The 72089-nt window shown below is 40.9% G+C and overlaps 1 protein-coding gene across 1 annotated transcript; it reads right to left on the reverse strand.

Annotated features, from left to right (window-relative positions):
• Positions 1 to 6942: 6942 nt before the first annotated feature.
• LOC134854558 (transcriptional activator protein Pur-alpha-like) lies at positions 6943 to 24364 on the reverse strand. The gene is made up of 6 exons (XM_063870865.1): positions 24224 to 24364; positions 22893 to 22995; positions 14154 to 14413; positions 11406 to 11529; positions 9697 to 9806; positions 6943 to 8108 (listed from the first exon to the last, which is right to left on the reverse strand). Exons 1-6 carry the CDS (start codon positions 24335 to 24337, stop codon positions 7875 to 7877), a joined length of 945 nt encoding a protein of 314 aa, XP_063726935.1. The 5' UTR covers positions 24338 to 24364; the 3' UTR covers positions 6943 to 7874.
• Between the last annotated feature and the right edge of the window lie 47725 nt (positions 24365 to 72089).

Below are 72089 nucleotides of genomic sequence, written 5' to 3' on the forward strand. Positions count from 1 at the left end.
AACAAAAACTATTCTTGTTTAAAAAACTTAAAATAGTTTTAATATAAAATGTGATAATTTATAATCAAGGATGACAAGATTATCATATTTCATGATTATTTGATATAATTATAAATTGTGATTATTATAAAATTAGATAAAAACTAGATAAAATATTATACCAACAAAATTGTATAGTGTACTATAAAAAAGTTTAACTGTTTTTTAGAAAGTTAGGTTGAAGTATAAAAAGTCCTATGTATTAAGTTGTTATTAGACTAAAGAGTGCTAATTAAATTAACATTCACAAAAAAACTATAATCATCCATGACACAAGAAAGGTTTCTGGTTAGAAAATTTAGATGGATTCTTATGAAATATGTAATAAATTATAATCAACGATGACTCGTTTATCAAGTTTCATGATTGTTTGATATGATTATAAATTGTGATTATTAGAAAATCAAATAAAATAAAATTCTATACTAACAAAATCTAATAGCATACTATAAAAAAGTTTAGTTGATTTTTGGAAAGTTAGGTTGAACTATAAAAGGTCCTACATTTTAAGTTGTTATTAGTGCAAAGAATGCTAATTGAATTAACATTCACAAAAAAAGTAACAATCAGCTATGAAAAATAAAAACGTAATTTGGTTAAAAAATTCAAATGGAATTTTATAAACATGTAATAAACTATAATCAACAATAACAAGTTTATCATAGTTTATGCTTATTTAGGTGTGATTATAATTTATGATTATTGTAAAATCATCAAAGATAAAATATTATACAAACAAAATCTAATAGTATACTATACAAAAATTTGATGGTTTTTAGAAAATTAAGTTGAAGTATAAAAAGTCCTACGTATTAAGTTGTTGTTAGACCAAAGAATGCTAAATAATTTAACATTCACAAACGTGAGCTCTTTCATTTAAAATCGGTTCAGCTCCTTTTTTAAAACCGGTTGTGTCAATTAACAATCACAAAAAAAAATCATTTTTGAAACAAAAACGTATTCTTGTTAAAAAAAATTAATTTAGTTTTAATATAAGCTGTAATATTTTATAACCAACGATGACAAGATTATCATATTCCATGGTTTATTGATATGATTATAAATTAGGATTTTTATGAAATCATATGAGATAAAGTATAATACAAACAAAGTTTAATAATATACTGTAAAAAAGCTTAAGTGTTTATTTTTAGAAATTTAGGTTAAAGTACAAAAAGTCCGACGTATTAAGTTGTTATTAGACTAAAGAGCGCTAATTAAATTAACATTCACCAAAAAACTTATCATCATCCATGAAACAAGAAAATGGACTTTTATGAAATCTGTAAAAAATTATAATCATCGATGACTCGTTTATCAAGTTTCATGATTATTTGATATGATAATAAATTGTGTTTATTAGAAAATCAAAAAAGATAAAATTTTATACAAACAAAATCTAATAGTATATTAGACAAAAGTTTGATGGTTTTTTAGAAAGTTTGGTTGAAAAATAAAAAATCCTACGTTTTCAGTTGTTATTAGACCAAAGAGTGCTAAGTATTTTAACTTTCACAAAAATGAGCTCTTCCATCTAAAATTGGTTCAGTTCCTTTTTAAAACCGGCTGTGTCAATTAACTTTCACAAAGAAAAAATTAAAATCATTTATGAAACAAAAACATGTTTTTGTTTAAAAAATTAAATGAAATTTAATATAAACTGCTATAATTTATAACCAACGATGACAAGATTATCATATTTCATGATTATTTGATTTGATTATAAATTTTGATTTTTATAAAATCATATGAGATAAAATTGTATACAAACAAAGTCTAATAGTATACTGTAAAAAAGCTTATGCGTTTTTTTAGAAATTTTGGTTTAAGTATAAAAACTCCGACGTATTAAGTGGTTATTAGACCAAAGAGCGCTAATTCAATTAACATTCACCAAAAAACTTATAATCATCCATGAAACAAGAAAGGTTTCTGGTTAGAAAATTTAAATGGACTTTTATAAAATCTGTAAAAAATTATAATCAACGATGACTCGTTTATCAAGTTTCTTGATTATTTGATATGATTACAAATTGTGATTTTTAGAAAGTCAAATAAGATAAATTTTTATACAAACAAAATCTAATAGTGTATTAGACAAAAACTTGATGGTTTTTTAGTAAGTTTGGTTGAAAAATAAAAAGTCCTACGTATTAAGTTGTTATTAGACCAAAGAGTGTTAAATAATTTAACATTCACAAAAATGAGCTCTTTCATTTAAAATTGGTTCAGTTCATTTTTTAAAACCGGTTGTGTCAATAAACATTCACAAAGAAAAAAAAATTTTTTTTGAAACAAAAACATATTTTTGTTTAAAAAAATTAAATTAGTTTTAATATAAGCTGTAATAACTTATAATCATCGATGCCAAGATTATCGTTTTTCATGACTATTTGATATGATTATAAATTGTGATTATTATAAAATCATATGAGATTAAATATTATACGAACAAAGTCTAATAGTATACTGTAAAAAAGCTTAAGTGTTTTTAGAAAGTTAGGTTGAAGTATAAAAATTCCGACGTAATTAATTTTTATTAGACTAAAGAGTGCTTATTAAGTTGACATTCACAAAAAAAATTATATTCATCCATGAAACAAAAAAGGTTTCTGGTTAGAAAATTTAAATGGACTTTTATAAAATATGTAATAAATTATAGTCAACGATGACACGTTTATCAAGTTTCATGATTATTTGACTTAATTATAAATTGTGATTTTTATAAAATTAGATAAAAACTAGATAAAAGATTATACCAACAAAATCTTTTATTATATGTATTCTAAATGGACTTTTATTATATTCATCCATGAAACAAAAAAGGTTTCTGGTTAGAAAATTTAAATGGACTTTTATAAAATATGTCATGAATTATAATCAACGATGACACGTTTATCAAGTTTCATGATTATTTGACATAATTATAAATTGTGATTATTATAAAATTAGATAAAAACTAGATAAAATATTATACCAACAAAATCTAATAGTATACTATAAAAAAGCTTAACGGTTTTTTGGAAAGTTTGGTTCAAGTATAAAAGGACCTACATATTAGGTTGTTATTAGAACAAAGAATGCTAATTGAATTAACGTTCACAAAAAAAAACAATCATCCATCAAACAAACACGTATTTTGGTTAAAAAACTCAAATGGACTTTTATAAACATGTAATAAATTATAATCAACAATAACAAGTTTATCATAGTTTATGCTTATTTAGATGTGATTATGACTTATGATTATTGTAAAATCATCAAAGACAAAAGGTTATACAAACAAAATCTAATAGTATACTATACAAAACTTTGATGGTTTTTCAGAAAATTAGGTTGAAGTAAAAAAAATTCCTAGGTATTAAGTTGTTATTAGACCAAAGAGTGCTAATTAATTTAACATTCACAAAAAATGCTTTGTCATTTAAAATTGGTTCAGTTCCTGCCGGAAAGTTATAGACTATAGAAGTGGGAGTTTGTTTTCCGAAAAAGAGACCCATGAACGTTTTTGTTATTGCTCTTGTTTAGGTATATCATCAAAATGAAGAGATGGACTAGAATTATCTTCAAATAGTACGGTTTTTCTGTGTTTGGTAACTAAATTGTTTACGTCATGTGACATGCGGACAGTAGCTAGGTTTTTTTCCGGACAGTACGGCCGTTTCGTGTTTTTTTTTACTTTTTTTTTTACTTAGGTCATGGGAATTGCAGACATTGGCAAGGTTATTGTCGGCTAGTAGGGCCTTCTCGTGTTTCTTCCCTTTTTATTTATGCTTTCGTCTGTGTCTATTTGTGCTTTTGTGTGTTAGTGTGCTTTCGAGAGTGTGTATGTGTGTGTTATCGTGTATGGGTATGTGCTTCCGTGTGTATTTTCGCGCGCGCGTGATCGGGTGTGTGATCTTTAGCGTGTGCGTGTGCTCTCGAGCGCGCGCGTGTGTGTGTGTGTGTATGAGTGTGCTTTTATCTATGCCTGCTTTTTTCTTCAGTTTTTTTTTCTGTTTTAGTCGCTTTGCAGTCTACCGGGTTGATGTTCTTGATGTTCGGTTGTGACATGGCAACTTCTGTCAGATAGGAACGGAAGGACAGCTTCAGAGTTCATAACTAGACAAAACTTAGAGCTCACAATATTATGAGACTTTCTTTAACCTCAATAAAGTTCGGTGTTCTCCTCAAAATTTTGCAACAAAACTTTTCAATTCCCCATAATATCCCAGGAAAATCTGAAAGTTTTTCAATAGAATCCTTCAAGACAGAAGATCGAGATTTAAATAATTCGATTTTAAAAAAATTGTTTTTTTTCTGTTTTAGTTGAACAAAAAAGAAAATTTCATGAGTAATCGATGGGGAAATACTAGATTGTTGCAGTTTTTTGGCAGAAGCAATAGATTTTTTTGATTTTTAAAACTTAACTGCATTGATTTGTGACTTTTGATTGTTCTAATTTAAATTGAATTATTTTACTGAATACAAATTTCCATTTTAGTCTAAGTGAGCTTAGGTTCACTGAAGATTTAGGGATGTTCTGGTTTTTTGCAGCGTTTTTTTCCAGCCCTGAATTACTAGTTGACAGGGCTAGTTTTCTAGAGAAGGAAAAATCAAAAATATGGGTCAAAAATTCCCTCACAGACTTTTTCAAAGGCTGTAGACAGAGAGGTCAAGTAAACTGAAACTCTAGGGCAGTATACAGGCACACAAGTATGTTTCTTTCAATTGAGACCTCTTTTTTTAAAATCAGCAGAAATGCAAGTGAAAAAAATTGCAAAACGGAAAAAATGAAACTTCAAAAAAACGATTGGTAAACATACAACGACATTGTAAAGTGCGGAGGGTTGTGGTAAAATTTTGTAACCCTTGAAACGACCCAGAATTAGGTCGTTAAGCCAAATAAAAAGGTCGAAATTATTTGGGTCGAGGATTTTTTTTTGTGAAACAAGAAAAAAACAAAAAAAGGAAATACGAAATCAAGAGAGTTTAAATTACAAATTTTAGGCGTTAATCAACTACCAAAATAAATGAGAAAGTAAAAAATTTATTTGAGATAATCACTTCTCCAGGTAATATCAAAAAATTAAGGATGATTCGTTTTCGCAGGAACAATTCTCGGAACTGGCTTTTTCAAATGAGCTTTTCATCTCAAATTTGAATTTTCAAAGTTTCTAAAACACGGTCAAAATATTTACCAAAAAAAGACATAGGCTTTCAAACAACTCTCAAAGTTCAGAATTTTTACTTGTTTGACGGCAACAACTTTTCTTTAACAAACTGTTCATAGTCATTTATAAATGTAGGCTTTCAACAGCCTGTTGTTTCGATTATGCCTAGCATGATAGTTAGCGAGAAAAAACGTTCAAAACATCACAATTTGGACTTTTCCGAGGGCCATAAATGTATGTGTCGGAAAGATTTGGGCTTTATCGTAAAAAAAATAGAGCTTCTTACAACACGGTTTTTGCATTTAATCAAAGCCTTAGATTTGGCAGGGCAGTTTTCGACATTATTCAAAAAGTTTAAAACAAACGGTCAAAAAATTTTGACTTCTCCGAAAGCCGTAACTTCTAATGTCAAAAATATTTGGGCGTAGTCGTACATTAAATGAGTTTCCAACTACCTGGTATCTGAATTTAACCCAAAACCTCAGTTACGTCAGGGTAGTTTTCGAGAGTATTCAAAAAGTTTTAAAAGGTCAAAAAATCAAGTTTGCCAATTCCGAGGACAAAATCGTTTTGTAAACAAAAAGGTGTAACCGTTTATGCAGGGCAGTTCTTCAAAATCATTCTATTCGTTCAAACCATTAACTCAGGTTTAAGAGGGATAGTTTTCGCAAAAACGACAAAATCCAAAATATGGTTCAAAATCTCCCCGACAGACTTTTTCGAAGGCTGTAGACAGAGGGGTCGAGTAGGAGACTCTACGGGAGTAGACAAGCACACAGAAAAAAGGCGGTTTTTCAAGTTACATTCCTTGTTTAAAAATCAGTTGAAATTTTTAAGAGAAACCCTAACCTTCTAAGTGAAAAAAATTTTCCAAAAGAAAAAAAAAACGAAATTTCAACGAACCGATTGGTAAACATATAATCAAGTTATACATTGCGGAGACATTGCTAAAATTGTGTATTCCTTGAAACAACCAAGAATTAGTTCATTAAGCAGATAAAAAAAAATAGGTCGAAATACTTTGGGCCGAGGAATTTTTTTAGTGAAACGAAAAAAAAACAAAGGAATTACGAAATTAAGGAAAGCTAAATTAAAATTATAGGCTTAAATCAAAGACTAAAAGCAATCTAAAAAAAACGATTCAAATATGTGACAGCTAAGCAGACAACTAATTCGCCGTTAATTGATTAAAAACAGAATATTTCCCGTTTGAAGTCTTGTCAGCCTCGAACCTTGGGCAATTGCCGTCACAGGCTTATACGATACCTCCAGGCTAAATTGGCGGGGAACGCTAAGAAATTTGAAGAGATTCTGAAAAGAGGTACCACTAAAGATTAATGCTTCCAGACGTGTCCAGTGAACGAAGTTTTTGATGGGGGAAAAAGTCTAGTACCCGATTGCAGAACCTTTCTTATCGCAAAGATAATAAATATGATTATGAACATATCAAGATTATTTAATCACAACTAATAGCTATTTTCGACACGTGGACGCTATCAAGTTTGCGGAACCAAATAACGATCACGAACACTCTTAATTAGCTCCTCCCTTAAGCTAACTTTTGCAGCCAACGCCTAAATGACCTTTTCATTGTTTGCTCTTCTATTTGTAAAAGAAACAAACATGTTAAGTCTACTATAATTGAGGAAGAGATGGCTTCAACCTTTCTCTCCTCCTATGATTAATACAGGTAACTGATGGATATAACTAACTCACTTCGGCTAAAAACTAATTGATATTTGTGGTAAATTATTGAAATATTCAGTAAATAATTAGTTTGATTAAAACATTTAAGGCAAATCACAGCTAGCTAATTAAGCAATGGTACGAAAACTACTGTAAATATTAGTATCAAACCAACAATTTACAATCCAAAACAAAAGGCCAGCTTTTATAATGAAGACTGTACAAATTAATTTTACAAAAACAATCTTTAAAATAAATAATGAAATAATCTTTATATTGTCGAGCAAAAAACAACGCTTTCTAAAGATGGATGCTCTGGGTCTCAGAACACCATTAGTCAAAATACATTCAACAAATTATAGCTCTAACACAATGATTTTTTATTGATGAGAACTTGATGTAGTTTGTTTTATAAAGTTTATAGAAGGGATCGTGAAGAATGCTGAAATAAGATACTACATTGATAGTTTCATTTTAATAAACTGTCGCTTTATTAAGTAAAATTTGCTAGATTTTATTATTTAATCACAATGTTTCGCGATAATCGATATTAACTAGTTTTGCAGCGGAAAATGACAACCAACTGGTCTATATCTAATTCAAACTGTTTTCATAAATATTTGATGCAATAATAATTTACACTTTACAGCTTTTTTCCAAGTCATGATTGCACAACAAAAATAAATGTCCACAAAAACACTGACCACAAAACAGTGGCCCTCAATTGCACTGGTTGTGGTCAAAATCAACCATCTACTTACTGCACAAAATCTAGATTAAACTTAAACACAAAACAGTTACATCAGCAGGAAAATTGTCCAATAAACTGCTCCGTAAAATGAGTTTGGGTAGTTTGATAAACAAATTGACAACTGCTGAACGAAAATCAATATTTTTTTGCGCGATGTTTTGCCAAACTAATGGCAAATTCTGATTAATTGTCAAAAATACACATGAGAGGAACTGTTATAATTGATCACCATTTAATCAGTTTTGTCAGCTATCGCCCGAGTTACTTGGCCCTGCTGACGTTGAACTGCTTCCAGGCTGTTGTTGCTCGGCTTGGGCAATTTCTTCTTCCAGGGTCACTGGGACCTCCCGCTGTTGTTCCGCGGCAGCAACCGAAGACGCAGTCTCGTTGAAGAGTTCGTCGAGTGCATCTCTAACATCTGGCCAGAGCTTGCGAGGAATCTGAATGGTTTGGCGCTTGTAGTTGGCAGACGGATTTTTCTAAAGCGCAACAACCACTGTCATAGTATCTGCAAATTTGTAACATTAAATACGAGAGTAATTTAAACTCCATTTTGGGTACTAGATAGGGTCATCTTGTAATTCGCATGTAATATAATGAGGATATTATTATATTACAAGCGAATTATCAAAAGACCATATCTATTAGTTATACCGGAGTATTAAAAATGACAAATAGGGAGCTTTAAATTTACAATGAAAAAATAAAGAAAGGTAGCCGGTTGCTGTGCAAATGACACAGAATATTCCGACCATAAATCATGAAAAAATAGAAAACAGTCCGCCAAATAAGTGTCTCGCGTGATTCGTCAAACTAGTGGGTGGCGTGATTCGAGAACTATACAATCGCGTCAAAAATTTGTGAATTATGCATGATCGACAATATTTTTCTTCATATAATGAATAAGAAACGAAAAAAAATCCAACTTTTTAAACAAAAAATTCAATTAATATATTTTTCTGCCAAATAAGCGCTGAATGAATAATCCAAAACGAGTTTTCTTTATAATAAAATTAAGCTTAATATCCTGAAAGTCCAAAAAAAATTTCCATATAACGAGCGTTATTCGATTGCGTTGCGTTACTCACTCGATATTAGACTAAATCTAAAAACTTCAGGCCAGTTTTTCTCAACACTGGGATAATTTGCTGTTTTTAAAATTTAGTTCGAATCACGACTGAAAGGGATTTATAACGGAATATCACTCGACTCATTTCAATGACTATATGTCACTGCCGATTTTGTGCAGGAAACAAAAATTAAAAACACGAATACAAAATTCCTCCCCATTTTTCAAATGATCGGAACAAAACAAATAAAATATTGATAAAATAAAAACTTGCGCGTCTTTCAGCTCCGCAATATAAGAACATAGTGAGCAGACATCGAAAAAAAAAACTTACGCAATCCACGCAAATAACGTTTTTGATTGGTTGGATTCCACTGCAGAAATTACTAATGCACTTTTGATCACATTCTAGCCTAAGACTGACAAAATTGCAATTCACACGATCAACATTTATACAAGCATTCGAGAATTCAAGACAAATATTGAAAATTCACCAAATGCATCTTTACTGGTGCTTGTAAAACAGAGATGAAAGCAGAGCTCGCGCTTTTTCCGATGCAACCACTATGCCACTGATGGACATCAGAAAAAATAGAAAAAAACTGCTCCATATATCATAATTTTCCAAAACTTACTTTTCCATAATTTTCCAACTTTTGAAGTTAGTCACTATTCAATCTATGACGCAATATGAGTCAATTCACATCAGGCTCATTCGATAAATTTGGCAAAAGAATCATTGCAGAAAAAAATCGGATATAGGGGCATATTCGGACATTGCTAGCTTTCATAATGAGGAAAAGAAAAAGCACAAACAAATTTAAGAAAATTCCGGAAATATTCTTGGTATTCATGTATCTGCACTATAAGTAATCTTGTTGTTATTGCAATTTAATTATTTAGACTTATAATTAAAAACCAGAACCTCTCCCGTCAGAAAGCGGGAAGGATAAACAGGCGTGTTTGGTTCTCTGGAATAGTATTTTGAATTCACTAACTGATATTTCGGATAGTTTGATGTAGAATCCCTTGTTGGAGTGGCCCACGTCCATGAACAGCAGCCGACTGTCATACGAGAACTTCTTCGACTGTGGCAACGACTCCTCCACTGATCATAAATCATCACAAGCAACAATATTAAACAGCAGCAAGTGCAGCCAGGTGATATATTACAATAGGTGGCAGCAGGGGCGGATCTAGAATTTTTTCGAGGGGAGGGGGGGGGGGGGCGGATTTTCACTTTTTTGTCACACTATAAAGACCCCATTTCAGGGTTGCAAAAACACGTTTCGAGTTTAAAAAAATGTTTTAAATGAAAAAAATGAAATTGTATGCACTCTGTGCGCCGTACTTTTCCCAGTTGAGTTCTCTTTTCATTTCAATTTCAGTAGGATCAACTCCAAAAAAGTCAGATATAAAAAAACGCAGCAAATCAAGAATCCAAAACAGAAGAATTTTACCGTTTCTTGGCACTTTCGAGCCATTCGCGTCTTTCGATACCTCGTTCACAAAATCCATCGAGGAGATTTTTCCACGAATACAGTTCAGTTAGTCAAAGCACACAAGAAAATCTGCCAATCAGGGAAAGTTGTTTTAAATAATAAATTATTCAGTGTTTTAAACACTGTTAAACGTGTTTTAAACATTGCAAACCTGCATCATTTTGACCAAACTTTCTGCGCCGCAGACAAATTTTTGAATAAATAGGCCAAAAAGGCGTTTTTAAACAATTTTTGCAAAATTTTGTAGAAAAAATCGCGTTTTTTCGGCGCGCGCTCCCCACTCAAAATTAGTATATAATGGCGCCTTTAGAAGAATTTTAGAATCAGTCAGCCAAAATGGATATTTCAAAATAGTACAAAGGGGAGACCCTTTGGGCCGGCAGGGGGTCGAATCCATGGGACGGGAGGTGGGCGTCTGTCTCCCTACCTAAATCCGCTACTGCCCTCTCGCGTGGTTTTTTAATCTAAAATTTTTGCGTATATTGTAGCGAGACATCTCTTGATAAATTGGTTATCCTCGCGTCAACTTTGTAGATTTCCGTTTTTATGATAAGTTTCGAACAGTATTTATACTTTATTTCGAAAACCAAACTTTTTGAAAAAAAAATTGTAAAATTTGACAAAAATTTATTCTCGCAGAAGTAATGTTATTATAAAAACAATCTTAGTAGCATGTACAATTGATTGATAATGAAATGACTATGTTATGCATAATGGTCCATAAATTTAATACATGCTTTATACTCAAATAGTTCTCAAAATTACCACCTATTTGAACATTTCACCCGCAGCCAGTTGGAAAAGTGTCAACAAACTCAAGAAGAGCAAAAAAACTATTAACCTTCAAAACATGTATTATGATCGCCAGTTTTGTTTAATACAATTAACCCAGATTGAAAAAACTGGAACAATAAGTACAATTGATTGATCCAGTTTTTGGATGCCATTCCAACAACCATTCATTTCGAAATTTTCCAACAAATCATTCGTTTTCCTACAAACCATTATTCATTCCGAAATTTTGTTAAGAATTATTCGTTTAGATGGACAAGTAAATTTCGGTTCACTTCAAGTCTGTTTTCTGCTTTGAATAATTCACAGAAAATTAAACATATATCCTAGTCCTTGCTAGCTTCCAAACGGCTGCTATATATGTTATTGAGTTCAATGGATGGCGTGAAGACAGATTAGATTAGGTTATCTACCTTCTTCTATGTAGAACTCGTCCACGAGTAGTTTGAGTTTGTCCCTGAGTTCGACTATGCCTTGAGCCGGCACCACCACCGTCTGCTTGCCCTGTCTGCCTCCACTCTGGTTCGCACACGACAACTACATGCCAAAAAAAAACAAACAAACCGTTCATTTTGTTTTTTAGATATAATCGATACAAACACTTTCTTGTTATTTTTCCGACCACCCCTTAAGATACCACCTCTAGTTGCTATTGCCCAGTGTAAAACAAGGTGTCGAGAAAAATTGTCTGATATTTTTTTGCTATTCAGATTAATTACCGCTAGAAAAAGTCACTCCAGAGATCGAGTAAATTCTATGTTTGCTACTACTAAGCTTAAATTGATCACTCCTAATTGAACCAATCAATTTCGAAAGAGAAAAAATATAATTTAAAAAATCCCGATTTTTTTTATTTCAAATTTCTTAAAAATTATAATTAGAAAGTGTTTGTATCAATTTTGCTCCAAACATTCTGCGATACTTGCATAGAATCGTATACTCTTCTTTTCTTAAGATTAAGATCATTTATCCACAGGGGAAAGGACCAATACAAGAGCTGTAGAGCTCATCACGGCGAACCGCTGTTGTGCCCCTGTTTAAGAACTACATGCATTTTTTTTGGTTATTTTTCTGGGCTGAGTAATGCTGCTTCACCCTCAAGCAACGAGCACGGATCATGGTGGGCCTCGAACATCCGACCTTTCGATTGAGAGGCTGAGACGTAACCACTTCACCACCGCTCCCATTTAAATTCTTGTCATCAAATAGCACACCTGACCTTAGTTGCTTACGGACTCTGCGGCCAGGGGTGTTCAAAATTACATTGTAATTAAATTAATTGCAATTAATGGCAATTAAATTAATTGATTGCTGAACGTTCCCAATTACACTTAAGTGATTGTCTTGCCAATTAATTGGTGTTTTTATATTGGAATGTAATTTCAGTTGGCTCGTATAACCGCTGCGCACCACCTGCTTCCAAACATAGCAGAGTAAGTTTTCTCATCATTTTGACATCTTGTTTTTCAGACAAACCGCATGCTTGTGAAAGATGCTTGTGAAAGATGAAAAACTTTGAACAGGCAATACACCAAAAATTGCCTGTTCAAAGTTTTTCACGAAAATTGACGCAGACGCAGGTTTGTGGAACTGCAGATGCGGTAAGATATTGGTCTAGGAAAAGAACACTGGCTGGACGATCTTATTAAATCACATTAAAAAAGCACCAGCAGGACCTGCCACAAGCAGAGCGCACACCAAATGTTCTTGATAGTTTTGCAGTTGCTCAAGCTGGACAAAGTCCAAGAAAAGGCAGAAACATATTCGGATGGATAAGAATCATCTGTGATGTATGCGACCTTTCAATTTTGTAGAAGACCCGACTATTCGAGAATACATATAACTGGGTAATATCTCAGAGAAAACGCTGAGTAAGTTAATGGAGAAAATTACGAAAGAAGTCGAAAAGAAGATACGTTATGTTCTTCCAGACAAAGTGCGCTGGTTATTGATGGGTGGTCAAAATCATCAGTTCACTTTCTCGGAGTGTTTGCAAAGTTCCCGGATCAAACTAAACCGGGTGATTAGGAAATGTTGTCGCTTTCATAGGCGATAATGTGACCGTCAACAAGGCCTTGGCAAACACTTCTAACCTACCACTTATCGGTTGCGCATCGCATAGATTTAATCTTGCGGTCAAGGAGTACATCAAGTCAAAAATGCAGATACTTGATAAGGCGAATAACCTGATGGCAAAAGTCACTCAAACTTGCGGGAAAATTAAGGGGACCACTCAACTGAAACCAGTGCGGAAAAATGAGACTCGATGGACCAGCATGTTTGCGATGATTGAACGGTACATGAAGCTTCGTCATATTTTGTCAAAACCCGAATTTTCTGCTGATAAAGCAATTATGAACCTTATATCAACAGCCCGCGAAAATGTTGAAATCAGTTCAGAAACTTCTACAACGTGAAGATTCATTTGTTGAACATTACGGTGACACCATGAAAAAATAATTGGCGACATGCTAGTATTTTTCATTCTCCGATGCTTGAAAGAGCAATTGTTTAGATCCGAGATGCCGCGTCTGACTTAGCCTTGGATGTGGTCTGCAATGTCCAACCTCGTCTTCTGACAATTTTGTACTCCTAATATTATCAAGAAACGACAAATGGTTTCTGGTTTCATGCAATGAAGAATTCTTTTTTGCTACCGCGAACTTTTTGCTACCGACGTGTAACATCATTGAACGTTTGTTTAGCAGTGCAACGTTTGCTTTTGATGATCACGGTCAAGCGCTTTTGTTTTGGGACGAAAAGGTTGTGCCTGAGCTCTGCTGAACTGATTTTGTAACTTGTCAATTAATTGATTGTTTCTTTTGCAATATCAAATTAACTGATTGTTTTGAAATAATTGACTTTTTGTGTTGCAATCACTTTTGCCCCCCCCCCCCTGTCTATGGCTGAATCATCAACGTTTAGATTTATATAATCCATAGATCCGCTGGTGATTGATCTGATACTGCAACGGATAGTGTGAGCCAAACAAACAGGCTTCTTTACTATACCCACTTTCAACTTGTACAATGAAATTGTTTTCATAAATTTCAAATTTTCACTTTTGCTCCTCGCAACTAAACCTACTAAATGTATCATACGATTGAATTCTAAGTCTGACAGACAGTTCAGGCAGTACAATAGACATTCTAGGTTCTCACCTTGAGAAAAACGCCCTTGTCGTTCTGGGCTAGATCCATGTGATATATGCGATTGAAGGAGAGCCTCTTGAATGACTCACTCTTCAGAGGCCTACTTCCCCCTCCTCCTCCTCCCCCAAGAGTGGATAATGGGGGGAGCTGGGGCAGGTGTTGGGAAGACGAAGAGAGGGACAAGGAAGCGAAGTCTGAGCGGAGAGGGGCGACGTCTCCTCCTGATTGGTCGGAAGCAGTAGCACCGCTCACATTAAGAGGTTGGGGACCTCAAAATAAACAGATATTATACAAAGTAACTCAAGCAGAAAACCTTTCGATGAAAAGGAATTTAGTCAAATTTATAATTAAATCTATAAGTTTATTATATTGAAAAATTAATGAAGAGTGCTACAAACATCACCAAATCGCAATATCTAATTTAGAGTAGAAAGAACAAATCAATTGAAAATTACTGACAAATCAAAGCATCGTACATGTTCAAAATACAATCAATTCAATCCAGGGGCGGATCTAGGATTTTCTCGAGGGGGGGGGGGCGGATTTTCGAAAAATTTTCCAAAATTTTGACGACCTTTTTTTTTTAGGTCGACCAAATTGATTTTTCGAGCTCTCCCAAAGCACTGTTTTGCGCCTAATTTGGCAAAATTGTCTGCGCCGCAGGCAAATTTTTGAAAAAACAGTCAAAAAAGCCGTTTTTGGGCACTTTTTGAAAAATTTTGACAAAAAAATTGCGTTTTTTTTGGCGCGCGCTCCCCCTCAAAGTTAGTATATATTGGCGCCAGAGGCGCCTTTAGAAAAATTTTAGGGTCGGTCCGCCAAAAATGGATTTCTGAAAAAGTATCAAAGGGGGGACCCTTTGGGTCGGCAGGGGGTCGAATCCCTGAGGGGGGGGGGGGGGGGGCGTCCGCCCCCCCCCCCTAAATCCGCCCCTGATTCAATCTCTAAATTAGTGGGAAAAGTTTTTCAACCAATCAGACCCAATATTTAGCGAAGAGAGTGATAGAACAGTGATAATGAGCTCAAGGACATTTTAAGCTCTTTGAATTCCATGAATGTTTTATGATGAACACTTTTTTGATACGACTAAAGAAGTTGGGTAAATCGATTCTACAAATATTTTTTTATTGACCTAGAAAAATTTAAAATTAAAATCTGCTTTTGTTAAGCAATATTTTCCCCGCCATTTCAACTTTTATGTTTGGAAAGTGCAAGAATCCTCCCATATGGCAAATGAATTTGAAGTCAACTTGATAAGAAATCAAAAGGCAACCTACCAAAACCAAAAATGATCGTGCGCAAATTTTTAGCGTGAAAAGGAAGGTTAAAACGTCTGATAGGTGTCTTCACTGCGTTCACGTAAAAACAGTGTACCTTTAGACAGGCTTACAAAACTCCTAAGCATTATTGTTCCGACCATTGAAAGTGGGAAGCAAATTTGCATGCGGGTTTACTTCAAGCGTTTTCCATAAAAGCAGGTGCCACAAATTATCATCAGAACTATTGGATTGATAGATACATCATAATAAAGCTTTTTCAGTCACGAGTCGATCGACGCAAAAATGATATATTCAACTAATTCCTGTATTGTGAAAAAAAAACGATTTAAAAACGTTACTTTATAGTATTATTTAGAGCTAGTCAAAGAAGTGAGTAAAGCGACGGGGAGCGGGTAAAGCTTTTCCAGAACCACGAAAAGCAAAAACTCTAAATACTTGAATCTTAAAAAAGATAAGAAAATGATTTGCAACGCAGCTTCTGCAACACCAATGTTTATGGTAGTGTTCAGGAATATAGATTGACAGTAAAAAAAACTGTTTCATAACTTCAAAAAACTTCTAAGTATACCAAGAGTAGACACGATACTGCCATGCCCTTTTGATTTCTAGATGCTTGCTGTTCAAACTCGAACAATGCAATAAAATCATGTGAAAAAGCGTTTTTTCAAAATTCAAATTGAAGGTCGACTCAAAGCTTTACTTTGACTAAAACGAGAATGAACAGGTTAATTAAAATTTCTCATAACTCAATCACCATTAAATCAAAACATCGAAAACATTTTTATGTCATAAGTAAAAATCGCTCTCTGGCAACTGAGCCGACAAACATTGGAAGAAGACAAAAGATTTTGTGATTGACAACTTTTTGCAGGAAAATTATTCAGTAAAAAACAGATCAGGACAGGATTCGAACCGTAGATCATATTAGATCCAGGTATGAACGTTAATTCCAGGCTAAACGTGCAGCAGCGGCCCAGTAATTAAATAGATTATGAGCCATGCTATCAACTGATTCTGTTAGAACTAGAAAAAAGTTGTTTACCAAAAGACCATTATCCAATTTGATAAAAACTCTACAATCAAACTATGGCCAAAACTTTCTGAGCTACTTGCACAGCAACCTGCACTTCATATTGTTCCGACCATTGAAAATGGGGAAGAAATTTGTATTCGGGTGTGTTTAAGTTTTTTTTTGCTTTTTTTTTTCACGCAAAATCAGGTTCCACAAAAAATCATCGAGCTGGGTTGAGGGATATAACATATAAAAGCCCTTTCAGCTGTAATTCGAACGACATTAAAAAAAATTGAAACTTTTTTCACAGTGTCGAGAAAACCCGGTTTAAAATTTTTGGTCGAGTTAATGAGGTGACTGTATATGCTTACAATAGCTTATTTAGGCTTAACTTCAGCCGTGGAAGCTGTTTTATTCAGGTAAAGGTCGTTTCTGAAATTTTTTTAGCGCTGAAGTTTTTAAGCGTAGTGTCTGAATTTCGAGCTAATAAGGTGACCGTATATGCTTACAATAGCTTATTTAGGCTTAATTTCAGCCGTGAAAACTTAGTTTTATTCAAGTAAAGGTAGTTTCTGAAGTTTTTTTAGCGTAGTTTCTGAATTTCGAGCCAATAAAAAATTTTGCAAAAAGTATGGAAAAATATGCCTGAATTCTATTTTTTCTTAGATGTTTTTATAACATGCAGAAAAAAAACGACAGAAAGTTAAAAAAAAAACTTTTTGTTTAGTATTTTTAAGACAGTGGTCGGAACATTTTGTGCTACTTGCATAGTAACCGACTATCCTTGTTAATGTTGATCTTTTTTTTAAAAAAAAATTAAAAAAATCACCCGAAACAAGTGAAAATTCAATTCGTTCATCAGTGCTTGCCATCAATATCTGCGAAAAACTAATTATTTCAGAAAAAATCAGTGGACGAACAAATATGGTAGACTGAACTTTTTTGGTATACTATACGAAAATGCACTTTCTATAATATACAGATAACCCCAATAGCTAGCAATATAATTTCAACTTCGGCTGCACGACATCCGATGGCTGCATGTTAAGATACTTTTTGTCTTGGTTGCTTACACTAACTCAATAGTTTTTAAGCCTTATATCGAGACAAAAAGTTGAAAGACTAAATTAAATTTCAAGTGATATCCATTTGCAGATATTAAACATTTTATCATCAGTTTCATTTATGAATTGCGACAATCACGGACACTAAAAAAAAGGCTAAACATGAAAACCCAATCTTCAAAATAGTTGGAACATGGAAAGCTTGATATCGAGTGTTATTGTTTTAAACAGTCAATTTCTGATAAAGTTAAAATCAAGCGTTTAATGACCATCTGATCATGAGGGCCGACTACTGCATGGTATTAACAAAGCAGAAATCTGGGCAAACTGAATCTTCGCCAATTTTAATTTCAACCAAAAATTTGTCATTTCACTTTTTCTCGTTCACTTATCATAATATGAAAACGGACACGAGCGATACGACAACGGTCGATAAAATGGAACGGATAACAGACAATAAAATAAAATAGTAGTCTAGGAGCAGAGGGTTCCGAAATTATACAATTTTTCAATTAACCATTTCTTTTACAGCGCGGATGAAACAACATGTAAGCTTTTTTCTTTTCCTTCAAAAATTCTTGAGTGCATTCTTGAAATTAAATAAATATGTTTTTTTTTCTAAATACTTCGGCTGTTTAAATTGTCTGATTAATGATATACAAATTCAACTATAGCCATTGGTAAGGTACGTTGAAGGCTGTGTTGTATTGCTTATATGTAGCTTATACCTTCCCTTTTCATATTCACTCACTAGGGGAACAGTTATGACGTCAATTCATGCTTCCCTACCATTACACAATTCAACTACACTCTGTGACGTCAGCAAGACTACCATTACTCCCTCTTTCTTTCACATTGAGCAATTCTCCATTTAAGACAGAAAATGGAAAAAGAAGAATAGCCACAAAATGGGCTTTTTTGCGTAGGATCTGTTTCAAAACGAAGCACCTCCCCTGCGCCTGACCTCACAATACTGCAGCAAGATCTTTAACTAGATCTTCAAATTTAACGCGAAAAACTAAAAACGAAACGGTAACAGAAAAAACTCATTCAACAAGTTAAGCAGTAACTTAACCATAAAAACGGAAAACTACCAAGTTGACGCGAGGATAACCAATTCATCAAGAGAAGTCTCGTACAATTTACAAAAAATTATTCACTTAAAAATCCACACGAGAGGGCTGTAGCGGATTTAGGTAGGGAACAGACTCCCCCCCCCCCCCGCCCCAGGGATTCAATACCCTGCCGACCCAACAGATCCACCCTTTGGAATTATTTCAAGTCATACATTTTAGACTGGCCTTCCTTAAAATTTTTCTAAAGCCGCCTTTGGCGCCAACATTATACTAATTTAGAGAACCGAAAAACGCAATTTCCGCGCCAAGATTTTACAAAAATTGCCTGAAAACGTTTTTGGTCTGTTTTTGTTTCAAAAATTCGCAGCGGCTCTGAAAATATTATCAAAATGGGGTCTTTGCAGTGATTTGGGAAAGCTCAGAAAATCAATTTAGTCGACCTCAAAAAAATCGACAAAATATTCTGAAAAACCGCCCAGCCCCGCCCCCTCGAGAAAACCATAGATGCTCCACTGCGAGAGGGTAAGCGCCTCATTACCTTGGTTTAATTTCATTTAAGACCACAAGTTTGCAGAATTTAACACCTGTACAAGAGGGGTTTGTCACAGATTGTAACATGAAAAAATGTAGCAGTTCTACAACAACATTAATCCATCTAAAACTTATTTAGCCTCACTTTCGGTTCTCGGTCCGAAGATTTCAAGATTTAAAGATTTATTTTAAGATTTAAGGACAAAAAAGATTAATAAGCAGTCGTACTTAAATAGATTCAAATTCATTTATCTTTGTTTTTTACTCAATTGAATAATGATATCAATACGACTACATGCACTGCCATTTGGCGCAATTATAATAAAAATGATGGTAGCCAAAAACAAGAACGAACTATAAAAACGCATTAAAGGAAAATTTTTTCAATACAGATTTTTTGTTTGCAACTATTTTTGATATTCCGGTCCTCTGCCTTGCCCTCAGAAAAAACCTAAGCAACTGAGTTTTTCAAAGCCTTACAGAATATTTAGATACTCAATGATACACAACGCTATGCATGAAAATAAAAGATTCGAATACATGCCAACTTTTAGCAGCACCATTAAAATTTCTGTTTATCCGAATTTAATTTTATCCCAAGCGTAATTATTTCCTGTTGGTCAGAGAACCTTGAAAAAAATTGATCAACCGCGCAATACATGGAGACTTCTACGGCAGTTAAATATATCAATCAAGCACATAACAAATATCTACTCTCTAAAATGAAAACTTAACAAGCCCAAACTCCCTGTCATTTTATGATAGTACTAGCCCCAGTAGTTTTTGATCGCATTTTGCCTCTGATTTTCAATGCATGCTTTGAAATGCAGAAAAGTTGCTCACTTTATACCCACAATACGCCTACTGTTGAAACACTTAACAAATTCATGGAAACAGGCTTTATGTTTCATTTATTAAAAGTGAGTCGCGAAAACATTAAAGGTAAAAATAATCTTTGATTTCGCTTAAACACACTAACTCAGAAAGAGTTCATTACGCCAGTACTCTATGCGCTCTTATAGCTTTTAACAAACTTATCGGACAGCGTCTTAAAATTTTGAAATAATTCTGACCTTCAAGCTGTTCTTTGAAAATTCGCGTTTGCCGTTTTGTCGGCGTTTTATGGTTTTTTCTATTGAAAAATAGCATTTTAGATCGCTGCTGAATGAAAATTGTTTCGAAGTTAAGGGCTTCAATTTGTAATTAAAAACTCACCTCGCGCGCGCAAAAAGTTTGGTTTACTCTTTTGACAATACAAACGCTATTTTGAAATTTCGTTGTATTTTCATCTCAACTATGTCACTATCTCAAGGTCAGAATTCTTTCAGCAAACTTAGCAGCTGTCCGATACATTTGTAGAAGCTATAATTTAAAACTCGTTGATGAGGTACATTTTTCAGAGGATCACTTCAAATTCTGCTTTTTCAGAAATTCAGTGGTGAAAACACATGAACTTGAAAATTATTTGAGACTGGAAATTCCGAAACTAGATATTCAACCAACTTAGAACTCAGCCAAATTACCAGACTATTCAGCGACAGAAATTTCATTTGATAAAAAATGGAACAGTTAAGAAATCACTTGCGATTATTGCCGATTGAAAGTTTAAGCGACGAACACTGATTTTGCTCTTTATACGTCTTGTACTGCATGTAAGCGCAGCTGAGAAAGTGATAGCTACTTTCCAATTCCATTCTATTTACAATGCCGCGTAAGAAACTATTTGTTGTTCCCATTTTCGGCTGAGTTAACTCATTTTGGAAAACTCCTGAAGCTGTCTGTAGCTGAATAGCCTATAATTTTAACTGAAATGTTTATGAGTCACCGAAAACAAAGTGGACAAGAAATTGGAACAGCGTTATGGAACTCAAATAAACCAAACGAAAACTAGGTGTTAAATTTCAAATTCGAAACTCTAATTCGACACAACGGCGAAGCTGAACTTCGAATCATTTGCGATACAACACAAACATAAACACAGAGGCGAAGCTGAGCTTCGCACCAATTGCGATACAAAATTATAGGATGAGGGCATCATGACGCTAAAAAATTAGCAAACAGAACTTCATCGTTACAATTGAGAAAGGAAATTGAAAAACGAACAAAAAAATATTTTTGTATTTGAATTTAAATTTGGGTTTTTCAAAGAGGTCTTAGTGGGGTTGAATTTGGGCATTAAAAAAATTGGTGCTAGTCTTACTGATCTCAAAAGTACTACAGGACATTTCAATTTAAAAAATCGGTAACTAAGCCGACAGAATTGAAGCCGACTTCAAATCATCTGAAACTGAGCCCATAATTTCAAATTAGTGTAGTTTTTTCTGCGTGGTGTGAGAAAATGATTTGACGTAAAACTTCAATTTAGGTGTATTCGACAATCATAATATTATAGGCAAATTGGACAAAAATGTTAGTAGAAAAATAAAAACCTGATTTTTTTTGAAGTTTTTGGTTCCCAAAACGGCGCTGGAAAACTAATTTTACTTTCTGAAAAAGAAACTTTCAGCGCTTAAATTAAGCATAAATAAGCTGTTGTAAGCCTGCTTGCTCGCTTTATTCGAACAAAAATAAAAAAAAAATAATAAAATTTTATAATAGTTTTTCTCGATACTGAAAAAAAAAACAAGTTTTTCTATTGTCGTTCGAATTACGACTCAAAAAAAAGCTTCAAATTGGTATATTATTCGACCCATTCCAATTATTTTTTCAGGTAAATGATTTTCCGTGGAAAACAAAAAGATACAAAAAAAGTAAAACTCAACCGAATACAAAATTCCAATGGCCGGAAAAAACTTGAAATGGTCGAAATAAAAGTATTCATATAACGCCCAGATAGGATCCACGTTGGCTATATGAGTAGCGTATGCAAAGTAGACTACAAAAATTGGAAAATAAACTGACAGAGCTTAAGTTGACAACCAAGAAGAGCAGCCGAAAGAGCATCAGTAGATAATTAATATCAAAACTAAAAGTATACAAACAATGGTTTAAAATCTAGATATAGCATGAGTAGTAACTAGCGCACGTTAGTTAAATTCGAATTCTCATAATATTGATCATGTCAGCAGCATAGCATCATTATAAGCGATTCAACTGATTTTGTTAAGCTAGATGCTAGCCTCAAAAAGTCTATATTCCGATTAGCTAACTCTTGCTAATCGAGAGCTTACTGATAGGGGAAATTGTAAAAAGTATGCGCTGTCGTAACCTTGCCAAAACAAAGCAGACAATCGATAGGCCGCCAATTTTTTAGAAGAAAACTTCTAATTGGAAGAGAACCCAGTCATCCCAGGAATGGACACAACATCAGTGCCAATTGTGCTGAACGACACGCTGAATTTGGTTTTGATTTAGTGATTCTATCAAATGGTTTAGTGTCAAATGATTCTGTCAAATGGTTAGTTAAACTATTTGTTAGACTGAAATAACCTTAGGCACGATTCGATAAAGTTTGCATATCGCAAGGTTATCAATACAAAAAGTTGACAGTTTAAGTGTCGAAAACTTATCAGCGCAGGTTTGTTGCAGGGTTGAGAAAAAACGTTATTCATTGAAAAAGTAAATTAAACAGCGTTTTGAAAAAAAAATTGCTTTGTTTTTTTACACAATATTTTAAACCTATTAACACTGAACGTCTTACTCTCTTATCCAGGGATTGTAAGCTAATTTTCTAACTGTACATATTAGATAATTTTCTAACTTTTCTGGAGAACCAAAATATTTTTGATAAAATCATGAGCTGTTTACGGGTAAATTTTCACTCATCTGACTCAGTCGGAGCTTACCAAGTGACACGTAGAAGTCGGCGAAGTTCACCAAATGGTCCAGTAGCAATTTAGTCGAAGTCATGTCAAATATTACTTTGTTTTTGATTCCGGACACATTGATCTAAAACACATTTAAATGAAGGTTTTCTCAACGTTTGTATTTTTTGCAATACTCATCGATTTAACTACTAAGCTACCAAGAAAATAATAACGGTTCTGATAGACGAACTAGCGCGAAGACGAAAAAAAACAGCTCTATAAAATGCAAGAAAAATTGGAAATACGCCTCGAATTCATAAACCTGCGACCGAGAGATTACGAGTCTCACCCACTATAACCATTCAGCCACTGATGCTTAAAGCAGAGAACAGATGTTATGCCATTTCCAATGCTGCACTGAAACTTCAAATTAAGATAACACTTTTGGCTCTTTTCCACTTTCCCCTACATTTCGTGTTATTATGGCTGAATGCGTGATGTTACGATGCAACGTATGAAGAACAAATATGTTCACAATAGTTAGATTGTTCACGATGCAAAATGTCAATACACTATGACAACATTAATTTGGTTTATCAAAACTGAAGTACATCAAATGTGGGGAAGGAAGGAGAGGAAAACAGCCACACTTTCTTCAATTAACATTTTTATTTGCGAGTTAGGTTAGAATAAAAAGAAGGTTGGTAATAATACACTAAGCTGATCGCTAGTGAAAAAGTAGCATTTTATCATTTAAAACATATAACAAAAGCCGAATCAGAATGTTGATAAATCTAGAACTGAGACAGTAAGACTAACAAAAAACTTCTTTTTTTTTGGAAAAACGAAAAATTGAATCTCATAAAAACAGACGAGAAACACAATCACTAGCATTAAATAAGCTTTTAAATTTCCTAGCGTTCACTAAACCAACAACACTCGGTTAGACATCAATTGATACGAAAATAAAAATGCGAAAGGAAATTGCTGTCAGAAAAAACTTTAAAAAACTCAACAATTTTTTTGGCAATACGAAAAATTCAATCTAAAAACATGCAAAAAACACAACCACTAGCACTAAAGAAGCTTCCACCTTTTCTCGAGAGTTCACTCAGCCGACAACACTAGGTTAGAAGCCAACTGATCCGAAAACAAAAATGCCAAAAGAAAATGTCATCAAAAAATTTTGCGCGATTAAAAAGTTTAGTTTTTAACTTTTATACTACCAACCCACCTGAAGAAAAATCATTTTTATACTTAAACTGATGCAAATTAAGTTTAATAATAAAATTTCTAAATTATTGAGGTACACTTCGTTTTAAATGTTGATTTTCAAGGAAGAAAAGGATTTTAAAGGATATAAAACTTGCCTCAGCAATTTTGACGAATCTGCCAGACTGGTTCTCCTTTACATCCAGGTAGAACTTTTTGGACTGTATGTTTAGACTCAGAGAGGCCAGCTCTCTCACAGTCCCGTGCTCCATGTTTTGTATGTTAGTCTCCCTCAAACTAACCCTGAAAAAGCAGGTGTTAGTTAACATTTTGAATACTTATAAAAACACATGGTTAAATATAACATTAAGGAAGTCAGATTCACAAGCTGTCCAGTCAGATTTGTTTTTTTTTTCTCAAGTAATCAGAAGGTCAAAAGTATCATAGTAACCGAGGTTACAGTCAGGAAACCCATCATCACGTATTCCAGTCGAAATCCTTGGAATTTTCTAGATATGGAAGTGATAATGATAAAAGAAGATGACAAGTGTTGAAGTCCTTTTCAATTAAAATCGATACGGGTTACGTTTCTTCAATAAGAACACGCAACTCCAGTCATATCAACCACATTCGAGTAAATCACTGAGTCTTTTAATAACTCGAATGTGGAGAGTCTTTTCAGAATTTCATTTTCACGATATGAGGAGCTAGGAGTGAAATGTTAAAGTATCTCTGATGGATAGGATGAACTTTCTCTAGAGAACAAAAACATTTATAAAATAATTATGTGGTAACCCTGTTTTAAGGAATGACTTCGAGATCTGAGGATGACGAGACCCAGCCATGAGCTCACTTACATTGGATAAAAGAAGATGACAAGTGTTGAAGTCCATTTCAATTAAAATCGATACGGGTTACGATACGGGTTAGCCTAATTGTTGTGATAAACTTATTAAATAGTTTCAGACCCGTTAGACTATGGGAATGAGACGGAGACGGGGCAGCCGTGGTGGCCCCAAACTTAACGAGTGTCTTTTCTCACCATGCATTGCAAAAGACGAGAAGGGTACAGGACTTTATCCTCCACGGTAATTATCCTCCAGGCGATCAGTCGCTCCTGCAGCTCAACCAAGGGTCGCGCAAGCTCATCTAAGGTGGTTCTAAGACCTATTTTTCACGAGGAAGCGAATGGGCCTATCCCGGAAGCTCTACGAGCAAGCTTTGTTAATTTTCAAGCCAACTGAAGCAACTTCGTCAGTTTTGGACCTCATTTTGAGCTTGTTTACGGCTCGGGTCATAACTTTTGAACCACTGGTCGCACAGCTCCCATCTTTTTCATGCAGCTGACCATGAACATCCAAATTCATAAAATTGGGGGATAAAAATGGAGGAAAAAGTCCCTGTTTGAGAAATGGAGGATAATGGTGGAGGATATCGCCTGGAGGATAATTACCGTGGAGGATAAAGTCCGTTTCCCGACGAGAACATGTTGCAGTGGGTCCAGTGCGAGATAAGCGATTGTTGGGCACATAAGATATGCGCTGGTTTGGCCAATCTGGAAGAAGCTTCGCACTACAACTACAGCTGCCCCCAATGCAGATGCAACACGAAGAAGAGAGGCATCTGTCCTGGCTGTAGTAAGTCTATCGCAACACATCAGAGTGGACGCTTCCGTGTACACGGACCGGTGAACAACAGGTGCATTTTCTCTAATAAACTTCCCGTCCCAGTATCAGACACTGAGCCTAACAATGCCCCAATAGATGCCACCTCATTCACGGCCAATGATTTCATCAACGTCATCAAGGCGTTTAAATGTAAGACACTCAAGTATGTTCCGAAGGCTGCAAGGATACACTTCTCACATGCTGTTAACACTGCTCTGCGGGCTGTCATTAATGACACTGATAGCAAAACAGCATGGCTCAATGTGTTTACCATTGCCCACCGATTGCTGAAAGCCCCTGTTCGTGCCGGATCAGCAAAGAAAACCAGCCTGGCACCTTTGTAAAGCGACAAATTGACGTGTTTCTCAACGAAGCGGCTGTGCGCCCTGTGGAGTCGAAACCCAGACCACGTAACAATGTCATGCCAGACAAGGAAAGACTCTCAAAACTTATCTGTGAGCAAATTAATGAAGGCCACATCAAGGCTGCGGTTAGAATTGCGTCTTCTGACAAGGGAGTAGTTCTGCCAAGCGACGAGAACATGAAACTACTGGAACTGAAACATCCTCCCGAACACCCAGATAGACAAGCCTTCCCGGTCACACAGGAGCAACCGTTGGAAATCTCCGGCTCTCTCGTGCTCAGTGCCGTGCAGAGCTTCGCCACTGGCTCAGCGGGAGGACCAAGTGGTCTACGACCACAACATCTCAAAGATTCGCTATCCTCCGCTGCCACCGATGCCGGAAACGTTCTTTTGAACACGTTAGGAGACTTTGTCAATCTTATGCTTGCTGGCAAAGCCCCTGAGTTCGTTCGTCCTGTTTTTGCCTCTGCTAACCTTACCACACTGTCGAAGAAAGCAGGTGATCTTAGACCCATCGCTGTAGGCGAAACCTGTGACATTCGACCAGAATGGCCAAAATGCAATTTATGCAGGATTCGAATTTTGAGCAGTAAGCCTTCCGAGTTGATGATTTCGAAGGATTAGCGACGTTATTGGAACGTTTAGCCAAACGGTGAGGGCTAGAATATTCTAGTATTTTAAATTTTCAAAAATTCGAATGATGACGTCACATTTCTGAGAAATGCTGAAACGGCCATTTTTAACAAAAAGCGAGTGAAAAACAGAACAACTTTTATCTGTGATTGCGAACAGAACGAAAATCGAGATTAAAGAAAAACAACAACGAACTACAGAATAGCAGAGAACGTTCCGAGTTGCAACTATTGTGCTGCTACAATAGTTGCAAGGCCGTTGCCAACAACGGTGAAGGGTGAGAACCAGCCTTCCGGATTAGCAAGAAATCAAGAGTAAGGAGCTTGATTCACTGGATTCAAGAATCCGGAAGGGTTTCGGGACTGGAACTTTTAGCCTTTTATATAAACTTTTAGCTTCTTGTCATGTCCTGAATTGAATTTAATTAACAACTGGATTCGTTTTGATAAGGATGAGAAGCTAGGAGTTGGGGGAAAGGGTTGATCCATCTTCGATGGAGATGATGATTTTTATCTACTGAACAAAAACAATAGTAATATAATAAGTAGTAACCCTGTTTTTAGGAGTGACCTCGTGGTCTGGGGATACTGAGACCCAGCCATGAGCTCACTATCTTTGCATGTAATTCAGTTAATTTGAGCGTTCTGGTCGAAGCCGGAGAACAGTAACGTTTTTGTCAGCCTGATGTAAGAAAGACCACCGAAAAGTACTGGCTTGGTAGAGACGGTGAAAAACATGCAAAGCTCTGTTTAGACGCTAGCCAGTCGTCTAAAGACTTAGTTTTGTTATCCGTCGATATGTATCTTCCGGGCGAATGTTACATGTATGTTTTTATGGCGCTCCTGGGTGTTATTCTTTCGTAACATCATGACCGGCGGAACCGTTAACGAGCACTCCGCGCCGAGCGGATGCTCACATTAACGCCCTTAATAGGCCTAAACTGCCGGGGCGGAAGGGTAGTTCGGAACGCGGAAGCCTTCCGGATTGCCGTGAATAGTTTTTTAACCTAGTTAAGACCGAAAATTCATGAACCAGGAAGGGTGGGGGGAATCGCGAACCCCTCGTCCCCTGAGTGGTTTGTGACCAAAAACATTTAAAGATATAAGTAAAACCAAACAAAAAGTAGTATAGTACCCAAGAAAAACAAAAAACATAAAAAATTACCGAAAAAACCAAAAACAGTAAAAAAGTAGAAAATCAGTAGAAATCATCCCCCCAGACAAGATGTGATTCAACCCCCCGTTTGTTGTTGATAGATATATTGTTGTTACAGGCATTTATATCAGTCAGGATCGTTACGATCAATTTTGAGGCCCGTTTGTGAGGCTTGTACTGTAGGGTTATTTGAGCATTTAAGCACGTTAATGATAAATTGCGCTCAATCCGGAAGGGTCAGCTGATTTGCGCTCAATTCGGAAGGGTCTTGGGTGAAGACCGATCCGGCAAGCAGTTCAAGGAGCAACAAGAAGGGGCTCAACGACAACAACAATCGACTGTTGGGTATCGTTAACAAGTTTTGTATCCCTTTTGGTACAAAAAGCAAGATAGTAATCTGTGGGGGGCTCGACAGTGCTGCACTGTAGTGACCCTTCACCGAACTGCGAATATCCGAGTTAAGCACCTTAATTCGGATAATAAACAAACCCGGAGGGGTATAGTATTACTAATATTATTATTCATATAGCCTATATTAATAGTCATATATCGTTTTTCAGTGAAAAACAACGAAAACAGACCGGTTTTTAGGGTCAAAATAGCGATATTTTGATCCCCCCACAAGTCGCGATTTTTGAGATATCGATATTTTTTGAAACGGAAAAAAGCGCTAAGTTAGTGTGTTACATCGTAACTGCACTACTGTAATAAGTAGAACCGGTTAACTTTAGTTCGGAAGTGGTTGGAACTAGTTTGGTACCAAAAACCAAATTTTCCCAATTTTTGATAGTAAGAAACACTAAAAATTTAGAAAATTTTTTGAAATTTTTGAGGTAGGACAGTAAAAATAGTTGTTCGGACAACGTCCACTAGTGAATCTACAAGTCTTAAAATCCGCTACCCGAAAGCCTTCCGGGTTGCAGAGAAATCGAACATAACGTGTTTGATTTGGTGGATTCATCAATCCGGAGGGGTCCAGGTAGCATAGTTTTTCGCAAATTTTTTCTACAAAAGCGTTTTAGATCGGGTATTTTGCATTGAACTAGAAGAGTATAGGCCTTCTGAGCTCGGATCAATAATTTTCAGGTCGAAAGGACCAGATTTGCGGAAAAAGTTAGGCGGAACCTATAAGAGAGAAAATTTTTGAGTTTGGAAGAAAGACGTTTTAGTTAATAACTTTGGAACTACTGAGCATATTGAGTTGATCTTGGTACCAATAGATCAGAAATTAGCAGAACTTACTAGTAGGAAAGAGAATTACTCGAAAAAGCGAGCGAGAAAATTTTTTGAGATTGTTTTTAGCAAATTACACAAATCCGGAGGGGTACACCCTTCACGTTTTATAAATTTTTCTAAAAAACCCTTATACCCCTACCAAAAGTTGATAGCGATTGAACTAAGTAACTTAAGACAGTTCTAGACAAAAGGGGAGGGCTGAAGGCACAAGACAACCATAATAGAGTCGAAATTAGGCAAGTGATAAGACCCTTCACCGTTAGTGTGAATTGTCAAATAAGTGCCTTAACTTCAATCCGGAGGGGTCTAGGAAAGGACCCTATACCCTTCCCAGTTAATTCAAACAGCATAAAAGCAACGCAGAACGTATCCGGAGGGGTATAAGCTGAAATTAAGAAAACTACGAAAAGCTACTTTGACAGAGCTAAGGGCTCCCAATCCGGAGGGGTCGAAATTTTTCAAAGTCAGAGGGGTCCGAATCCGGAGGGGTCTTATAGTTGCTAATTCGGAGGGGTCCAAATCCGGAGGGGTCTACTATTAACTAACTCGGAGGGGTCCCAATCCGGAGGGGTCCACATTCTGACAGTCCGGAAGGGTCATAATTGTGCCAATCCGGAGGGGTATCATTTTATTAAGGACTTAGGTAAACGAAAGAAAGACTAAAAAGCGAGAGGTATTAGGTTATTAATACACAGGCTGGGTATCAGTGACTGCACTGGTAACTTGCCTTTCAAAAAGAACCAGACTAATACAAAACAGGTCCGAACTCGGATATTCGCGACACTAAGTCTAAATTAAAAAGAGCGTGACTCATTGGTGTGGATTGAAACATAATACGTTTTTGGGAAAAGTGACTGCCCTGAGGATTTTAGTAGGTCTAGCTCGGGCAGTCCGAAGGCAGATAGGTAACACAATACTCGGTGGGTGCAATAGACGCCCACTTGAGCGAATAACTGCCTTCAAAGTTTTGTCTGTTTGGTGCAGCACCAAGCAGGGAAAGCTTTTTCTTTAAAAGACAGGTTCGACTATTGTACTGCGACCGACTAAGAGTACAAGACACATACGTTTTTTTTATATATACATTCATATTGTGTCAATATATATTTTTTGTTTTTTGATTTTAAATCAACCTAAACTGTGCTTGATTGGGTAGTGAGTACACTATCTTTTAAATTGACTGATAACATCATATTGTGCTAGTTTCCAGATCTTTGGACCGATAATCGGCTAGTGTGAATAAATTTTATACAAACTGTACTCTGACAACATACAGGGATTCGTGGTCACTATTTAATAGAATCTGGTGAAATTTATTGTGTTGTGTCATTATTATTGTTAATAAAACTATAAGGTCTCTAGCAATTGAGTCAAGAGTAGGCATAGGAAAGTGACAAATAAAGAATGAGTTTAGACAAGTCAAGGATACCAAAACGAGGTAATAGCTCTAGGAAATTCATACCTGAAAAGCAAAGAAAAACGATGACCGATCCTTTTGTGGATTGGATCAAGCGAACCCGGTCCGATAAAGAGGGGACGGTTTCAGGCAGAATGGTTGAAACGAGAAGTCAAAAGACCTCAGAAGAGCGAAGAGAACTGTTAGAAGTGGAGGTCAATACGGACCATACCATGAACGACAACCAGGGAGTAAATGGACTGGAAGGGAGAGGCAGAAGACTGGCGAGTGAATCTACTCCGGTAGAACAAGGCCATGATTTTGCCACTTCCACCGGGACGTTGGATCGAGAGGAGATGTCGGAACTGTCCGACATCTCAACTGAAGTAACGGCAACTAGAAGATCTCCGACAGACAACACTATGATGGCAAGCGGAACTGGAAAACAAACAACCTCATCATCGTTCTCAGAAAGAATGAAGAACACCTTCGGAAACATCTTTCCATTCAGCATGGGAGGAGGAGCAGGAAACGATGGGGAGTCCCAGGAGGAAGAGGATGAAGAGGAGCAAGGGGACTTTGGATCTCAAGTCAGTCTCAATAGTTCGATCCAGGAGAGTGAGGCACACGTCGGAAGAGAGACTGGAACCATGGATAAATTTGGTGTAGTGACAACGATAAGCAAAGAGGCAAACACACCGGGCGAGTCGAAGGACTTCGCGATTAGGACAAGTTCGGAGCCACAACCTGAAGAGAGTAGAACCAGAGGGCTTGGCAACGCGTTAGCGGATCCTGAAATAGATAATGAAAAGACGTCAAGACAGAGAGTCAAGGCCCGGATCTCGACCAGCACGAAGCTACCTGGGACCGACAGAGTTACACCACCACTAGTGACGCCACTCATGGATAACGGGGCAGCACTAGAGGAAGCCTTAAACAACATAGTGGGCAGTTTAGGAGAACAAAATGAACAGATGTCGATAAGGATGAGTGAACTGGAAAGAGCAGTTCACATTGAAAGAGAAAGTCTGCGGGAAGAAATAAACCGCAACAGACAAGAAGTTGGCAGAAGCGAAAAACGCTTGAAAGAAAGAACGGACCAACATATGACGAGGAACTTGTCGCGAATGACAAGAGAGGCGGAACAGAGGGAGTTACGCTTAAGAGCCGACATGGAGAAGTTAAGAATTCAGCAAGAGCAGTCTCTTGGGTCTCTTGACACAAAGATAGACGCGATGATGGAGAGGCGAACGCAGGCTATCATGGATAGGTTGGACGGGCTACTAAGCAGCAAGAGTGGACCAAAAGAAGGAGAGCCGAACTCGGGAGGTCCCAGCAGGGAACCGAGGGTGAACTTCAATGAACATCAAAGGAGGAAGACAAATGGATCCACTAGAGGCAGGGGCAGTTCATCAGGCTATGCCACAAGGGGTAATACAGCATGGGGCCCGAACAGTAGAGCAAGTTCAACGGGGAACAGACAAACCTCGAACGAACGACCAACGCAAAGCACACATGCGACCGGGAGAAGCGATTCTGGCAACATGGGGCATACAAGCCCGAGGAGGAGTCACATGGGCCAAGCGGGAAACGCTCATGGTGATTCGGATTGCAGGGATGCACCGCACACAGAGCCTTCGACAAGGTGTGAGGACACTCAGGCGGGACACTCAAGGGATGCTACGGCAATGGCCACAGCATTTGAACCCCTGAACAGGTCTTTGGAGACATTCCTGACGCGGTTATCTAGAACCAATGAACGCAGTGAAAAGTCCAGAAGAGTCTTTAAGAAGCCAAGATGCTACAAGGACGAATCTGATGGCTGTATTGATACCTGGATAGAGGTAATGAAGCTGCATTTCGAGGAAGAGGACTTGTCGGAGAGACAGGAATGCAGCGCGCTCACCAGCAACTTAGAAGGGACAGCCCTGAACTGTGTCATGGCTAAGAAACAGTATCAACGTGACACTGCTGAGAAAATCTTCGAAATCTTGTTAAACCGTTTCGGATCAGGGGTGCAGGGGCACCAGGCGATGATGCGCTTCGAGAAACGGAGGCAACGAGAAGATGAAACAATAGACAAGTTTCTCGATGATTTGGAAATGCTGAGAAGACGCAGCCAACCGGATGAGTCAAACCGAAGGATGAACCTGGCCGTAGCCTCAAAATTCATCGATGGTGTGAAAAATGATGAACTTCGTACGATGCTAGCAACGCATTACACACCACTATCAACTAATGCGCCAACACCGGAGGAGTTGAGGCTCAAATCAAAAGAGTATCTTTTGTTGAAACCTCCTTCGAGATCTGGATATTACAAGAACAATTATGGCAATTTTAACAACGGACCAGCTAACCAAGGGAACAATTGGTACAAACCGAGGGATGATATGGACAAGAGACGTTCTTGTGCTAATTGCAGCTCAACAGACCATCATGTGTCAGCATGCCCAGCCTACAAACAAGGCATGAAAGCAATAGGCTTTAGCCTCGAGGACGAAGATGCGTCAGAGTTGGATCATGAGGATTTCATGAGAGGAGTAATTGCGAAATTTGGCCCGAGGTGTTTCTTTTGTAACTTGGAAGGTCATTTTAAATCAGATTGTCCGCAATTCTGGGATGCAGTGGCAGACATCAAGCATCCAAGGCATGAAGAAGCTTTGTCAGGAGTGAAAGCAAGCAAGGCTCGACTTTTGAGCGAAGCAGAGGCACGCAGGAAGGACAAACCTCAAGAGCTGGCGGCAAAGAAAATGCAAGCAGTAACAGAAGAGGCACGTGAACCGGAACCAGCAACTGCGGCCGATGACTTCAAGATCGATTATAAGGCAGCCGCAAAGGATGCTTTAAATAGAGTACAGCAGGAATTGGTGACGAAAGAGATCGAACAAAAAGTGAAACTTGAACTGGAAAAAGGAAAAGCTTCAGGAGCAACTGAATACCTTCGAGGCAACGGAATTCGAAGAGACGAAAACACCAAGCAGTTTAGATATGAAACTTAAAGTGATCTCCGGTAAGAGGTTCGGCATGGCGCCGCAGGGAAAGAAGATACAGTCGATAATCTCAGTGGCCGGACACCAGGTAATAAGAAATTTGAGTGAACCATCAGAGTTCACTTTAATGCATTTGGACACATATGCAGATTATCTGAGGCAGGTGGAGCCGCGCACTGAGTCGAGAGCTGTGCGAGCACTACTAACGACGGGTGGCCCTCGCATGAAGAAACTTCATGGACGCTACTTGGAGGTCTATGGGCCGTATCAAATAATGCTGAACGTGGATGGAATCAGCATCTACACCAGGACTTACATAACAACAGATGATGACCAAATGGGGCAGATCTATTTGGGTGAAGAGGAACTCAAAGTCCGCAGGATAGGCCATGACGCCATGATGGAACAAGACGCGGTACATATTGGATATGAAGCAGATGTGACAGCACACCTGCTTGACACCAACGGAACAAAAATCGGAGTCACAGGGCTTCTGGACACAGGCGCGGTGGTGAGTGTGATGCCGATAAAAACCTGGGAGAGAATGGGCTTCACGCGGGAAGATCTGATTCCTACGAATCTCCGACTAGCCGCTGCAAATCGAGGAGCTATCTACGTAGCCGGAAGAACACCGGTGACGGTCCTTCACATGGGAGGACGGAACCTTTGGATGAGCTTCCTGGTGGTAGAGAATCTGGACGACGCCGACCAATTCATCTTGGGCAGAGATTTTGTCAGGAATTTTGATGTGATGATTGACTTGAACAACGGTCTAATACGGATTAGAAACCCGGACCGAAAGTATGTTAAGAGACCAATTAATAGGATAATAACAGATGAAAATAAGGTACCAGTTTTTTTGAACAGAAAAGTAAAGTTACAACCAGGACAAGCTGTAGTAGCAATTTTTAGAATGAGAAATTTAAATTCGTTAAGTGATAGCAAACAGGTTTGCTTAGTACCGAATCCAAATAGTCAGAGTTCGGTGATTTTAGGCCGGAGCTTCTCGGTAACGCGAAACGGACTGTGTGTCAGTGTGTTGTTGAACAAACTGGACACCACGGTTTCAATCCAGCGTGGAAAGAAGCTTGGCTACGCCTTGCCGATGAGGACCGACTATGAGGAGACAGAAAACTGGAAGAAATATAGTGTGAAAGACTGTCCTTATCATGCAAATAAAGATAAAATTTTAAAGAGGATTGATGAATTAAAATCTATTCGTAAATTGTTTTCAATGAAATCCGAAACGGACGACGGCTTATCAAGCTGCTCGAATTTTCCGGAACGCCCCTCGTCATGTGAACTAGATTCTCACAAACCGGTTTTGCCAGAAATAGAACATTTAAAAGGAAAAATAGGTGAGGGAGATTTTGAAAAATTGCGGGACCTCCTAGATCGGAACGCCGAAGTATTTTCAAAACATAAGGCGGATATCGGTTGCTGTAATTTCGTCGAACACGAAATCGAACTAGAAGAGGGCGCCGTTCCCCATAGGGAAGGCGCAAGGCGAATGACGCCACATAAATCGGAAGCGTGCCGAGCGGAAATAGAAATGTTGCTTGAATACGACATGATAGAACCCTCGAAATCACCATGGGCTTGCGGAGTAGTAATGGCGAAAAAGAAAGGGGGGCAGCTTAGATTTTGTTGCGACTTTCGTTACTTGAACGCGGTAACGATTAAAGATGCGTACCCGATACCGCGAATAGACGAGAGCCTATCCAAACTTGGTGATGCAAAGTTCTTCACCACATTGGACTTGGGTTCTGCCTTCTGGCAGGTTCCTCTGCGAAAGAAGGACAGGGAGAAAACCGGATTCGCGTGCGAATTGGGGTTGTACCAGTGGAAGAGGATGCCCTTCGGCTTGTGCAATGCAACAGCAACCTTTCAAAGGCTGATGGCTCAGGCTTTGACAGGAGTGACCAAGAAGTACGGGAATCTCTTGATGTGCTACGTGGATGACGTAGTCATAGCGACACCAACCCTGGAGGATCACATTGATCGACTCGATGAGGTCTTCGGATGTATGAAAAGAGCAGGCTTGAAATGCAAACCATCGAAATGTGAAATCCTTAGGGATTCGATCAAGTACCTGGGAAGAATGGTGGACAGGCATGGTGTGAGGCCAGATCCAGAAGCAGTAGAGGCTGTGCTGACATGGAAAGCTCCTAGAACGGACACACAGCTCATGAGCTTCCTAGGGTTTGCCAATTACTACCGAGAATTCATAAAAGGATACGCGGACAAGGTGTACCCGATGCAGAAGCTGATGCGCAACAAAGGGAAAAAGTTCGAATGGAACGATGAGGCACAAGTTGCTTTCGAGAACATAAAGCGGGAACTGTGCGAAGCGCCAGTGCTGGGCATGCCTACAGAAAAGGGCATGTATGTTCTTGACACAGACGCATCGGTGGTGGCCATCTCAGGAATATTGCATCAAGAGCAAGAATGGAACGGAAGAACAGTCCTCCGTCCCATTGCATACGGCAGCAAAGTCTTGAGTGACACAGAGATGAAATATGGCGCACCAAAAGCAGAAATGTTTGCAGTAGTTACCTTCGTGGAGAAGTACCGTGCATACTTGGGGAGCGCTCCCTTCAAGTTACGCGTGGACAACAGAGCGTTATCCTGGTTGAAGACCTACTCGATGGATCAGAGTTATATTGGTAGATGGATAGTAAGACTGGATGGCTACCATATGATAATCGAACACAGGATGCGTGATAAACATCAGAATGCTGACAGTCTCAGCAAGAAAACTGAATTCTATGAAAGATTGGAGCAGAAGCAGGCCAATCAGGCGGAAGTAAAGGAGGGATTCTCGTTTCTGGACAAAGAAACTTATGAAGCGCTTCCCTTAACGAGATGGTTGGATAAGTCTGGACATCCAATTCCGGGGCATCCTGAGTTACCTGTAGAGAAAGCAGCCGAGATAAAGATCCTGTCAAGGGAGGACCCGGTCCCCTTGGATTTGTTGCTGCGCTCGAACCTGGTCCAGCAAGAACTCTCTCGCATGAATATAAACAGCCTCTCATTATTGGATAAAACGGTGCAAGTCACACCACAAGTGATGCGGATACTGGGTGGATTGTTAGAAAGAGAAGTGACCAGAGATGACCCCGAGTGGACAGCAGCAGTGGCATCGCTAACAGTCAGTGAGAAAGTGAAGATCATGCCGTCCAGACAACAGCACGAAGAGAACAAGAGGGATTGTAGGACAATAGTTCAGCAACTAGTATCCTCAATACCCCAGGAGATTTTAACCAGTACTTCTTACGGACAGAAAGGACGGGAGAGCGGCAAGCAAAAGAAAACTGTCACCTTTGTAGACCGGGAAAAAGAGGGTGAAGAGGTAGAACAAAATCTGCTGCAAGACTATTTGTCCGGGGAGAAGGACGAGGAGAAAAACCAGCGATCACAAGATCAACACCCGGGACAAGGAAATTTGTCCGGGGAGTCCGAGATAGACGAAAAAATTCCTGATGAGAAACAGGACCTAGAGAACAAAGTTTTGTCCGGGGAGTTCAGATGGATGCGAAGGAAATACGGACATGATCTGGAGGAGCGTGCAGTCTCCAGCACAACACCTTCGACGGATGATAAGTCAGAAAGCTCGAGAATGAACACCTATTCAGACAGGGATTCGACCTCGGGATCAGAACTGTCAGAACTGGCGATACACACGCTACTAGTGGAAACTCGGGCGAGAAACCTGGACAGAGAGGTGTACCAGGATCCTGACAGTGATCGCTACCTAATACCAAGCGAAAGAGTCTTTGACAACGCAGCGGATGACTTAGAAACGATAGCGGTATCGAAACGTTCGATAAGCCTGTTGCCGCAGAAAGAGGTAGTCAGGACTGATCTTCAGCCGTTTCAACAAGAAACACAACCGTTGGCGAAGATTTGGTGCGTTAAGATGGAAGAAGACACACATCAGCCCAACGAGCTGAACAGTCAGATGAGAGTCATGAAGACGTACTTGAAGGCGAGATACAGACTCTCGGACCTTCTAAGGGCGCAGAGAAATGATCGCATGACAAGCAACCTAAAAAGGTGGATAGAAAACGGTGCACCTGACAAAGGTGACCTGGAAGAAGACAGCTATAGGATCCTGAGACAATACTTCATGCAGAAGGAGGGGAGATTATATCTGAACAAGGACGGGATCGTGGCTTGCAGGAGAAGAGAAGAAGACAAGGTCTTATACAAATATAACGCGATAGTGTTGCCGCAACTCTATCAGACAGAACTATTATTCAGGTCGCATGATCAGATGGGCCATCAAGGGATCGACAAAGTGTATCAGAGGATCTTGAAGCGCTTTGAGTGGCCTGGGATGAAAAAGGCATGCGAGAAATGGGTGACAGCATGTCTGTCATGCCAACAGGTCAAGGATCCTAGGAAGTTGCGATTTCCTTTACAAACAATTGAGTCGTCTGAATTCAACGAGGTGGTGCAGATAGATCACCAGAAGATATACATGACAGACAGCGGTTACAACCAGGTCTTGGTCATGATAGATCACTTCACGAAGTATGCAGAGGCCGTGCCCTGCATAACTGCCTCGGCGGAAGAGACATGCGACCACCTGATCAATACGTGGATAGCAAGACACGGATGTCCAATGACGTTTCAATCGGACAATGGAACGGCTTTCGTAGGCGAGCTTACGAAAGAGCTTATGAGACGGTCACAAGTCGCTCAGGCTCACTCCACGACATACCACCCTCAGACGAATGGCTTAGTGGAAAGACAGAATAGGACGTTAGTATCGATGCTGAGAGTATACTGTTCCAGGTATATGACCGATTGGGACAGATACCTTCCACAGGTGATGGGAGCTTATAATAGCACGCAACACTCCGCCACTGGAGTCAGTCCACACATGATGCTGACGGGACACGAGAAGTCTTTACCCTTGACATTCTTCTACCCAGAATATGAGGGGAAGAAAACATCTCCACAGGTTTACGTGAGGGATGTGATCAGACGTCAACAGGAGTTGAACGATCTGTGTAGACGAAATACTCAGCAAGCACAGGCAAGGCAGAGGAAAAGATTCGACAAGAAAGCAGCTGGTGCAAAGGCTTACTCGGTGGGAGACTACGTATGGGTATTTCAGAACGTTATACCACCGAAAGGGACAAAGAAGCTTCTGAAGAAGTGGAGGGGACCCTTCATGATTACAGAGGTGCACCAAGAGGGACGCTTTTATAGACTGAGTACTGGCCGAGCCGCCCACTACGAGAACATCAAGCCACACAATCCATCGACAGAAGACTGGTGTATACCTGCAGACATGGAAGAAGGGGATTATCTAATGATGGATCCTGCTTGTGAGGTCAATGAAAAAGGCACCAGGGAGAAGAACGATGGAAACGAAGTCGTAGAGGAAGGTACGGATACACCATTGGACCTGGATCCCAACGAACAGATCGAAGCAGACGATGAAAACTTGCCATACGCAGAGGAAGATTGGCAGGATTCCGAACAGACAGAGATTCCCAAGAACATGGAACCAGATCTTCCGTTCACGATGCAGACTCGTCAGAAAGACGGGATGAGACCAAGAAAGAAATACAATCCTTACGGTGACGACTTTGTAGTGGATAGGATAGATCTAAAGAAAATAGTGGAGGAAGTAGTGGGTTTAGAGGAAATAACCGTGTCACAAGACATTGACATAGTCGATGATCACAACGATGAGTGGGTTGATGACTGGTCGAAACCCGAAGTAGAGTTCGACGATGAGCAACAGCAGTCAAATGAACAAGACCTGACGAACCTGCGTGTCTTAGAGTGGCTGAACGAAATGACATCAGACCCTGAAAAGACCAGCGTTACGATTCAAGACGTAGATCGCGAAAGCGCGAAATACATTAAGACCGAACGAGATGATCCTTCCTGGGCTGCCCAGGAAGGACAACTTCTCATTCCAGCTTCTAATCTTGACTTAATACCCGGTATGCGATCGACGGGGACGCCGATGGATATTTTTGTCCGGGGAGTGGGGGTAGGACTTACCCACACTGAAAACTTGATAATAAAAAAATTGAGAATAGCAAGAGAAACAGGAGACTTAGAAGCAGAAACAGGTGAAGAACCTAAGAAACCTGACATAGGCAGGGTAGTTGAGTCATATTTTAATTTACCAAATGAATATTCTAGTAACATAATACTAACAGACAGTGATTTCATACTCACAAACAGAACATGTGCGGTAGCTATCACCGCAGACATGAGTTTTAGGACGGCGCTAGCGGCAGATTTTAAGAGGGAATATAAAAACGTGGAATTCCTTTGGAAGCAAAGACCAGGGATAGGGGGCGTAGCAGCCTTACCCCCGGCGGTGTCGCAAATACCGGGAAAGTACTTATGCTTCCTGGTAACGAGGGCGACAGAGAAGCAACACGTGGACCCAGAAAATCTAGTCTTGTCTTTGACGAGGCTGAGGGACTTCCTTGTGGAAATGGACGTGAAGGAGCTTTCGCTTCCAGTGTACGATCCAAATAGAGGAAGACTGCATCCTCGGGAATTGTACGCGCTTGTACACGTGATATTCTCTGATACGAACATACAAGTGTATCTAAATAGGAAATATTACTTAAGTATAGGCTGAGTGATGAGCGAGAGGGTGTTAGGCCAAAGACCAAGTTGCATGTAATATGTGACATGTGTGTTATGTTATGTTATGTTATGTTATGTTATGTGTTAGGTTATTAAGATCATGGGTAAGTAAGCGTTAGTGACCATGAACAACTAAATGACGATTTTGGGAATAGATCCAAAGTTTGGATTGTCCAATCTTAGGTCGAATTCCAAAATTTTAGAAACCAATTGATTTTAATAAATTTTAGGATAAATATCTTTTTATCTGAACTGTCTTTAAGTAAATTTTAACGATATATATATATTAAGGTGAAACTGACAGGTGTGACAGTCGTGATTCCTTTTCTAGATCCTGATTGATCATTTAATTGCTCACTTGAGTCAAAACTTGAAATCGAAATCAAATCAAACTTGGAAAGAACAGTATGGACAATTTCAACCTGGATGAATTGATGGACCTGGCAGAGGCATATGTAGGACCGATGGTAGATGCGATCTATCGTCGGCTGATCGAACGAGACTTCGCTCTGGAGGACCCAGAGGTGGTCATGTTGCTGACCGCCCTGATTAACATCTTGGGGCACGACAACCGTGGGGACCGCCCCACGGAAGTCCTGTTGATGGCAGCATATGGAGAAAGACGAGTACTAGACCGCCCGAACATGAGAGTGATGAGGTGGAGAAACGGGGCTCTCTCAGGGAGTGACTTGGCGAATGAGCCTGGGTTGGGAAGTTCTAGGACTTACCAACCAGGTGAGATGCCAATGCCCTCCAAGCCCAAACCTGGGCTGACGAGAATGCATCGGGAGATGAACAGCGAGGCGACCTCGTCTGGTTCACCACTGAGAGCAGCTGTGCCACCAAAAGGGGCGAAAGTAACACAGAAGGTTCAGACGAACCAAACCATACAAGATCTGGACGAGATGAACGATCAGTTGAGAAGTACGAAGAAGGAGTTAGACGATATGACGAAGACCATGCTGGCGATGGAGGAAGACCGGGACATGTGGAGAAAGTTGTTTGAAGACTGCAACAAAAAGCAGGGTCAAGAGATCGAACGCTTAAGGCAGGAATACAAAGAGCGATCGGAGCAGGTGGCGTTGACGACGTCCATTGAGAAAATGATACCTGCAAGGGATATTCCTCGTGGGCAGTCCCCGATGGAGCTCTTGACACCTCGAGAAATGAGTCAAACAACGGAGACACGGCTTCCAGCAGAGACGAACCGAGTAACAATCCCGGATCCTAGTGACACCTTGGGTGATCCCGTCGTAGAACAGACAGTGAGAAAACTGATAGAGACAGCTGGACGATTGGTCGCTAACAAGAATGCACCAGGTTCCGGGGTGACTGCACCCTATGGAACGATTGACGATACGGGCAGAGTACAACTCTCCCAGACAGTAATCAGACAAAGGATGAGTAACGTGACACCACTCATGGGGAACTCGAGAATCCCAGAGAGGAAAGTAAGGAAGATGCCAGCGAAGAAAGTGTCTCGTGTAATAGACGTGCAGAAGAATAATCAGTTGAAGTATAATTTCACGGGAGTTCCGGAGACAGATCCGAGAGCCTGCTTCAATCGAGCTACCTGGAGCCCGGCTGTGAACCTGCAGCAACCACCACTCGGGACATCTCACCTGATATTGGGAGACAGCTTAGTCAGAGTGCTGTCGAATTTGAGGACCTCATGGGTCACCACGGTGATGGCCTTTGGAGGCGCGACGATTGCCCAATTATATCGCATGGTGGAGCTGATGAATCCAGGGAAGATACCCAATGTGATGATCTTAGTTGGGATGAATGACATCTCCAGAGGATCAGATGAGCAGGAAGCACTGTGGGAAGCAATGATGGTGTGTTTGTTTACTACTCTCTGGCAGAAGTTCAGTTGCGCGGTACTGACCGTTTGCACGGTGCCAATGAACACAAGAAGCCTGACAGCATCAGGAAGAAGGCACAACGAGGGAGTCATGAGATGGAACAACATCTTGAGAAACCTAGCAAATCGAAATGCCGGAAGAATGATCCTCATGGACATTGAACATGAATTGAGAGCCATGGATCAAGCCAGACTGACCACAGATGGCATCCACTTCGACAGTGTCGAAGGACAAGCTTGGTTGAATCGAGTCTTCCAAGAACGGTTGGATGAGCTGGAAGCAGAACTCTTTGACACAGGAGTGCTGAAGGAAGAGGGAACGGTGAGTGATACGGTGATCACCACCTTTGTACCTCCTTACCTGGAAACACGCTTGGGTACGGTCCCAGCCGTCACAAATTACCGGCAACAAAGCTCCAGTGAACCAGGTCGAAGAACAGACGTACAAGATCGGTTGGGAGAAGCACCGATGAGGAGGACAATCCATCCTAGGAAAAGGATAGGACCTGTCAACCAACCAATCGAGGAAGTAGCAGGCACATCCAGATCGGACACTAGATCGGAGACGACGAGTACCAGTCGAGAGGAGAGACCGAGAAGAGGCTCATTGATGTGGTCGCGATCCATACCGTCTCCTTGGCATATATACAAAGAAGGACTAATGAAGCTGGACCTACAGAGAGTGAGCTTCATCGAAGATGCAAGGAGGATGCTGAATGGAGCGACGCTATCCGTCAGCAGATTGTACTCGATAACCGGCGTAGACTGGTTGATAGCCGCTAGCATAAATTTCAGCTCCACGACGGCCTTGAGATTTGCCGACTTGGAGGGACTGCCCTCCAACAACACAATAGGACCTGTGAATGCAAGACCGTTGCAAGATGTGAGATTGAACCATGATGAGAGGAATCGTGAAGAAAGGCCAGGAAGATTCCTGACGGCGAGAGCGCCGATTGGACAACACGTGAAGATATTTAGGCAATTGACGACACCACCTGGTCATGTGAAGGAGAGAGTGTACCCAAAACTAGTGAACCAAGATGGTGATGCCCAGAGATATGGCGGATTGACAGCGATAAAGAAAGATGAGACCATCTTCGCCGCCTACGACAAAGCAGAGATGAGAAAGGCCAAAATCATGGTAGTAGCGAATTCAGAGTTCGTGTACACCTCTAAGTCTTTGTTTTGGCCGGACGTCATAATTCTGGCCGCAGTTGACCTAGACCTATTGCAATCAGTGTCATTGGCTATAGGGGTACAAAGGCAGACAGAAATGAACCCGATAACGATTGTGTTTGCTGGCATCAATGACCATCTACACAGTAGAGGTTTTCTGAGCAGGCTCAGAGATCCTGCAACAGCAGAAAACGCAGTATGGCCCGCGATAAAAGACATCCTGGAGTCAATGGGTGAAGTGGTAGACGCGACAAAGGAGGGATCATTCAACAAAGTGACATTGAGAGTAGTATTTGCGTTGTCTCCGGGATATGCACATCTCCCGGATGGACTGAAATTTGTGTATGCAATGGTAGCCTTACTTTCGGAGGGAAAATATGATGTGATCATATCAGCCCCGAATCGCATGATAGAAATGGAGAACCTGAGGCCACTTAAGGCTGAACTGCCTGCAGTATGGTCAGATATCTCAAACGCGATGAGAGGGTTCAAGGACCACGCGCTACACATGTTGGTGTTGGACGAGGTGCTGGGGTTGGAACTGTCCAACTTCAGTCGGCAACTCAAACTGAAACCAGGAATAGATGACGACCATCGAGTGATCACGGCGATGTCCAACGACTTGTGGTTCCGAGCAATGGAAGTGGCGAGTGAAGACACGAGAAGAAAGAATTCACTGGAGACAAGAGCTCATCTGGAAGCGATGGTGCTGAGAACCAAGCCGGAAGCAAACCAGTGGCTACACCTGAATCCGAGAGTAGCGGCATTGGGTGCAGATGCTTTTCAGCAAGGCCCAGTAATGATCACTAAGATACACGCCTACTTGTTGAAGGAGGTGAACCTGGCGGAAAATGCCGGAGAAAAGACAGCTGAGTTCGTGAACAGAATGTGTCAGATTACTCTGGAAACCTTCTGGACCCAGGAAGTGAAAGGACATGAGGGATTTGAAAGGACAGACAGCATGCTAGAAGGGTTGGGAGCCGGATGGACCGCGTCCTTCTTGGCAAAAGTCTACCCGAAAGTCTCGCACTACTTGATAAAGGAATTCCTCCAAGCGGTAGTGAAAGTATCGATAGTGGAATTAATAGCCCTGTTTGTGACATTTGGAGCGGAGAATTTCGTGAAAGGACCGGTGATACTGCTTACGGATGGAATACAGAACCTGCGACTAGATGGACTTCTGACATTGATCGCAATAACCCACGGAAACTTGGGAGGACTGATGAAACTGGCACGTTGTCCAGAGCAGATGAAAGAGAGAGTGAGGAATCTGGATATGAAGAAATCCACAGACTCGTGGAACAAAATAAGAGACCTGAGACACACTCTTATCCAGTATCTCTTGCAGCAAAATCGCTTTGGAACCGGAGAAGACGAGACAATTGAAAGAGAGGAAGATGTTAGACGACATGTTGGAGGCATGCCGCTGTTAACAGATTTGAGCTTAGCTCTGAGAATCGATCCCTTGGCGCTGATCAGAGGAGTCACGGAGTTCGTGACAGTGATCTATGGACCAGCAGTCACCTTTGCGTTCCCTGACGTTAAAGTGGAAGCATATAGGAGGTCGGTGTTGCACCTGAACCTCATATCGGCAGTGGACGGTAGTACACTGAACTGGTGTGAGCAGCACGCATTGCGAGAGCTCATGAGTGAAGATCTGTTATTTGCGAAAATATCGGAGCCAGAGACGACAGTCATCAATTTTGACGATCACTTCTGTGACCGCATGGGAGAAGTAGAAAGAGGGCACATCGAGGTGTTTCCAAAGCTTTGGAATCTGAGGCCCTATGACAAAACGAATGGTGAAATGACCAGAGTGCCTCGTCTCACAGCAGCGTATCACAAGGTGAGAGAAGAGACGAAGGACTGGGGCGATTACAAGAAGCTACCCGAAGCAATCCCTGAATTCCCTCTGATAAGAAGGATGTTGCTCGGAGCAGTCTCCGTAGTACAAACTCCTAGGTTGAGAGCATTCGAAACCAATGAAAGGAGAGTAGGGAATTTCTCGGCGACGATGGATCCATACTTCGTGGGGAGAAATGCCGCCGTGTTACAGTACACACGATTTGCGTACACGGATCAAGCGACGAGAAGGCGAATAAGCAACGCTGCTACTCCCAAGCCTGAAGGATTTGATGAGGAATGGAGGGGACTAGGCTTAGCTCCAATGAGGATGAGAGGCAGGACTGAATTGCCTGAAGCCTCACTAATCCTGACCAGTGTGAGAAAAGAGATGAAAGCTGCGGGAGTATTGCAGACGAGAATTTTCCTAGCACCCTTCGGCTGCGAAAAAATCAAAGTGGTCCATGGAGAAGAGGAAGATAAATCAGCCGGTACATTGCTCATACCGAGATTCCAGGAAGAAGCTGACAATGACAAACAAGGACCATCGAACTCGAATAGGGACAAGTCAGAAGGAGATGACGGACAGGGTGGAAACCGTCAGACTGAAGAACCCATGCAACAAGATCAAGCTGGTGGGGAGGACGACAGGGCATCGACAGGAGGAACATCCAGCCTGGATTTCAATATCTTCAGTGATCTTGAGAATAATGCAGACACGTTGGAAACGACTGAGCCAGCGGATGAAGGCATCTCGACACTGGAACCTCCGTCAGCCTTTGAGGAGATGAAACGGAATTTGCCGGAGAGCAGCTCTCCTGGCAATACAAGAAATAACGATCAGAGAATCCTCATGGAATCACCTCGGAGGAGAAGAATAGAGACCTCAGCCAGAGTACCTTTCTTAGGAACGCTACCCGAAGAAGAATGGGAAGTACATCACCGAGACCACGAGAGTAGGACGGGATGTAAGCTGGACAGAGTGGCGTTCATGGAAGAAGTCTGGACTGTGATTCAGAGCTATGGGACCCAGTCCATTCTCAAAACAGGTCTCAATCAACCCTTGATGAGAGAAGTACTTGACAAGCTTGATGAGTGTGAAGGGAGACTGAGTGAGTTATTGATCGACTCAGCCACTGATGAGAGTGAAGCGAATTCTCCCATCAAGATGACACCGCAGGACAATGAAGGAGAGGTGGTGTACCTGTCAAGGACCAGGAGAGGAACGATGCGATCGAAAATGGTGATTGATAAAATCAATGCGATGAAAATGAAGTTAGGCAGCAGAGTGATGCCGAGGAGGATTGGAAAGACGAAAGTGGATTCAGAAATATCGATGAAAGCTGGTAACTCAGCGAAAAGAAAACGAGTCGAGGAAGTCATGGATTTGGGGCAAGGTGATTATCAATTGTCTGGCACAGATAGAATATTAACTGATATAGCGATGGTGCCACCCATTCTCATGGCGGGGATAAAGTCAACCGGTTATAAATCCAAAAGGAGTGACCGCACTCTGACTGGAGCAACTTTAGAAATGGAAATACTCAGTCAATGTGGAGAGAGTAAAATGAGGGACTTCAAACCATCTCCCATGAATCATGGAAAAGGAAGTGTTGCAGGACAACTGACACCAGTGGAATACAACCGACTAACAGTGTCGGAGACAGTGTCGATGGATGAACCCACCGGTGGATACATGGAGATGTTGGAATACCGGAACTCGGCTAGAGGGTATGTAGTGGCCCTGGAAGACGAAAAAGCCATGGAGGGTTATCTGGAAACGATGTTGCAAGGCACCACCCTCAAGCAGAAGGCGTATGGAACTTTGGCGTCGTCTGACGTAGAGGCGGAGACGATCGAGCAGTTAGTGAGCCTTCCATGGAAAGCAGTAGTATTGAGGTATTTCGAAGAAGAAATGAGGACTACGCCAAGAATACATGCTCTCGTGGCAGTACCTTACGTAAGGACAGAATTACAACTCAGGCTCGCCTGGTGCATGATGGGACTGACTCGCGAAGAATATGATTCAGAAGAAAGGAAGAGATCAAAGGAGGAAAAAGTTTTCCTGATGACGAATCTGAGGGATCTGATAGTCCAGGAGGGAGCAGCAGTAGCGTGTGCAAAGCGGAGAGACGCTCTCTGTTTCATTCGATTCCTGATAGAGCAGATTTCAGTACCTGCATTAAGCACTTGTGTTAAAATTTTGAAGGAAGGCGATGAGCGAACGAAAGCCATGTTCTTACTAGCAATGCTGGATATGCAGCAAAGTAAACCGATGAGGGTGAACATGAAAGAACCTGAAGAATTGGAACCCATGAAAAAGATAGACGAGATCAGGAGATTCTCAAACAAGGAGTTGAGGCTCACTAAAGAATCTATGGGAGCATTGCCGAAATCCAGTGAATACTGTGGACCGATCAAGAAGAAGTCATATAGCTATGTGTCCGGGATTATAGGGATAGCATACAATCCTTTCCTGAGTGAAGACATACGCGATTGCTTCTTTGATTATGAGCAGGCGGTGTTACTAAGATTCTGGACGTCCAGAATTGTGACGACTAAGAGCGTTAACAATCCACAGGCCAAATTGGGATTGGTCTTGGAAGAAGAGGTGGCTGCACCTTCAGTACCAAAATCCGACAAGAGAGTGGAACTTGGGTTGGGATTCTCAGATGAATTACTGAGAACGAGCTTGATGGCAGTGTGGGAATTGATGAAGCCATCATGGTGTCCTAGTCCCAACGCTGACTCAATATTACGGGCGACACAAGACATACAGAGGGAACTGAATGCGGACTGTAACCTGCGTGACCTCAACATCATATATAATGTGATGATAACAGCCTCTAAGAGCAACGGAGAAGATAGAGTGGAGTTGCCTGGCTGGGGACCAGAAGACTGGGTCAAACCTGGTAGCTGTCTGGCGGAAGTCTGTGGACTAGAGGGTCACGTTTGTGGAAGTCTAGACTGTGTGAAAACCCTGGAAAAACAACACAAGCAGTTGACAGTATTGTTTGGAAATGTAGTGATGAAAGCAAGAACGGAAACGGAACTGATAGCAGATTGTCATGGAGGAACCGATGTGAATCTAGTGACAGCACTAGGATTCTACAGCATGTTTGGTTCTTTAGAATCACTATTGAATCTAGAACAGAAACATGAGATGGTCACAGCCATCAGCGTAGAAGTATTCCCAGGAGTTCTGCAGACTGAGCAGAAGTATATAGGAAAATGGAGGGAAGCAATCGAAACGGAGATGAACATCAGACACAGCGAAACTTATTGTAGACCATCAGGAGCACGATATTTGGTGGGTTCAACGTTGGCCCCAATGTGCAAGAGCAGATACCCTGTACATTTCGTGGCTGTGGACGTGAAGAGTACAAGAACGATCGTGGATCAAGCTTTCTCAGTGCCAAAGTGCGTGAGATTGGCGAGAATGTCTGAAAAGTCTTACGAGTTACTATGTAAGATGTTCTCAGCAGTTCCAGAGAGAACCAAAGAGGAGTTGGAGTCAATACTAGGAAAGAAGTTCATGGGATATGTGAGTGGGAACTTCAGTGACTTTGAAAAACAGAAACAGAGAGGATCAACTGTCACAGATTACAATGCAGTAGATGAGAATGATGAAATCCACCGAGTGATGATGGAAGTGGAACCATTGCTGGAAGCTTCAGGAAAACGCAATTGGAGGAGCATCATGTTGACACATGACGAGTTTCCTTGCCACTGCTTGCTGCAGACCTGGTGGTATCCCAAGCGTAGTAATTTGGTGTTGATCTGGGACTCTGGAGAGCTGCTCTCCATGGGTTTACCAGATTCATCACAGCCCATAACAATAGTGATAGTGGGAATTATGATGGCGATACGATGGCTGGAAGCTCATGTGAGAGAAAATAATAGACAGGAGGCACCGACGAGAGAACAATTGCAGAAATTAGATTGTCTAAAAGATTTAGATCTTTTTGAGACAATGTGCAAAGTTCTAAACATTCCGATGGAAGTGAAGAAGATATGGGCAAGAAAACGATTGATGCCATGGTTCAGAGCTAACATGACTGCATGGTTGTACGAGTATGCGAAAAAGCATATGTCGAAACATGGCAGAGTGTATAGTGAATATCAGCTGGACATTGGGGCAGGAGCTTTCAAGCGAGCTTTCGTGACCCATCGGAATGCAGTGACCACCGCTGTGAAAAGAATTTCCAGGACGAGCGAGCGTAGTGGAATTGAGAAGGCAGAGATGCTGAAAGAAGATTTGGAGAGAAACGTGACGTTGTGTCTCCACAACAGCTTCTGTAGAAACAGAGAATCAAACGTGGATCCCCTACCTTGCTGTAAACAGAGGGTGGAAGAGCAGAAGTGTTGGAGGACGGCTTCCAACAGCGTCAGGATAGTCAATGACGTGCTACAAGACACGGAAACCGAGAGTGCGGAGTCAGTGTCACAGGAGGAGGAAATGGAGCATTGACGAATGGTCGAGAAAACAAGAGGCAGTAAGAAAGAACATTAGAAGAATTTAGAAGATTTAGAACTTCTAAACGACGAAAAAAAAAGAGAACAAAGGGATGATGAAGAAACGTTAAAACTTAGAATTGTTTTATGTGTGTGAAAAACTCAAGTGAGAAACCAAGCAACCAAGTTGTAATTGAAAACTGAAACATTTAGTTGAGTTTGGAAATTGTTGCATTTATAAATTTGCATTTTGGTTTTAGTTGAAGTGGCTTTAGAGACACTCACTTATTATTTATTTAGAAAGGCTTGAGGGAAGAGTATATTTAAATATTCCAGCCTGCATGATTGTTTTTAATCACTTAGGAAGACTGATCACTTTGTGGTGACATGAAAAACTTGAGTAACTTCTTGAGAAGGGAGGTTGTTGCATTGTTCTTTCTAACCACAAGGTCTCTTGGTTTTAATATTCAGGACAATAAACAAGCAAGATTTCCGAAGGGAAGGAGCATAGTAGGATAACTTTAGCTTGTTGGTTGGCAGGACTGTCCTGCAAGCCAACACCTTTTAAATCTAGGAGAAAAAGTTTCAATCGGGACATTGACACTGGAAGTCAGAAAATATGTTTTATCTTAAGTCATATCCTCAGTGTGCAGATTAATGAAAGAATTTGAAGGCTATAGTGATGTAGTATGATGCCATTTATATTCTGCAGTGAGTCGATGTGACGTAGATAAAAGTAATTTCGTGCATTTTGTAAATTCTGTTCGATGACACTGTAACCATTTAGAACATTGCGCGATTCAATGAGGACATTGACCGGACTGTCCGGGGAGTATGTGACATTCGACCAGAATGGCCAAAATGCAATTTATGCAGGATTCGAATTTTGAGCAGTAAGCCTTCCGAGTTGATGATTTCGAAGGATTAGCGACGTTATTGGAACGTTTAGCCAAACGGTGAGGGCTAGAATATTCTAGTATTTTAAATTTTCAAAAATTCGAATGATGACGTCACATTTCTGAGAAATGCTGAAACGGCCATTTTTAACAAAAAGCGAGTGAAAAACAGAACAACTTTTATCTGTGATTGCGAACAGAACGAAAATCGAGATTAAAGAAAAACAACAACGAACTACAGAATAGCAGAGAACGTTCCGAGTTGCAACTATTGTGCTGCTACAATAGTTGCAAGGCCGTTGCCAACAACGGTGAAGGGTGAGAACCAGCCTTCCGGATTAGCAAGAAATCAAGAGTAAGGAGCTTGATTCACTGGATTCAAGAATCCGGAAGGGTTTCGGGACTGGAACTTTTAGCCTTTTATATAAACTTTTAGCTTCTTGTCATGTCCTGAATTGAATTTAATTAACAACTGGATTCGTTTTGATAAGGATGAGAAGCTAGGAGTTGGGGGAAAGGGTTGATCCATCTTCGATGGAGATGATGATTTTTATCTACTGAACAAAAACAATAGTAATATAATAAGTAGTAACCCTGTTTTTAGGAGTGACCTCGTGGTCTGGGGATACTGAGACCCAGCCATGAGCTCACTATCTTTGCATGTAATTCAGTTAATTTGAGCGTTCTGGTCGAAGCCGGAGAACAGTAACGTTTTTGTCAGCCTGATGTAAGAAAGACCACCGAAAAGTACTGGCTTGGTAGAGACGGTGAAAAACATGCAAAGCTCTGTTTAGACGCTAGCCAGTCGTCTAAAGACTTAGTTTTGTTATCCGTCGATATGTATCTTCCGGGCGAATGTTACAACCCTTCGCAGAGTAGTAGGCAAGTGCGCAGGTCAGATTGAAACTAAACGGTTCTTAGACTTCTTCGCACCTTTTCAGATGGGGGCTGGTGCTAAAAACGGTGCTGAAACTGCCGTCCATGCTGCAAGAATCTTCTTTGAAAACGCCAACGACAGTGACGTCTTTCTAAAGTTAGATTTTAGCAATGCGTTCAATACTATACGCCGTGACAAGATAGCACTCGTGTTTCAAGAACACTGCCCTTAGCTACTTCTTTTCTACAACATGTGCTACGAAAGGCCCAGTTTTCTTATGGCCCCCATGTCCTTTTTTCCAGAGAAGGTTTCCAACAAGGCGATCCGATAGCCTCTTTTGGGTTCTGCCTCAGTGTTCACAAATGTCTACGTGCCATCATTTCTCGCTTTAAAGCAGGTTAAATGGATGACATAAGCGCAGGAGACAACTGGGAGATAGTTCTCAAAGACTTCATCGCCTTCAAAGAAGCATCTGAAATCCTCGGACTGAAGCTTAACGACACTAAGTGTGAGCTCACTGTTTTCTCGAAGAGTGAAGCACAGAAAATAGAAATCATACAAGCTTTCCAGGCGGTGTGCCCGGGCATTATCATTGTAGGCAGAGATGACGCCGACTTATTAGGCAGCCCATTAGGCCACAAAGCGAGATAGCCCTGGAGAAGAAAAGAGCCAAAATGAACACCCTCTGTGACAACCTTGACTATCTACCATCACATGTTGCCTTTTATTTGCTTCGCCATTGTTTCGCTATGCCTAAGTTGATGTACTTGTTTAGAACTGCTCGAACATTCTCATTCCCCGACATAGTGCAACAAATAACCTCTGACATCAGACAGGCGGTACAGAAAATCAGCAATGTCCTCATTAAGGATCGTGAATGGAATCAAGCATCTTTAACCTGTAAAATGGGTGGCCTAGTTATCCAATCACCGTGTGATTTGTCCAGCTCCGCCTATTTAGCGTCTGTTTTTGCCACGAATAACGCTGTTGCACGGCTGACTTCAACAGACTCTCCCTCTGTCTTTCTAAACAAAGCTTTAGACCTTTGGAAGGCCGAGACCGGTCTTTCCGACGCGTTTGTTAACACAACACCACACCAGCAAAAGTCGTGGTACAACCCAGTTTTGCAACAGAAGAAAATTATATTATCCGCCAATTACAACTCTGACACGGATGTCGCAAGACTAAAAGGTTGCTCAGCCCCTGGAGCAGATGACTGGCTTGCAGCCCTTCCGTCAGACAGCCTGTGTCTTCTGCTTACTGATGAGGCTTTCCGCATTGCCGTCGGACTCCGCTTAGGTGCCCCAGTTCTCACAACATGCACTTATGCAAGTGGCACCAGCTGCGATAAATTCGGCAATCACCCTCTGGTTTGCCCTAAAATTAAGAGCAGGTTTGTCAGACATCAACTTGGTAATAACATAATTAGAGATGCCTTCACGTCAGCTGGTGTACCATCAAAACTGGAACCAGTTGGGATGCTGCCAGACGACGGTAAGAGGCCCGATGGAGCAACGCTAGTACCGTGGATGAACGGAGCTGTTTTGGCCTGGGACTTTACCTGCGTGAGGCGGTTAGCGGCATCTAACGTCGCCACCGGGCTCCAAGACGTTCCATCGGTTGCCAACCAAGCAGAGGTGCGTAAGCGGAACCACTACTCAAACCTGCCGAGATCGTGTTTATTTGAACCAGTTGCAGCGGAGAACCTCGGAGGTATCGGGGAAGACTCGTACAAAACTCTTGCAGCAATCGCTAAGAGAATTGCCCTGGCGACGGGAGAAAAGAGATCGTTCGCCTTCCAAAAACAGCGTTTCGGCATCGCCGTCCAACGGGAAAATGCTGCATGCGTTGCCGAGGCGCTCGAAATATCAAACTTCAACTCTTAATTTTTATTTTGTTTATACAAACGCTTTTTATAACATTGGTAATTTACCTCTTCTCCATCTTTTACATTGGATGTACATAAGTTAATTAGCATGTCTCGGCCAGTAGCCTTTAAGCTGTAACAGGTTCGTTGGCCCGATATTACGAAAGCCCATTTTTAATTGGGTCTGGTAGAGACAGTTATACACAAATGCGGGTCTCTTTTGACGCTAGCCAACAGTTAAAGGATTTAACCTTAATTTCCATCGTTTGTGACATTCGACCAGAATGACCAACAATGCATAGCAGCAAAAGAAACTTTATTCGAACAGTTCGACGATAAAATTGACTGTTGTAACAGTCGCCTACTTCGGTCACATATGAGGCTTAAGAAAAATAGGCCCTATAACCATTGGCTCAAGAGTCAGGGACCCTATCTCTTGTGTTTTTCTACCTCAAACATGAGACTAGAACCCGCTACAGCTTAAAGGCCACTAGCAAAATGCCCCCACTCTAGAAAATAAAAATGTCCCCATACTAAGGTCTCAAAATACCCAAAATACACAAACGCCGTTAAAAACCGGGTTGGAACAATCCATTAAGTTACTTTTTTATTGGACAGTGGAACTTTGATCCATTTCAGATGGATCAACCTAAAACTCGCCTCACCTCAAGATACTTATTATAAAATGCACTCGAGAAAACTAAATTTGGTACTTACATAGCAGCACGCTTGAGAAACAGCATGATAGTTCCCTGAATAAGTTCCTCGAAACTGCAATTCTTTCAAGTTCTTCACCTCCTCGTACTTCTTGTACGTCCAAATTGTACGTTCCTGAGGATGGATCTGTTTGTAATTCCCTGTCGTGGTGTCTAATCTTCTCTTGCGCCAATATCATGCATAGACTATCCTGATTGTCGCTGCTCTCATCCGAGTCCTCATCCCATAGTTCACACTCACCGGACAAATTTCCTTCTTCAGTATCCTCTTCCTCCTTGGACGTGGACCACTCCCCGGACTCTTGACCTAGTCCCAGGTATTCAGCTTCTTCCTTGAACGCCACTTTCTTTTTCCTAATCCGAGTCTGTTCAAGTATGTCGTCAGGGATTTTTTCAACCAGTGACTGCACGACTTCTTTCCCATCAGAGTTAGTCACCTTCGAATGATTTTTATCACTAACTATCTCGCTCCTTCGCAGTTTTGTGACCTCCGGTTCATCCTTACCATTTTCTTGGATCACGGGTTTATCATCTGCTAGTTTCTCGAGTAACCTCATTAAGTCATCATCTATTTGTGCATCTCCCGTTTCTACCTGGTTAAGATCATAGCCTTTTGCCTTAAGCGTCTCCCTCACAATTTTTGATTTGAGTATTATCCCTATCGGCATCCCTCGGTTCTTCTTCAAGATTGTTTTCTCCGGAGGTTCTTTTGGTAATTCGGGGTGATCTTCTATTGGTTTGCCTAATTTGTCTAGCCATCTCGTGAGTGGAAAACTGTCGTACGTTTCCTTATCCATGAAGGAGAAGCCATCCTTGATTTCAGGTCTATCTGCGTCCCTCTGTTCTTGTCTCTCGTAGAACTCCGTCTTCTTACTCAAGCTGTCAGCGTTTTGATGTTTGTCTCGTGTTCTATGCTCAATTATCATGTTGTACCCATCCAGGCTACTATCCACCTCCCAATGTAACTTTGGTCCATTGAGTACGTCTTCAGCCAGCTTAGTGCCCTGTTGTCGACTCGCAGCTTGAATGGCTCGCTGCCTATGTATGCTCTATATTTCTCGACAAAGGTAACCTCCGCGAACATCTCTACTTTCGGTGCCCCGTACTTCATCTCCGTGTCATTTAAGACTTTGCTCCCTTACGCTATTGGTCTCAAGACTGTTTTCCCGTTCCATTCTTGTTCCTGATGGAGAATTCCAGAAATTGCTACTACCGACGCGTCCGTATCCAACACGTCCATCCCTTTTTCCGTTGGCATCCCCAGCACCGGTGCCTCGCACAACTCTTTCTTTATTCTCTGGAATGATTCTTCTGCTGCGTTGTTCCACGTGAACTTCTTGCCTTTGTGTCTCATTAACTGTTGCATCGAGTATACCTTGTCCGTATATCCCTAGATGAATTCCCTGTAGTAGTTCGCAAAACCCAGGAAGCTCATCAACTGATGTTCCGTTTTTGGCGATTTCCAAGTTCGAACTGCTTCCACTGCATCTGGATCCGGTCTGATGCCATGCCTGTCCACCATTCTGCCCAAGTATTTTATTGAATCCTTGAGTATCTCGCACTTTGACGGTTTACACTTTAGCCCCGACCTCTTCATACATGCAAACACCTCGTCCAGTCGCTCGATATGGTCTTCAAGTGTGGGCGTCGCTATTACCACGTCATCCACATAGCACATTATCAGATTGCCGTACTTCTTTGTCACTCCTATCAGTACATGTGCCATCAACCGTTGAAAAGTGGCTGTGGCATTGCAAAGGCCAAACGGCATCCGTTTCCATTGAAACAGCCCCAACCCGCAAGCGAACCCTGTTTTGTCCCTGTCTTGCTTCCTCAGCGGGAATTGCCAGAAGGCCGAAACTAAATCAAGAGGCGCAAAAAACTTTGCATTACCTAACTTCGAGAAGCTCTCATCAATCCTAGGTATGAGATAGGCATCCTTCACCGTGACGGAGTTCAGGTATCGAAAGTCACAACAAAACCTCAATTGGTCGCCTTTCTTTTTGGCCATCACTACTCCACACGCCCACGGAGATTTGGATGGTTCTATCATATCATACTCTAGTAGCGTTTCGATCTCTTTTCTACACGCATCCGATTTGTGTGGGGTCAGACGCCTCGCCCCCTCCCTGTGCGGTACCGCATTCTCCTCAAGTTCTATTTCATGCTCAACAAAATTACAACACCCGATGTCTGTCTTATGTCTCGAAAAAACTTCCTCGTTCCGCTCTAATACGTCCTTGATGGCTTCGAGCTGTTCGTCCGTTATCTTGCCTCTCAAGTGTTCGATCTCCGGCAGGACCGGTTTATCAATTTGCATTTCATCAAGTGCTGCTGTTCCGGAAAGTTCGAACAGCTCGATAGCCCATCGTCCGTTTCTGACTTAAGTGATTTCACAAGACCTGATGAACCTTTTATTTTCTTCAATCGTCTCAAGATACAAATTTTGTCCCTATGATTTGGACAATCAACGACTTCATTTTGTTTTGAACTTTCAGTCATTTCATATCGAGTTTTAACGGGTAAAGCGTATCCCAGCTTCCTCCCCCTCTGTATCGTGATGGGTATATCAAGAGTATTCAACATGACACTGACGCAGAGACGCTCTTGGTTATCGAGAAGGATCTCCCTAAAACAGCAGCACTTTGACTATTAGGATTCGGGACTATGCATACTTGCTTGTTGTCACTTAGTTCATTGTAATTGTTCATTCGCAAGCTTACGATTGCCGCTTCGTTCGCCTTTAGCCTCACCCTCCTACTCAAGCATACCGGTGCTTTATTTTTATTCGCTATTATTAAATTTACCGGTTTAATTTTTAATTGCGTACCTCCTATCCGGGTTTCTTATCCTGAACATCGCATTGTTTAAATCAATTGTTACGTCGAAGTTCCTGATGAAGTCCCTGCCTAAAATGAATTGGTCAGACTCATCTAGGTTTTCTACTGAAAGAAAGCTCATCCACAGATTGCGTTTCCCCAGATTTAGGGCTATTATTGGTGTTAGCAGCTGACAGCCGTATTCTCGAGTCTATCAAGTCGTCTTTGTTAAAGACCATTCGCTCCCAAGTTTCGATTGGTATTAAACTCAAGACCGCACCAGTATCAAGTAACCCACGCAAGTGAGTCTTCTTGCCACCTTTGTCCAGCACAGGTGCTGATACGTCTGCCTCTGATCCAATGTGCATTGTATCTTCCTCCAGCATGGCACAGTTACAATCGATCTCACCTTTAATTCTTCTCTGCCCACGTAGATCTGTCCCACTAGATCTTCATCACATGTTATCATTGTTTTCGTGTAGATGTTTATCCCATCTATATTCAACATCACCTCATGTGGACCATAAGCTTCTGTATATCTGTTGTCCACACGGATCGACTTACTGCCACCTCTCGTGAGTAACGCCCTCAAGGCTCTAGATGTCGTCTGTGAGCTTATCGCACTCAAGTAGTCTGCGTATACGTCAATGTGCATTACTGTCTGGTCGCTTGGTTCACTTAAGTTCCTTGTCACTTCATGTCCACCTACAGTGATTATCGACATTATCCTGGCTCCGATTTTCGTTATGCCAAATGGCTTTCCTGTCACTATTTTCAGAGTGTTGCAATTTCCACTCTTTGTCGACCCTGCTACAGCTTCTGGCACTGGTACCGAGCAACTTAGCGTCTCGTTCAATCTCTGTCTGTCGATCTCTTGCTTCAACCGTTGCTCTATTTCCTTTGTTGCTAGGTCCTGTTTCACCTTGTTGATCGCCTCTGACGCCGCTTTCTCGTAATTTATCTCCTGCGTTACCGCCTTCACTGTCTTTGTTGGCAGTTCCGTACTCGGTGCTTCTAAGTTTTTTGCTTCAAACTCGGTTTGTCTATTTCGCTGATTCTGCACCGCCGCTAATGCCAATTTATGTTTGGGGCGACTCTGGTTCTTGACCGCCTCCCAAAACAAAGGACAATCCATCCTAAAGTGCCCTTCCTGATTGCAGAAGAAGCATCTTGCAGCTATATTGATGATTAAGCCACTATAGTATTCGTGTTCTTTCATCTGGCTCATGTCCCCCTCAATCTGGTGCGTACCCCAGACTCTTCATGCCCTGCTTGTATGTTGTGCAATCTGCCACGTGATGATCAGCTGACCCGCAGTTCGCGCATGATCTACGTTTGTCCATGTCATCTCTATGCTTGTACCATGACAACCTTTGTGGTTGGCTCCCCCTTGCATATTCCTGTTATCTGAATATGAGTACTTCTTGGGCTTCATTAGCATGTACTTCTGTCTCATCTCTTCTGGAGTCGGTGCACTGTCTTTCGACAATGTATAGTATGTTGCTAACATTGTTCTCAAGTCATCACTCTTTACCCCATCAATGAACTTTGAGGCGATGCTAAAGTTCCTTCTATTGGTGGACTCTTCCGGGTCACTCCTTAGTCTCAAGCTCTCAAGATCATTTAGGAACCTGTCTATTGATTCATCGTCCGTTTGCCTTCTTTTTTCAAATCGCATCATCGCTTGATGACCCTTCATGCCTGACCCGAATCGATTCAACAATATCTCGAAGATTTTATCCGGAGTGTCGCGTTCCTCTTCCTTCTTCGCAACCACGCATTTCAAGGCCGTGCCTTCCAAGTTGCTGAGTATCGCTGTGCATGCTTGCCTCTCATCGTTCAAGTTGTCTTGTTCCAAGTGCAACCTCATGACTTCTACCCAAGTGTCAATGCATCCATCTGAATCATCCTTGAATTCTTTCGGTTTTTTGAAAGTTTTCCTGGATTTGTTGCTTTCTCTGTCACTCGAGTCGGTGTTCCTTGTGGCGAAGGCTTCTAGTGTCCTGTTCATCATTTCCCAGGTACTTGCCCACGTCATGACATCCGGTCCCACGTTGTTGTGAGTCGTGGAGTCCCCTGGACCACTCGTTGTGTTTGCTGTTCCACTTTTCATAATCGCTTTGGACCTCCCCGGTGCTGTACTCGCGGCATCCCTGTGTAATGGTAACGGTGTTGACTGCCGTTTGTTCCGTTGTGGTTCCACGAAGTCAACTCGATTGCCTTGCGTCCGCTCCGCTGCTGGCATGTCCTGTGACGTTGAGTTCCTCAAGATGGCGTCTAGTTTTGCCTGTATTGCACATGAACTCTCAGCCTGGTCCCTACTCATTGTGTCCATTCTCGTTTCCAAACTCCCCAACTGGCTATTCACTGCGTCATATCGTTGCTTCATTTCTTGCATGTCTTTTTTGATGTTCTTGTCTCGCTCTCCATCAGTGGTATCTACCTTGTCCGACATCTGCTGAAGCTTTCCTCTGTCGCTTTAGCTAGATTGAAATAGCTGTCCATGTTTGTTGTATCTTAATTCTTTCTTTATCACATCTCTATCCTCCTCGCTGTGCTTTAGTCTCATGTCGATCTGATCTAGCTTCCCCATCAGATCGCCCAGATCAAGAGACATTGTTTCATGGTCAGATGTTGCCCTGTTGTTGGCTACTGTTCCCGGTCTAATCTGGTCTTCGTGTTGGTCGGTGTCTGTCGTTTTCATGGAAACTGTTCCGAATGTTTTGCCTTTCTCGGTCTTTGGTTCCTCCGTCACTATGTCTCTTGGTTTCATCCCGACCATCATTGCCAACTTTTCAGTGAATGACGTTCTTTTTGCTTGAGACTCGTCCTTTACCGTTTCTGGCGTGATTCCCGTTGTGTCTTTCACAGTGTCTATCGGCGAGAACTCCATGGACTTTGGATTTGGTTCTTCTGCATTTGGCATCGGTGTTGACTCCGTCGTCTTCTTCTCCACCTCATCCACACTCTGGTCCGGTGTCTCTACGTCAATCTCGATGGCGGGTTCTACTTGTTTCCCTTTCATGCCCTCTTTTGTTTTGTTCTCCGTATTACTCCTCGTGTTGACCATGCTAACTGAAAAGTTCTTCCTTGTTAATTTTGGGCCCATGGATGCCGTTTTACGTAGCGACGAGTTATATTTTGTCTTTAATTCTGTAGATCTTTTTTCAGCCACCGGTACCCTGCTCCGTCTCATGGTTTCTATTTACAATTGATTCTATTTACAATATTGGTATTTACAAAATCCTATTCTAAAAGAAAATAATTAAAAAAAAATTTTGTTAATAAAAAGAAAAACTACTTTACTGTTCCTTCTAAGATTTTGTTAAAAGTCTACTAATTTGTGATCCTAACACTAACGTGTTCTAACTAGTCCTATTGCTTTTGATTCAATTAATTCGACCTGTCTCAAGACCTTTCAGTACCGTCACTCCACTTCTTCGTGCTGTCCCAAGCTTTCTCTCTACTGTCCCAAAACTATTCAGTGCTGTCCCAGTACTTCTTGTTAGTGTCCCAAGACCACTGTCGCAAGACCACTGTCCCAAGACCACTGTCCCAAGACCACTGTCCCAAGACCACTGTCCCAAGACCCGTGTCCCAAGACCACTGTCCCAAGACCACTGTCCCAAGACCACTGTCCCAAGACCACTGTCCCAAGACCACTGTCCCAAGACTACTGTCCCAAGACCAGTGTCCCAAGACTGTGTCGTACCAAGACTGCTCTGGCCCAAGACTGTCCCAAGACTGCACCGTCCCAAGACTGACCCAAGACTGCACTGTCCCAAGACTGTCCCAAGACTGTACTGCTCCAAGACTGTCCCCAGACTGCAATGTCCCAAGACTTCTTCGGTACTGTCCCAAGACTTGTCACTAAGTGTCTGGATAGTACGATCTCTTCTTCTTCGTTGTGGGGACTCTTGAACCACTGTACCATGTACCACCACTTGAGCTCTTAGTAAAAATTTTCCCAAAATCCCTATCTTAATGGCCAAAATCCAAATATTGACCCCCCTGTATTTATCTCCCTTTCGTTGTTTCAGGCTATTTGAAACCCCAACTTCTTCGCAGGTATCTTGTGATCACCTGTTCGTTCAAATACCAACAACAAATTTTCACCAAAACGTAAAAATTAAACAGGAAAAATTACAAAACCAGAGAGATGAACCCACCTGAAGTTCAAAGCTGACAGATGTCAACCTTTGTCCGAAAAAAGTCTGGTACCCGATTGCCACGCGTTTTCCTCCCCCCTGCTAGCGATCTTATGGGGTATCACAAAAACTGTCTATGTCCGTTCCCCCCTACCGATCCGACCAGGGTACCTACCTTAACTCGATGTTAAATTTGGATATCCGCTTCTTATAACCAACGCGTGTAAGTATCTAATGTAACTAAATCGACGATGCCGAACAATTAGTTACTCTAATGTGACCCCCCTTTTTACACTTTACAACCACCAACCTTTAAACTTACCAGCCCCCTTCTTACCTCCCCCCTCTTTAGCCCCCCTCTTAAGCCGAAAATTCCCTTAAGCGCCGGGTGCTAAACCTCTCGAGAGAAAACCGTAGACCTGTTTCCAGGCCTGCTTGTGTAAAAACTTCTTCAAAACAATGGGGCTCCGCTTATCCAATTTTACACTTATTTCCTATAATGTAATGTGTATTTTAACGATACCCGTTTGTCCAACTTGAGAACACCCCTGTGCGTCCTCCTCTTGTTGTAGCGATCCCGTGCTGGTTGTCCCCTTGACGTGCACTGCACTTGACCCCAGCACCACCTTCCCACTTGGCTGGTCACCTCTTCCAGTCAAGTCTCCTAGCGGTTCAGCTCAGTCTTTGTGAACCAATTTCCCACTCGGCTAGTCACCTCTTCCATTCCAGTCTCCTAGTGGTCCGGCTAGGTTGCAAGCTATCTGAAAACCCTTAACAACGCCCCCAACTTGGGCACCTTATTGAAGTCAATGGTTTAGATTGCTAGATTGATCGAAACGATCGGTCTTATAAAACAGTACGGGTATACTTTTTAATTAATATAAAGGTTTGATCCAACTAATCTGGTATCAAAGTCACTGTCTTTTTTGTTTTATGGCTTTTGTTCCTATTTCTATACTTTTTTCTTGTTTTTGTTTCGCTTTTTGTCTTTTTGCTCGTGTTTTTGTCCCCCTAGTTACCCCCCCCCCCCTTACTCGGTTAGCTAAGCCTCGTTCGGAGAGTGTACCAGGAAGCTTTCTCAAGTTTTTTTGAAAAGCTATCACGGTACAACCGGAAGGTTTACACGTTCCCGCTGAACCGAACCACCGGTACTCTAGAATGGGCATGTAGCCCGGAGCTGTGTCAAGTGGGTTCGACTCCGTAGTCTTGATGTCGTAAAAACAGCCAGCAGCGCCATAAAAACACTATGTAACCGTCGCCTACTTCGGTCACATATGAGGCTTAAGAAAAATAGGCCCTATAACCATTGGCTCAAGAGTCAGGGACACTATCTCTTGTGTTTTCCTACCTCAAAAACGGTCGGAGCCAATTCGGTTCGCTTGCGACATGAGACTAGAACCCGTTACAGCTTAAAGGCCACTACCGAAATGCCCCCACTCTAGAAAATAAGAACGTCCCCATACTTAGGTCTCAAAATACCCAAAATACACGAACGCCGTTAAAAACGGGGTTGGAACAATCCGTTAAGTTACTTTTTTATTGGACTGTGGAACTTTGATCCATTTCAGATGGATCAACCTAAAACTCGCCTCACCTCAACATACTTATTATAAAATACACCCGAGAAAACTAAATTTGGTACTTACATAGCAGCACGCTTGAGAAACAGAGTAATTAAACTAATTAATGATTTTAGCATAAATATAATCGAATATAACTGAAGAAGTTTTCTAACGATGAGTTCCAATCAAGGGAAATAAGTTTTAATTCAAGAAAGTAGTTTTGAATCTGGACCATTGGGAGACTTCACTTGTCTGCTTTTCCGTTGAAGGTTCACACTGGTCCAGTTGATTCTTGCTCTGCTCTCGTATTTGTTTGGTCTCCTATATCAGATAGGACAGCTCTACTCTAGTTTTCTATGATGGAAATTGCGAATAGCAATTTCCCACTGTGTATATTTGACAACTTTCCCGCAATTGTAATTCGGTTGTTTTGATCTTTTATTTGATGTTTTCAGTTGTCGCGAGAAAACTGAGCATGACAGGCTCCATTCGAATTTTTGAAAAAAAAACTTCATTCCAAAACCACGTATTTTCGTGCTCCTCAAGGTCAAACTTCCAGATATGACCGACTGGCACATGTTTAGACGTATTAAGGTTGTTAATCGTCTCATTGGATCAATCCGGAAGGATTACTTTGAGTCGAAGTTTTTATTTTTAAAACTTCGATTCAGGCGTGCATAAAACACGACCATTTGATTTTCGCGAACACTGAAAAACAAAGCGAAAATCAGAACCGCGATTCTCGCTAGTGGAAGAGAGATCAACCATGACGACGAAAACGAAACGAATGACAGTAACACTAACATAAACGACCCTTGAGAAGAAGCCTCCCGAGTTGTAACGATTGTGCTGTTACAATCGTTACCGAAAGAATTGAACGAATCAGGAACGCTGAAGGTAAAGACAGCGTTTGTGAAGAAAGCGTTTCTTCAAGGGTATTGAGGAAACCGGAAGGTTCTGGAGTCACCCACCTGAACTGTCATTTTAATAGTTTTTTTGGTTCCGGAGATGTCCTGATTTTATTTTGTAACATCTTTTTCAATTTTAGGCTACATGAAGGTGGAAGTTAAGGAAAGGGTCGATCCATCTGCGATGGATAGGGTGATTTTCTCTATTGTATAAAAACAATAGTTATAAAATAATATAATGGTGATATTGTATCTACCCCGTTTTAAGGAGTGACCTCGTGGTCTGGGGATGCTGAGACTCAGCCATGAGTTCACTATTTTGCTTAGACTCTAGGTAGAACTTTTTGGACTGTATGTTTAGACTCAGAGAGGCCAGCTCTCTCACAGTCCCGTGCTCCATGTTTTGAGTTAGTCTCCCTCAAAGTAACCCTGAAAAAGCAGGTGTTAGTTAACATTTTTAAAACACATGGTTAAATATAACATTAAGGAAGTCAGAATCACAAGCTTTCCTGTCAGATTTGTTTTTTTTTCTCAAGTAATCAGAAGATCAAAAGTATCATAGTAACCGAGGTTACAGTCAGGAGTCCCATCATCACGTATTCCAGTCAAAATCTTTGGAATTTTCTAGATATGGAAGTGATAATGATAAAAGAAGATGACAAGTGTTGAAGTCCTTTTCAATTAAAATCGATACGGGTTACGTTTCTTCAATAAGAACACGCAAATCCAGTCAGATCAACGACATTCGAGTAAATCACTGAGTCTTTTAATAACTCGAATGGGGAGAGTCTTTTCAGAATTTCATTTTCACGATATATGGAGCTAGGAGTGAAATGTTGAAATGAAAGGATGAACTTTCTCTAGAGAACAAAAACAATTAAAAAATAATTATGTGGTAACCCTGTTTTAAGGAATGACTTCGAGATCTGAGGATGACGAGACCCAGCCATGAGCTCACTTACATTGGATGTACATAAGTTAATTAGCATGGCTCGGCCAGTAGCCTTTAAGCTGTAACAGGTTCGTTGGCCCGATATTACGAAAGCCCATTTTGAATTCGGTCTGGTAGAGACGGTTATACAAAAATGCGGGTGTCTTTTGACGCTAGCCAACAGTTAAAGGATTTAACCTTAATTTCCATCGTTTGTGACATTCGACCAGAATGACCAACAATGCATAGCAGCAAAAGAAATTTTATTCGAACAGTTCGGCGATAAAATTGACTGTTTAGACGTATTAAGGTTGTTAATCGTCTAATTGGATCAATCCGGAAGGATTACTTTGAGTCGAAGTTATTATTTTTAAAATTTCGATTCGGGCGTGCATAAAACACGACCATTTGATTTTCGCGAACACTGAAAAACAGAGCGAAAATCAGAACCGCGATTTTCGCTAGTGGAAGAGAGATCAACCACGACGACGAAAACGAAACAAATGGCAGTAACACTAACATAAACGATCCTTGAGAAGAAGCCTCCCGAGTTGTAACGATTGTGCTGTTACAATCGTTACCGGAAGAACTGAACGAATCAGGAACGCTGAATGTGAAGGGTATTGAAGAAACCGGAAGGTTCTGGAGTCACACACCTGGACTGTCATTTTTTAAATAATTTTTTAGCTTCCCGAGATGTCCTGAATTTATTTTGTAACATCTTTTTTCAATTTTAGGCTACGAGAAGGTAGAAGTTAAGGAAAGGGTCGATCCATCGCCGATGGATACGGTGATTTTCTCTATTGTATAAAATTAATAGTTATAAAATAATATAATGGTGATATTGTATCTACCCCGTTTTAAGGAGTGACCTCGTGGTCTGGGGATGCTGAGACTCAGCCATGAGTTCACTATTTTGCATGAAACTATGTTAACTTGCGCGACTCGGCTGATAGCCTTTGAGCCGTAACAACTTGTTGACCCTATGTTATGGCGCTCCTGGTTGTTATTCATAACATCATAATTAGCTAGTACATTAATGCAAGCATCCGCGCCGAGCGGATGCTCATATTAAGGCTCCTAATTGACCGCCGTAAGGGGTCTCCGAAACGCGAAAGCCTTCCGGTTTCCATTGAACACCTATGTAACATTCGCCCGTAGAGTACATAACGACGGAAAATAAAACTATATCCTATGACGACTGTTAGCCATTCCCCCGGATTGGCACAGTCGAACCCTCCGACGAGAATAAAACTCACGTCAATGACATGAAAGATCAGTTCGCGATGAAAAGGAGGGTAAGAATACTCTGGATTTTTTCTCTTTGAAAGTTTCGAATTGCGACAGAATTTTCCCCGGAAAATTGGAAAAACGGCCATATTTGGCAAAGAAAAGAGAAAAAACAGACAACTGAATTAGCATGACAAGAATCAGTCGGAAGAAACGCTAGAAATACGAAGTCTCTTATCGTGGTAACAAGAAACGATAGGACGCTTACCTTGAAGAAATCATAAGGAAGGAAGTTCCAGTGGGATATCCGGAGCGGATCGGTACCCTCCCTTGCCACGAGATCGGGAAGATAAGAGAGTTATCTCTGAGAGAGAGAGTGGAATTAGAGGCCCGGTTCCCAAAGACTTAGTAGACTGCAGAACTTACTTTTTAGCTGCTGTGATGCCCTGAGTAGTTCAATTAACTCCAATTTTATGTTTTATTTCGGAGCATGATTCGCTAGAAAGAGGAAAGGGTCAATCCATTTCCAATGGATTTAGTATATAACTGTCACAAAAAATGGTAAAATATGATACTTGAGCCGTGTTTTTAATGGTAATTACGTAGTCTGGGGATTCGATGGATAGGGTGATTTTCTCTATTGTATAAAAACAATAGTTATAAAATAATATAATGGTGATATTGTATCTACCCCGTTTTAAGGAGTGAACTCGTGGTCTGGGGATGCTGAGACTCAGCCATGAGTTCACTATTTTGCTTAGACTCTAGGTAGAACTTTTTAAACTCTATGTTTAGACTCAGAGAGGCCAGCTCTCTCACAGTCCCGTGCTCCATGTTTTGAGTTAGTCTCCCTCAAAGTAACCCTGAAAAAGCAGGTGTTAGTTAACATTTTTAAAACACATGGTTAAATATAACATTAAGGAAGTCAGAATCACAAGCTTTCCTGTCAGATTTGTTTTTTTTTCTCAAGTTATCAGAAGATCAAAAGTATCATAGTAACCGAGGTTACAGTCAGGAGTCCCATCATCACGTATTCCAGTCAAAATCCTTGGAATTTTCTAGATATGGAAGTGATAATGATAAAAGAAGATGACAAGTGTTGAAGTCCTTTTCAATTAAAATCGATACGGGTTACGTTTCTTCAATAAGAACACGCAAACCCAGTCAGATCAACGACATTCGAGTAAATCACTGAGTCTTTTAATAACTCGAATGGGGAGAGTCTTTTCAGAATTTCATTTTCACGATATATGGAGCTAGGAGTGAAATGTTGAAATGAAAGGATGAACTTTCTCTAGAGAACAAAAACAATTTAAAAATAATTATGTGGTAACCCTGTTTTAAGGAATGACTTCGAGATCTGAGGATGACGAGACCCAGCCATGAGCTCACTTACATTGGATGTACATAAGTTAATTAGCATGGCCCGGCCAGTAGCCTTTAAGCTGTAACAGGTTCGTTGGCCCGATATTACGAAAGCCCATTTTGAATTCGGTCTGGTAGAGACGGTTATACAAAAATGCGGGTGTCTTTTGACGCTAGCCAACAGTTAAAGGATTTAACCTTAATTTCCATCGTTTGTGACATTCGACCAGAATGACCAACAATGCATAGCAGCAAAAGAAATTTTATTCGAACAGTTCGGCGATAAAATTGACTGTTTAGACGTATTAAGGTTGTTAATCGTCTAATTGGATCAATCGATTCGGGCGTGCATAAAACACGACCATTTGATTTTCGCGAACACTGAAAAACAGAGCGAAAATCAGAACCGCGATTTTCGCTAGTGGAAGAGAGATCAACCACGACGACGAAAACGAAACAAATGGCAGTAACACTAACATAAACGATCCTTGAGAAGAAGCCTCCCGAGTTGTAACGATTGTGCTGTTACAATCGTTACCGGAAGAACTGAACGAATCAGGAACGCTGAATGTGAAGGGTATTGAAGAAACCGGAAGGTTCTGGAGTCACACACCTGGACTGTCATTTTTTAAATAATTTTTTAGCTTCCCGAGATGTCCTGAATTTATTTTGTAACATCTTTTTTCAATTTTAGGCTACGAGAAGGTAGAAGTTAAGGAAAGGGTCGATCCATCGCCGATGGATACGGTGATTTTCTCTATTGTATAAAATTAATAGTTATAAAATAATATAATGATGATATTGTATCTACCCCGTTTTAAGGAGTGACCTCGTGGTCTGGGGATGCTGAGACTCAGCCATGAGTTCACTATTTTGCATGAAACTATGTTAACTTGCGCGACTCGGCTGATAGCCTTTGAGCCGTAACAACTTGTTGACCCTATGTTATGGCGCTCCTGGTTGTTATTCATAACATCATAATTAGCTAGTACATTAATGCAAGCATCCGCGCCGAGCGGATGCTCATATTAAGGCTCCTAATTGACCGCCGTAAGGGGTCTCCGAAACGCGAAAGCCTTCCGGTTTCCATTGAACACCTATGTAACATTCGCCCGTAGAGTACATAACGACGGAAAATAAAACTATATCCTATGACGACTGTTAGCCATTCCCCCGGATTGGCACAGTCGAACCCTCCGACGAGAATAAAACGCACGTCAATGACATGAAAGATCAGTTCGCGATGAAAAGGAGGGTAAGAATACTCTGGATTTTTTCTCTTTGAAAGTTTCGAATTGCGACAGAATTTTCCCCGGAAAATTGGAAAAACGGCCATATTTGGCAAAGAAAAGAGAAAAAACAGACAACTGAATTAGCACGACAAGAATCAGTCGGAAGAAACGCTAGAAATACGAAGTCTCTTATCGTGGTAACAAGAAACGATAGGACGCTTACCTTGAAGAAATCATAAGGAAGGAAGTTCCAGTGGGATATCCGGAGCGGATCGGTACCCTCCCTTGCCACGAGATCGGGAAGATAAGAGAGTTATCTCTGAGAGAGAGTGGAATTAGAGGCCCGGTTCCCAAAGACTTAGTAGACTGCAGAACTTACTTTTTAGCTGCTGTGATGCCCTGAGTAGTTCAATTAACTCCAATTTTATGTTTTATTTCGGAGCATGATTCGCTAGAAAGAGGAAAGGGTCAATCCATTTCCAATGGATTTAGTATATAACTGTCACAAAAAATGGTAAAATATGATACTTGAGCCGTGTTTTCAATGGTAATTACGTAGTCTGGGGATCCGAGACCCAGCTATGTGGTTCACTTTGCATGTAACGAAAGCTGATCAAAAGTCGTTTGACCGATGGCCTAAAAATGGTAACTTTTTACTTAGCCCTAAACAGACCACAAAGTCAACTGGCTAGACGGTGAAAAACGGGTAAACTTTAGGTAGCTGACGCCAGCCAGTCGTTAAAAGGTGCTCATCGGTGATCACGGCAAACTGATGAGTCGCAAAATCTCGCTTGCAAGCTTCTGGTCCTATGTCCAGTTGGAACGAACTGTACACTCTGCTGTGTTTTGACATGTGCTTCTTGGCATACTCATCCAATCATGCAGTCATGCTGGCTCTAAACCATGGCATCAGTCGTCCACTGGCCCATATCTTTTTCACTTCCATCGGAATATTTAGGACTTTACACACTGTCTCGAAAAGATCTAAATCTTTCAGACAGTTGAGCTCTTCCAATTGTTCCTTTGTCGGCGCTTCCTGTCTAATGGTCCCTCCTTTATGAGCTTCCAGCCACCTGATTGCCATCTTCACTCCACCTAATATTATCGTTATTCTCTGTGATGAGTCTGTTAAGCCGATGGAGAGCAGCTCCCCAGCGTTTTAGATCAGCACCAGATTAGTACGCGCGGGATACCACCATGTCTGCAACAAACAGTGGCACGGAAACTCATCATGCTTCAGCATGACGCTCCTCCAAATTCGACATCCCGACGCTTTTAGCAGCGGCTCCACTTCCATCATTACACGATGGACTTCATCAATCTCATCAACTGCGTTGTAATCTGTGGTTGCTGATCCTTTTAGCTTCTGCCTTTCAAAATCCCTGAAGTTCCCACCGGCATATCCTATCTACTTCCTTCCAAGTATCGACTCCAATTCATTTTTAGTTCTCTCAGGAAATGCAGCAAATATCTTACAGAGCAACTCGTGACTTTTCTGACATTCTTGCAAGTCTCACAAAATTAGGCACGGAGAAGAGTTGATCAACTACAGTCCTCGTGCTCTTCACATCCACTGCTACAAATTGTATCGGGTATCGGCTCTTGCACAGTGAAGCCACGTTAGAACCCACAATGTAGCGGACACCTGATATGCATCACTTTGTTTCAGGTTCATCTCTACTTCGATCGAATCCCTCCATCTTCGAATGTATTTCTGTTTGGATTGCAACACACCCGGAAACGCCTCTACACCGATGGCAGTGACCACCTCATGCTTCTGTTCCAGTCCCAAAATTGACTCCACGGAACCAAACATACTGTAGAATCCTAGTGCTGTCACTAGATTCACTTCTGTTTCTCCATGACAATCCGCAATTAATTCCGTTCCGTCATTGTTTTCATCACGAGATTTCCGAATAATATCACTAGTTGATTATGCTGCCTGGACAATAACTTTAAGCAATCAAGACCTCCACACAGGTGACCTTCTAATCCACAGGTTTGCTATCAAGCTCCACCCAGTCTTCAAGTCTCCAGCCAGGCAACTCATCTGTCTTCTCCCGACTACTCCTAGAGGCTTCGATCATCAAATTGTGCACCATATTTAAGTCACTTAAGTTGCAACCAGCATTGGATTCTCTCTCGGTATCCTGCGTCACTCGCAAAATCACGTCAGCATTGGGACTCGGGCACCACGAAGATTTCATCAATTCCCAAACTGTCATCAGGCTCGTTCTCAATAAATCGTCAGAGAATCCCTACTCGAATTCTACACGGCTATCAGATTTTGATACTGAAGGTGCGGTCACCTTTTCTTCCAGCAGTAAGCCTAAACTGACCTGTTGACTTGTATTCTTCTTGATTGTCGATATTCTGGACATCCAGAATCTTAGTAACACCACCTGCTCATAATCAAAGTAGCGGTCACGTATGTCATCATTGATGAAAGGGTTGTAAGCCATTCCAATTATGCCTGACACATAGTGGTACGACATTTTCCTGACAGGGCCACAATATTCATTGAGTCTGACAAGCGATCCCATAGATTCCTTGGAGAGTCTAAGTTCTTTTTCGGAGAATCTCTTATTTCATCAATTTTGCCGTAGGTCGTCAACTTGCCGTAGGTCATCCCGATAATCGTCAAGAGACCATCCAGGTGGAGATTCTGTATGCTCTCTGTGAGCAATAATGCAGGTCCCTATTGGAAATTTTCAGCTCCAAAGGTCACAAATAATGCTATAATCACTACTATAGACACTTTGGTGGTTGCCCGGATAAATTCATTGATCCTGTATCGGGACAGTTCAGGGTATACCTTAGCCAGGAAGGACGCGGTCAACCTGCTCCCTGTCCTTCTAACATACTATCGGCCCTGACCTGACCATCCCTTCCTTGTACATTTTCTGTCCAGAATGCCTCCAAAGTCTTTCTATTCATTCTGTCCATGAACTCAATAGCTTTGTCCCCTCTCCGTTCTGCCCTGTCCAGCAAGTATTGATGAACCTTTGCTATCATTGGTGGTCCCCGCTGGAACGCATCTACCCCCAGCGCTCCAATTCAGCGAGTCAAGTGCAGCCACTTGTAAGCTTGTGGTTTTTTTCCGTAGAGTGAACGCTTCTAGTTGAGCTACCGTCTGTTTGACGTTCCTTCTTGTGAATGTTTCTTCATTGATCTCGTCATTTCGAAACCAAAGATCATTCGACATGTCGACAATTACCTTATGGTCGTCGTTTATTTCCGGCTTCATTTTCACTTCCCTGCTGAATTTGGACAGCTCCAAACCCAGCACTTCATCCAACACAATCAAGTAAAGCGAATTGGCCTTCAAGCCTCGCATCGCGTTAGAGATGTCAGACCACACGGCAGGCAACTCCGCTCTCAGTAGTTTGAGACTTTTTTCGTCCAATTCGCTGTTAGGAGCGGGTATTATAACGTCGTATCTCCCTTCACCCTTCAGCAAGGAGCACTACCATTGCGTACACAAATTTCAATCCGTCAGGAAAGTGTGCTTATCTGGATGACAGAACGAAGACGGCTCGTGGAGTTATCTTCTGAAAGCTTCCGTCTTTCATCACATCATATATCTCTGCCATGGATTCGATGATGTTTTTTATCGCTAGCCACATAGCAGCTTCTGCTGTTGCTGCGTTTCTGAGTCTGCTCAAGAGACCTCTGGTATGCAGGCGGTCGTTTATGTCTGCAAACACGATCGCTATCGGATTCATCTCGGTCTGCCTCTGAACCCTTATGGCCATGGACAAGGGTTGTATCAATCAAGTATAGGTCTGCTCCTGCTAGCAATATCACATTTGGCCAAAATAACGACTTCGACGTGTTGATTTAATCCGAATGGGCCATTATCATGGATTTTGGTTTTTTCATTTCCGCTTTGTCTTATGCTGAAAAAATAGATTCCTCCATCTTGAATTTCAAGTATCCATAACGCTCCTCATCACCTTCTTGCTCTACAAGCTTGCGGTACGTCTTTTCTTCTGTCATATGAGCAGGCGGAGCTTTCACTTTTTGAATACTTTAACGTGCTGTCCAATTGGAGCTATCTTACTGATG

The sequence above is a fragment of the Symsagittifera roscoffensis genome, chromosome 9 (assembly GCF_963678635.1).
Source record: "Symsagittifera roscoffensis chromosome 9, txSymRosc1.1, whole genome shotgun sequence".
NCBI classification, from domain to species: Eukaryota; Metazoa; Xenacoelomorpha; order Acoela; family Convolutidae; genus Symsagittifera; species Symsagittifera roscoffensis.

What these genes read in the sequence shown, in the direction of transcription:
- LOC134854558 (XM_063870865.1), bottom strand. Translation starts at nt 24,337, where the DNA reads ATGGAGCACGGGACTGTGAGAGAGCTGGCCTCTCTGAGTCTAAACATA. An exon ending in ACAAGGGCGTTTTTCTCAAG is followed by an intron (nt 11,530 to 14,153) that starts GTGAGAACCTAG and finishes TTTGGCATGTAG; the next exon opens with TTGTCGTGTGCGAACCAGAG. An exon ending in TCAAACTATCCGAAATATCA is followed by an intron (nt 8,109 to 9,696) that starts GTTAGTGAATTC and finishes GTTGCGCTTTAG; the next exon opens with AAAAATCCGTCTGCCAACTA.